We start from the raw sequence: 71006 nt of genomic DNA on the forward strand, positions 1-71006 counted from the left end.
CCTCAGAAATTCTGATTTAGTCTTTTCATTTTCCAGATGAAACACTAAGGCCCATAACCGAGAAACTGTCTGTTCAGGTGGTGTCCCTGAAGCCACAACCCAGGTATTTTGACTCCAGTGTTTCCCTTGGTTAATCCAAACTTGACTCAATAGTGATATATTTTCTTTTATGGACACTTTTAATAAAAAGATTTTATTTTATTTATATGAGAGCGAGCGAGCACGAGCATGGGGGAGAGGCACTTTTTAATAATATTCCCAAATGATTTCTGTGGTTTTCAACCCAAACCGGTTTTTGTCCATTTATTTAAAATGCATTCCTATGGAGCACACTCCATACCCCGACCAAGCCACCAAAGGGAGCAAAACTCTTCTCGCCTTCTCAGGTAGATGACATTACCGCCCTCCCCACTGCCCTCTGACATCACTGCTCACTCCATAGCTAAAGCTTTGGTCAAGGCACAGTTCAGTGCTTCATTTCACTATCTGTCTCCCCAGACCTACTTTTATTTCTTTTTGCTCCTGGTACATGTCACTATTTCCTTTCGATTTACTCCCTTCTGCACAGAGATCTTACCTTTTCCATTTGTTTACCATTTTAGCCCTCACAAAGTCCCACAGTTTCATAGATTATCTTTCCCCTCCTCATCTGTTCCACGTCTCCCAGTTCTCACAGTCTGTTTCCCTTCTTGCAACGTGCTCTCCAAGGCAGTGCTCTGGCCCCTGACACACCTCAGGCCTCCTACACAAGGGTGGGTTCCTGTTCAGCTCTTGGTGTGAGCAAGTAGCTCTGCCGGGACTTTCCTGAGAAGCAGTGACCGTGCTAAGTCCTCTGGCACCTTCGTGGGCTCCTGTCCCCTAAAACTTTTGTGGATTAGCCTAGGCTTCCATGGGGAAAACCACATTTACAAATGCTAATGGGAATACCTGCCCTAGCCCTTGGGTCACAGCCAGGAGCATGCCGCTCCTCTGGAAATTATCCACTCAATGGTTTCTCTGGTTCACTAGCTCAGTGTGATCAGAACAAGGTCAGGCCATTAAGGGCACCTCCAGGTACAAGCACTGGGAATGAAGAAGAGGTTGAGGAAGCCGCCCTGCTGCCCACAGGAGGGAGAGGAGGTGAGTGCTCGGCAGGGAGCAGACTGGGGAGGATCTGGGACAGGGTGTGTGTTCAAGGCCAAGTTCCCTCTTTCTCAAGCAGAAGGTCCCATCCATCCACTGAGCAAGCATTTCCTTCTCACATTTCCCTCTCTTTCCTTGGGCCCATGTACACCTCCCAGAAGTGCCTAGGACCACTCATCTCAGAACTCAGGAGGGGACCTTGGGATGTCGCCTACCCCAGTTCTGTGATTTCACAGTTGAGGGATGGAGGTGACATTACTTGTAAGTCCGAAGCAGAGCCGGACCGAGAACCTACCATCCAAAATCTGAATGTTCTGCTTATTTCCTGCATAATATTCTTGAGACACATGAAGCTATTTTGTGGAAAAGTCTAGGCTGCATGAAGTGAATTTGCACGATGGCTATGAGCATAGGTTTGACTCAAACTTGAGTTCAATTCTTACTTGGCCACTATGTGGCCCTGTTGCCTCATCTCTAGAACCGAGTCATCATTAGAACCTACTTCTAAGGGTTGTCTTAAGGATGAAATGCAAGGATCATGAACAGAATGTAGCATAATGCTTTGCTTGTGGTGAGGGATTAATGTCTGTTACTTGTCACTGGGCCCATCGGGCGCTCCTTTTCAGATGTACAGCTCTGTTGCAGAAGACCACAAGCCACCTATCTACAGGTATAAGATAATACAGTTCACTTAAACTGACCTAAAGTAAAATATTGGGAGCTTGAAAGGCCACCTGCCTGGATTCTCACATGAAGCAGGACATTAGCAAAGTGGAGTGTACTCAGAGGTGGGCAGTGATTCCCCTCTCTGGGGAGTGAGGTTCAGAGGCTCTTCAGAGCAGAGAAAGGAAGGCTCAGGAGAGCCTACTATGCATCTGCAGACAGGTGACACGTTAGCACGGGGAGGAGAGATGAGTTCCAGGTCTGTAGCTTTGTGAAAAGTGTTTCTTATTCCTATTGAAGCTAAAGTTGTTCTCTGTCTAGTTCATACTGAAGAGTTCAATGCTGAGGAGACAAAGAGTTAACAGACCCAGTCTCGAATTTTTAAGACCTCGTGGTCTCTTAGGTATCATATGGATCAACAAGTGATAGGACATCCAGCTGATTCCTGATCAAGGAGATGGTTCTATTTCTCTAGTGAGAAGGGGATGGGGGGCTTGTTTAGTGAGACCCGTCTGCTCAGAGTGGCGCTGGTAAGCTCAGATCTCTGTAGGCCAGAGAGTGGGCTGAGAACACAGCAGCCAGTATTTTGTTTTCTCTTTAGAGAAGAGAACAAAAGTGCTGAACTGGGACCATCTGCTCTGTGGCCTGCCCTTCTGGAAGGAACCCTACCAGGGAAGCAGACTCAGGGGACTTTACTACCCCAATGTTCAGGGAGAATTTTATGAGATTCCCATGATCTCTCTCATTCTCTCTCTCTCAGTCTCACCTTCTCTCTTCCTGTCCTCCTCCCTCCCTTCATTTCTACTTTCTTCCTTAAAAACATCAATCACCCTTCCTTTTGACAATTTTTCTCCCTTTCCCTAATCCTCCAGAGATTTCTCTCAGAGCTTATAAACAGTAGTAGCCCAAATTCCTAGACCCAAAGTAGACTTTCTCTAACTCTCATTTGTCAAATGGGAATCTTGACATAAACTAAATCATGTCAACTCTGGGTCCTGAGAGAGTGGTGGCCTGAGTCCAGGGGTCACAGAAGCATTGAATGATAGTGTTGTTATTAAAAACCTTTCAATCCCTTCACTGGTTTCTGATCCCAAGGGACATCTGGGCTGAACCACAGCCTGTGCTTAATGCATGAGTTGAAATTCATAATCAAGCCCTGGAAGAAAAATCAAAGGCTTTCATGGAAGAAATCACATGTAACAACAACAACAAAAAAAAACTACTGAAGCGTCTATTTTTAAAAAACTTTTCTTTAAGCCCTATTTTTGAAAAATCTTGTTTGGTTTTGGGGATTAAGGACGTTGATCTTTGACACAGGAAGGGAGGAATAAAAGAATAAGAAAGAGGAAAATGGGAGGAAATAAGGCAAAATTCGCTTTGTGGTGACTGGGAAGGAGTCTGGGAGAATGAGGGGCATCTCCTGCAGGCGTGGCCGTGACATCATCTTGACCATAGTTCCTCTCTCTCTGGTAAGCAAGCAGGTTGGGTGAAGGGATCTCTGAAGCCTCCAGTGATTACAAGTCTTTGCAATTCAATGAGAGGAGAAAATAGCAAGTCTATACCTTAAAATCAGGGAAGTTAAATCATAATTAGTGAAGGTTTATAATTTTATGCTTGAAAAACCATTGAGAAGTCACACACACAAGACGACAATAAAAGTCCTACCAGTGGGACAAGTGACAAAATCATTGTATATCATCAATTGCATTTTCTGTGCAGACAGTAGCCAATTCTAAAATACTAAGTGAGAAGAATGTGACTCAAATACAAAGAGAAACCGTAAAATATCTAGAAATGAAGTCACAAGAAGTGTTCCGGATCTAGATGAAGAAATGTATTGAAGGACACAAAAAGGGTATGTCCAAAATCGCAAAAATGTGGAAGCTGAAACTTTGTTCTTGGAAAGACTCAATCAACCACAGTCAGTTTTTTTTTTTTTTTAATAAAACCTGTCATTTCAGTGCAGTATCAGTTAACAAAGCAATAACTTGTTTTTAACTTGATTAAGGAGTTAACTTATTTTGTAAGATTGAATCACTGAGAGTGCCTGTGAATTCTGACAAAGACTATAAGGTAGGCTTGACTTCTTTCTTTAGTGTCACATTAAAAAATATATATTAGGAAGATTATACAGTTGGTCCTTGACCCCACACAGCTGAAAATCAACCTATAACTTTCTTTCCTTTTCTTTTCTTTAAAATTTTTATTTAAATTCTTGTTGGGAGCAGCCCTGGTGGCTCAGTGGTTCAGCGCCGCCTTTAGCCCAGGGCATGATCCTGGAGACCTGGGATCGAGTCCCCACATCAGGCTCCCTGCAGGGAGCCTGCTTCTCCCTCTGCCTGGGTCTCTGCCTCTCTCTGTGTGTCGCTCATGAATAAATAAATAAAATCTTAAAAAAAATAAATTCCAGTTGGTTAACATACAGTGTTAAATTGGTTTCAGCTGTACAATGTAGTGATTCAACACTTTCATACAACACCCAGAGAACATCAGGACAGCTGCACACCTTCATCATCATCACCTGTTTCCCCTACCCCCACCTCCCCACTGGGAACCATCAATTTGTTCTTTAGAGTTAAGAGTCTATTTCTTGGCTTGTCTCACTCTTTTTTTCCCTTAGCTCATTTATTTTGTTTCTTAAATTCCACATATGAATGAAATCATTTGATATTTCTCTCTCTGACTTATTTTGCTTAGCATAATACCCTCGAGTTCCATCCACATCATTGCAAGTGGCAAGATTTCATTTTTTTTATGTCCAAGTAATATTCCATGATGATGAATGCCAGTTAACATCATGCAGCATGGCACAGGAAGAGACACACAGAAAAATGGACAAGAACAGAATCCACCCCATGACCTGAGCCTTTTTGGGCATTTGACATCTGACAAAGTTAGGATTTAAGTGCTGTGGCTCATTTGCAAAAATGCCCTGTCTGTTCTCTCCAGGGTGTCCTGTGGTACTGTCACATCCGGGCAGTCTTGGTCATTGTCCATCCCTTCCCATCATGTGTGGTTTTGTTTCTCTTCTCTGCAAGACTCAGTGTTTTATGAGAACAGAGACATGAACTCAGACATGTGCGTTTCCTGAGATAGCACATGATTTGAGAGTGGAGGCATTTCTGTGGGCTTGGGAAATTCATATTTCCTAGCAAAGCATGAACCAGTCTTCCTATCACTGCTAGGGACCCACATCTGTCAGAGCTTTTCAGAACAGCTTCTATCTCTGCATCTAATAATTGAAGATGAAACTGGAAATACAGACATAATTTAGGTAAACACACAGATAAAACAAATATCTTTAAGAAAAACTAAACGTGAGCAAAGAAAAAAGCCATCAATTCTGGCTACTAGATGAGTGGGTGCAAAACAAAAGGAAACCAGAAATAGTTTTTGCAAGACATGTGATAAAGGATTAATGACCTTATATAAGCATAGAGTTCTCAGAAATCAGTAAGAACACAGGAGTAGGAAAATGAGGAAACAAGTGAACTGTGTGAACAGGTAACAAGACATAAAAATAACCAGTGAATGTTGGTGAAAATGCTCAACCTCAGAAATGATGTTAAAGAGATATATTGAAGCAAACAGGAAATATTATTATTCACTAATGTAATTTGCAAAGATTGGAACAATCAATAATAATCAGTATTGATAAAAATATTAACAGTCAAAGAAAGGTATTTTTATACACAGTAAGTGGGTAAGTAGTACAACAGTTTCTCAAGTGGGCAGGTGGGCAATACCCATAATATTGGGGAGGTTGATATTTCATGTCTAGAGATTTTTACAAAAGTTAAGAGTCCTATGAATTTCTAAAGATATATGTATAGTCATACAAATATGTGAAGTAAATGTATTTGCATAGACATTAAATAATGTCCCAGATAATATTCAAGTGAGGGAAAAAACTGCAATGGATCTGGTTGTGAAGTATGATTCTATGTTTTAAAGTTAAAGATTAATATTTACATGATTTAATTCACAAGGGAGAAGAACAGAAGCACTCTGAATTGTAAACAGTGGTTATAATGGAAAGGTAGGGTTATGTGTTTTGTTTTTTTCACCTTCCAGTTCTTACATTTCTCTATTAATTGGCAGTTTTCCAGTGTGTAAGTATTATTTTTTATAATCAGAAAAGTAATTGGTTGAAGTGAAAGTAAAAGATAAAATTCAAATCTTAGGAATATTTTTTTCGGGCATATTTTTTTCCCCAAATTTTTAACCAATATTCACTATCCCTTCCTTCAACATGGATTCTCTAGGAAGGTTAGAGCCAAGCCACCACCATTCCGGAGCTTCTGTAAGAAGCCCTGCACCATCCCGTCAGCTTGCCTCAAACTCTTTTCTAATGAACATCCTTCCCTGTAAGGAACTCTCTTGACTCTCCTGTTGCAACAGCTTGACTGTCCGTCCTCCTACTCACCCTCAGGGACTGCATCTTTGGCTTTGCCAGGACAGATGCCAGCCTCGCTCAGTGTGGTCAGATAGCAGTGCCTCTAAAAATGGAACTACTCTACCATCTGATAATTACACATTTTGGCATTTACCCCAAAATGCAAAACACTAATTCAAAGGGATACATGCACCCCTATGTTCATAGCGGCATTATTTACAAAAGCCAAGATACGGGAAGAGCCCAAGTGCCCACTGAGTGGATTTTAAAGAAAATATGGGGTATATATTTTAGGGTATACCATATATATTATATACACATACATATGCTATAATAATATCTATAATGGAATATTACTTAGCCATAAAGAGGATGAAATCTTGCCATTTGCAATGACATGGATGGAGCTAGAGATTATCGTGCTCAGTGAAATAAGTCAGAGGAAGAGAAACATCATATGATCTCAGTCATATGTGCAATTTAAGAAACAAGGCAGATGAGCAAAGGAAAACAAAGAGAGAGGCAAACCAAGAAACGGACTCTTACCTCTAGAGAACCAACTGAGGGTGGCCAGGTGGGAGGACGGTGGAGCGGCGGGGGAAACGGGGTGGCGGTGAAGGCTGCACCTGTCCTGATGCCACCGGGTGTTGTGTGGAAGTGTTGAATCTGCACCGTCCACTACCATCACGTGTATGTTAACGATACTGGAATCACAACTAAAACAAACCACGGCTTTAGTAGAATAGGTATGGTTTCTTCTTTAAACGTTTGATAGAGTTCCCCAGGGAAACCATCTAGTCCTGGACTTTTGTGTCTTGGGAGGTTTTTGATGACTGCTTCCATTTCCTCCCTGGTTATTGGCCTATGAAGCTGTGGTCTCTGTATACACTGGAATATTCCTCAGCCATTAGAAACGACAAATACCCACCATTTGCTTCAACGTGGATGGACCTGGAGGGTATTATGCTGAGAGAAATAAGTCAATCGGGGAAGGACAAACATTATATGTTTCATTCACTTGAGGAATATAAAAATAGTGAAAGGGAATAAAGGGGAAAGGAGAAAAAATGAGTGGGAAATATCAGAAAGGGAGACAGAACATGAAAGACTCTGAACTCTGGGAAACAAACTAGGGGTGGTGGAAAGGGAGGTGGATGGGGGATTTGGGGTGACTGGGTGACGGGCACTGAGGGGGGCACTTGATGGGATGAGCACTGGGTGTTATTCTGTATGTTGGCAAGTTGAACACCAATAAAAAATAAATTTATAAAAAATAAATAAAACAAACCACAGCGGTGCGTCCACCCTCAGGCCGAGAGGAAAGGTGACGAGCAGCCGGGCCCGCGGAGCAGAAGGGCCGGGAAGCTGCGGCTGCACCTGCCGCGGAGGAGCCGGGCTCGGGGAGGGGCGCTCGTTCCCACGCGGGTCCCTGGGCCGCCCGGACCTCCTCTGGCCCGGAGCCTTGGGCGTCTGACTGTCCTGCTTCTCGCCATCAGCCCCAGGAAGCCCGGCTCTGTCACAATGAGACTCCTCCATGTGGTCCTCACGGCCGCCTTCCTCCTCTCCCAGGTACTGCCCGGTAAATACCAGCCCCCCCAACCCGCCTGTTCGTGTTACTTTGCTCCCTGCTTCCCCCGAGGCCGCCACAGTCCAAGGGTAGAGGTGGGGGCTGCTCAAGGGCATCTCTAACCCGCCCCCCAAATAACTTCCCGATGAGTCTAGAAATTCCTGGAAGGGGGTGTAAAGCATCCTGCTGAAGGCTTGCTGGGCTGTCTTGCGCTCCCTCCCCTTCCCTGGGGAGGAATGAACTGGGTGATCGGGAACAATCCGTTGAATCACCTGCTGGAGGCAAAGATCCTTTACCCTGGCCCTGCCTGGGGACTGCTTGCTGTCTGTGTGGCGGTGGTGACCTGGCATCTCGCCGGGCAAAGCTTCCTGCAGACTCGGGGTGTCGGGGCGCCGCAGGTGGGGGGCCAGCGAGGAGCAGCAGGTGGCCCAGGTTACCCTCCGTGGACTCCCAGAGGTTCCCGCTGCAGGAAGGACTGTGTGTCCCCGCCAGTGCTGTCTTGGGGCAGAGTGACAGGGGCGGCGGTGGGGTGTCGGCCTGGGACGGAGGGGGCTTCCCTCCGGGCGGTCTCCCCAGGGGCCCTCTCCGGCCTTCATGCAAGCCCCCGTTCATTTTCCAGACAGCACCAGGGCCTTCAATTTTGAAAGGCCCTGCTACCTGCGGGGCGGAAACTGCCTGAAGCGAGGGACGCCAAACTGTGAGCCCTTCCGAGGCCCCTGCCGAGCCTTCACCGTCTGCTGCAAAGCGAAGGGGAGCGGCAGGAAGAGGAGCAGCCAAGGAACCCTGGCTCCCCGAGCCAAAGCGCGGCTCCCCTTGTCCAAGTAGCTGCAAACAACGTGCAAGTCTAATTAATCAGTTATTTTGTCCTTAGGATTGATTGGAGGCACAGTTGTGTACTGTGTGTGTGTGTGTGTGGTGGGGGGTAGTCAGTGAGAGGGAGAAGATGTAAGAATAAAATCTCTGTTATGCTTTAAATTTTGCAAATCCTTTCATTCGCACAATGTGTAATCCTTAGAGGGTTTTGGTTTGTCAACCCCACTTGGTGGATGTAGAAACCAGACTTAGTTAAATAACAAGATGACACCATCGGTAAAAGGAGAGTAATGAACACTTCTGTTTTGGCTGGTGTATAGTACTCTACCCAAATGCAAGGGAAGTTATGGTTTTCCTTAACAATTGCAGGGACTCTGGGTAGGAAAGGGTCCCCTAGAGTAGGGCGAGGCGATGTGAGGACAGGACTGGGTCCCGGGACTGGCTGGTGCAGCAGGGCAAGTGCCCAGTGGGAAGGAAGGCGCTAAGGAGGGAGCCCAGGGCTAGGGGTGTGGTGCTGGCCCCGCAGGTGTACAGAGAGACCACCCAGAGGGGAAGCCCCACCTCAGGGCAAGCCTGGGAGACGTGTGATTATTTTGTCTTTCTTGATCATTTTTCTTGTTCGGGGCACAGTATCTGCTGTAGTGTCCTGAGTAAGGCACCTCTCCACTCCGAATGTCACTGTCCCACCTCTGCAGAGGGAGCAAACCCAGGGATGACTGTGGCTTTCTATGATCTACAAAGCCAACTTGGAAGCAGTGGGGAGAGGAGGCAGGAGGTAGGGCCAGGTGTCCCGGGAAGCTGGAGGACACAGAGAAAAGATAAGTTTTACTAACACCCTTCCAAAACCTAAACGGTCACAGGAAAAAGAAAGGAGCGTGAAAGGAATTGTGACAAGCAACAAAGAGAACCCTCTCTACCACCAAGGCCCCATCAACGAACAACTAAAGAACATCCAGTGCAAGTTTGTACAGGAGCAGTGGATTATTAGCAGCTGTAAATCAGCGTATATAAGATACCCCGATCCAGATGCAAATGTTAGTTTCCTTGGTGTTCTTCATCGGCCCGGGCCTCCCATACAGTCTGCCCACAGGGGTTACAGGACTGGAGCATTCCTGGTGTCTGTAACGTGAGGCCACAGTGTGCCCTGTCGGAATGATTTCTCCATCCAGTCACAGAATGATCCACGACCACCAGGGGAATTTAGGATCCGATGGGTTATTTATTTTATTTATTTTATTTTATTTTATTTTATTTTATTTTATTTTATTTTATTTTATATTCTATTTTATTTCATGTTAAGATTTTATTTATTTATTTGAAAGAGAGAGAGAGTGAGCATGAGCAGTGAGGAGAAGGAGAAGCGGTCTCTCCACTGAGCCCCAATGGGGGACTCGATCCCAAGACCCTGGGATCATGACCTGGGCCGAAGGTAGATGCTTAATGGATGGAGCCACCCAGGCGCCTCCCCATGAGTCATTTTAAAATTACTCATTTTCTTGTTTATATTTCTTCAACCTAAAGTAAAAACATCCTTCACTTTCTCATATATCTGCCACCATGCACAGACTCATTGACATCTCTGTCTTATAAACTCTCTAGAAAACCCCAGGCACAGCCCTAGGCCTCTACTCCCTGCTCCTCCTTCCCTTTTGCTTTTGAGTCAAGCACTGTCTTGGCGATAGCAGAATGAGCACGGAGCATCAGAGGGCAGAGGAGGGATAGGAGCTCTCGTGGGAAATCTGGAACTCTGTCACAGGGAAGGAAGAGAAGAGGCAAAGAAGAAGAACCAAATATAAATTTTGTTTGTACATGTTGGATCTCTGACGATCCTTTTCTCAGCAAAACAGTCGAAAGACATTATGGTTCAGATCGGGCTGCCCATTCTGCTGAACTGTGCAGAGGAAATGCAGTGATTACATCAACTTTCATTAATTTATTTTTCTTAACTCGTATTCATTGAGCAGTAAGCAAAACAAAACAAAACAAAACAAAAAATCCCTACCTTCGTGGTGTTTATATTCTAATAGAGGAGATAAACAATAGACACACAAACATTTAATATTTTAAATATTTAGAAGTGCAAAATGTGAAAAAATCAGGGAAAAGAGATAGGAAGTCCTGGGTGTGTGGGCAGGTGTGCAGGGTCGGCCTCACAGGGGAGCGTGTGGCTGATGAAATCCCTTTGCTCCATCTAACTCCATCTGGTATGGGTTTTAGTTAGTTATCCCGAATCTGAGGCTGCGCTCACTCTGGGGCAATCCCTAGGAATTGTTAGGTCTCTTAAAATAAAGAGGCACATTCTGGAATATGTTGACTCAAAATGCTGTCCAGCATGCCCATGCATGTTGTCTTTTTGCTGTGTCCTCGCGTGATGGTAGGGACAAGGAGCTCTCTGGGGTCTCATCCATAGGGACCTAATCATCTGCCACAGGCCACCCAAATACCATCACACTGGGGGATTAGGCATTAAAGTATGAATTTTAGGAGGACACATTCAGATAACTCTAAAAACCTTGACATGTTTCATCCTTCTGACATTTTAGGAATTTTGGTAATAAATATTAAGTCTTGATTTTTTTTCAGTTATATAAGTAATGCATTCTTGTTCTCTACAAAACACTCAAAAATCAAAATTCTGTAGAAAAAAGTTATAACCTATTTTCATGCCTCTACTTAGATTATCAAATAGTTTTTCTCTAGATGAATATTCAGTCAACTCTACATGCTTTTTCAGAGAAATAGTCCACGGCCTTCCCTCCCAACTCACATAAAGTCACCTTTATCATAAACTGTCAGTGTGTGCATGGTCTGTTTGTGGCTTCTCTGTCCTGGTGTTTTTTCCTTTTTGGAGCCTCTGTCGCATATTTCAAGCCTCACTGTCATTTTAAACAATAATAAGTGGTAGTGGAAGTCACCATTGTTACTCTTTATAAAAATATTCCTTCTTCTTACACATTTTCCCTATAGAGTGGATGTTTACGTTGCCTGGGTTAATGTCATAAAAACCTTTATTTTTAAGCCCTAATTTCTAAATGATCACTAGTCTATGGAAAGTTACTATTTGCCAGTTTATTATTCTTTTAAAATGTATACTTTTTACTGGATCCTAAGAGCCAATCCTTATGTAAAGAGATTAGTGGAATACCTTGCAGTAAGAAAGCACTCAGAATCCGGAACCACACTTCTGACTCTGACTTCACCACATACAAATATTATCACTGTAATAAGTATCTCCAGTCTTATTTTCCTCATGTGTACATTTAGGGATCATATTAGTACCTGCATAACGTAGGGCTACTTCTCCCCTGGCCACAGGGGAAGGTGGTAATAACCCCCTTCGGTATGTCTTCCTCATTGGTTCTAACTACTTATACAAATGTAAGGTAAGTTACTGTAAGGTAAGGTAAGGTAAGGTAAATTAATGTAAGATAAATCATATCTAGGGAGAAGAGGCAAAGGTATGAAAATTCTTGAGTCAACAACTCCCAAGGACACTTGTTGTAGACAAGGGTTCATCCAGAGTCTGGGGAGATCATTGTTTTTGGAGGAACCCAAGATTTTCTCGGTGAGGAATAACTGAAATCTCATCCCCAGCTCCGTGACACTGAGTCAGGGTCAGCTAGCCACACCCCAGTTATAGAGAAGAGAGGCAGCAGGTTAAATAAAACATAAGGGGTAGATTGCCTTAAATCACCCTGCCTCAAGACAAAGGCCTAATTTGGGAAGAGAACTTGTCACTCTTCAGGCTTCGGTTAGGGAGGAAAGCCCCTCTGCTTTCACCTACACTGGAAATTATGTTTGCTTTGCAGGACAAGAGCCAAGAACACGAGGTTTTCTGTCATGAGACATTACCATGGCCAGAATCAGCAGGGTCATCGCTGGAACAGGAGAATTTCCCTGAGCAGAGTGGGCAGGACCAGTCCTTATTAAGACCACGTGGCATGGCCGAGCACAGCGTAGATTTCAGATCGAGAGACCAGAAGGACCACCTCTTCAGGGGGAGTAGGGCCTTGGGAGGTGAGTCATAAGAGGTAGGTGACGGTTTTCATTCTACCAAGCACTAGAGAGATGACTGGAAAAATATGAGGTCCTCTTATGACTGTGTCTCTACTCGGAGTTGCAGTACAGACTCTCCGAGTTCCCTGAGAATAACTGGGAAAAAAAGTTATGCAAACCGTCCCAGGTTTTTCAGAGTAAATGCTGCATGAATCCCATGTTTATTTGACGGCCATTACCGTCCTTCCTTGGGCCTTAATTCATTAGGTGCTAACAAAAGAAATTCCTCCAGCTCTGAACCAAACGTTGCTAATCGCCGTCCTTGTTTATTTTACGTGCATTCATTGTCCACTATGTATTTCTGTTGGTTCTGTGATTACAATGGACATTCTCTTCTGTATTTAGTCAGCCCGATCAGACTTATAAAAGAGGAGGCTTTAAATGACTTTTTATTCAACCCCGTTACTCTGTCATTTGTCTTCTCTTTTCAAGGAACTTCAAAGAGGTCTCCACGGACTCGGCACCATGAAACTATTCTCCCTTCTCATTTTCGTTGTCCTCTTCATCTCTCAAGTCATGCCAGGTAAACCCTCTTTGGCATCTGCTTAAGCTGTGACCTGCTTTCTTGTCCAATCTGATGACATTTCTACAAATATGCTCTCCTTTCTTGAAGCTTCTACCTGCTGAGCTGTGTTTGAACTAAAGTCCTCCATCCTCATTCTCCAGATACTGTGTTTAGTGACTGGCTGTAAGAGCAGGAAAAGAGAGATCTTAAAGGTTTTCTAGAAGGAGGCAATTCATGTATTTAAAACCATGGTATTTTGGAAGAAACCTGAAGGTGTGTGCTCTTCCAAGCAAGAATAAAGGGAGTGGCAAGAAAAAAGGGAGAGAGGTAGAGAGGGCCTCACTTCCTGCCTGGTGTTCATTCCTGACATCCCAGAAGTACTGAATATCACAGAACAGCTCAGGGGCTTTATAGGGTATTATAACTCCTTGGATTTGGGGGGAGAAAATTGGCTTGAATGGTGAGCATCATGAAGGTCTGATGGGTCACTGAGAGTTTGAACGTTACTTCTTCCAGAAAACCAGCCATTCTCTTTTGTTGTCATATTGTGCTTTGTGTTCACCCACCTGAATCTTCCACCTCTACTTTTCTCCTCCTCTATATTCTATCTTTATATAAATGAATTCACCCAAATAGTCCATTCCTGTGTCTCATGGTTGGGGCTCCTATGCCTTCTAGAAGAGCACCACTTCGCAGAACTGACAGATGATGAGCCAAGGGGACAGGAGCTGGGTAGGGCAGGGTGCCCTAAGACACTGTCTTCCTTCCTGCTTTGTGTCAACAAGTCTGTTCACTGTGGACCCACTGAACATGATGATTGGTTTTGTTGCATCACTCAGAATAATGACCCAACCTCAGCTTCCTCATTGAACTGGTTTTTAATCCAAGAGCAGAGGAGAAGAGAGTATATTGGGCTATGAGAGAATGTATTTGGGGAAGAATAAGGAGAGGATTACAGGACTGCTCTTAGTGTAACTCTTGGTGACAGAGCTAGGGCAAAGAGATACTAGTGTTCTTAAGGATGGGTGGCCCTGATGCCCAAGCTGCTATGGTCATAGATGAAGACAAGATGGGCAGGGGGCCTTACATGATAGCTTTGACAATGTGGTGTGAAGATAGGGTGCAAAAGCCCATGATAAGCAGGTTTATGAAAGCTCTCTAGTAAATGCGCAGCTCTAACTATTTGCCCCAGTAGAAGGGGGGCAGGTTAAAGACAACGTAAACAGAGCAGAGACCCAAGAATGAAGTGAAGGAAGGGAGTAAACCTGCCTTCGACCCTTGAGTTCTTCCACAAAGGATATGCATGGCCCTATGGCTAGTCTGAGGCTCCACGTCTACAGCCTGGGTCCAAAGTTGGTGAATTAGCTAATAACCCATGGTGGGCAAACTGGACAATTGGCAGCACCAAGGCCCTTCTTTCTTGGGGCTGAGTGTAGGTTTTCTCTCTCCCACCTTCTAAGAGGCAGGAAAGGAAGACTTCTTCAGGACTAGTTTGAGACACATAGGATTTTTTTTCCCCTTCTGGAAACCTCTCTTACCTCAACCAGTGCCTGTGGGTCTTTTCCTTCAGAGACTTGGATTTTAGATCTTTAATCTTATTTTTAAGACATATCTGATAAACCCTAAAGACAGGGATTCTTTTTTTTTTTTTAATTTTTATTTATTTATGATAGTCACACACAGAGAGAGAAAGAGAGGCAGAGACACAGGCAGAGGGAGAAGCAGGCTCCATGCACCGGGAGCCCGACGTGGGATTCAATCCCGGGTCTCCAGGATCGCGCCCTGGGCCAAAGGCAGGCGCTAAACCGCTGCGCCACCCAGGGATCCCAAGACAGGGATTCTAAGCCTCAGAATTATGGGTAAACTTCAGAGAGCTGGTGACATCCCTTAAATACTTTGAGGCACATTGTGTGAGTATACTTTTATATTTGACCAAATATGCATACAGATCTTTCTTCCTCAGATGAAGGGCTGTATTATCATCTTCTCAGTGGAATCCTATCCCAGGAAGATAAAAACCAAAGTCTTTTGAAGGACATTGACAATCCCATAATCAATCACTAGGGGCACACTTGCCACTCTTTGGTATGTCAACCCAAGAGGAATATTTGAGGACTTTGATTTCAGCCTCCAAATAACATCATAAATTTCTGTTCTTAACAAGCTCTCAAAGAGGCATTGTCCTCCTGTTTAACAAGCAAGCAGGAGTGACAAGGCAGGGAGGAGGAGGTGCAGGTGACAGTGTAGGTTCTTGAGCAATAAAGTCTCGGGGTTTCTGCTTAGACTGAATTATTTCTCCCCTGTATGGGGGGCTTGAGACTTTCTTCACAAAATAAATAGTTTTTGCTCTTTCTACAGGTTATAGGCACGGTGAAGTGTATCATTTTTGTGACTCACAAACAAGCGTATGCCTGAGAAGGAAAAAAAATTGTATGACTCGCATGCCAGGGATGTGCCCTGGAAGAAGCTTCTGTTGCGTAAGAATGAAATGAATGGAAGAATTCATGTTTAATGAATCTACCCTGAATTAAGTAAACTGAAAAAGTCATGCTTACTGTAGCTACCCTGAATTAAACTGGAAGGCTGAGGCCTCGTGATATCATTTTCTTCATTCAGTGATTCATTAATCTTGTTAGTACTTCTTAACCACCTACTCTGTGCTAGGAACTGTACTGGTGTATGGGGGGCTGGAGTATGGATTCAAGGTGTTTTCTGCTAAGAAAACTCACAGACGTGGAAATCATATCCAAGTTGGGTGGTTCAAAGATGTCTTCCCAGTGAATGCCATATATGAGCTGAGTCTTAAAAAAATGGGTAAGAATTAGCAAGAGGAAGTTGAAGAAGTGATGTGTTCCAATGTGAAGAGAGCGAGGTCATTATAGCACACACATGCCTGGCCTCACATTAGGGGGTAGCTTGAGAACCAGAATGTGATGAAATGAAACTAGAGAATATATGGCCCATAGATGGAGGACTTCAGATTCCATCTACCAGAAGAAATTTTACTTTATCTTTGAAGCTTTATGGAAACAACAAAAAAATTTAAATGGAAGTGGGGAAGAGAGATTGACTTGTACCAATATGGCCCCATGGCTGTTTAAGGTTTGAGTTGTAATTCAACAGTTCATTTTTTGGATGAAATTGTTTCAGGTTGGCCCATTGGGAGCTCTTTCAGGTCTCTCTTGGGTCCTCTCAACATGCCCCATTTTCTGAGCACTTTGTTTTCTTCTGGCCTCACCTTGCATTTTCTCAGTCCCAGTCCTGGAGCCAGTTAGCTCCTCAAAGATCCTTGGTTCCATCTACAGAGAACGGTATTTAGAAACAGAAATCTGAGGAGTGCCTGGCTGGCTTAGTTGATACAGCATGAAACCCTAGATCTCAGGGTTGTGAGTTAATGCCCCATCCTGAGTATAGAACCTACCTTAAAAAAAGACGTAAAAAAAAAAAAAAAATGAAACAGAGATCTGAGTACTCGATATGCTCATTGATGCTGACATGTGCCTGATCCTTGTTTCTCTCTCTTGTTTATACACACACTTGAATATATCTGTATTTTAAAAACCCATGGTCTTCTTCAGTGTCTCCAGCATCAATCCAGCACCATGATGGTCCTTCTCACCTCCCTCATTCCTTATTTATAACCTTTTTTCCTCCATCAGTGACAAAACTGGCTCTTATTTACAGTGCATTTTCTCCTTTGTTCAACTCTGATATATACAAGTAGTTTTAGAATTGCTAATCCAAACCCTTGAAAAATAAATCAAACAACCAACTCCACTTTTCATGTAAGGTCTTTTCATCTTTAGTCTCGGATTATCAGATCAAAACAGTTTCTCAAAATCAGTTAGGTTAGTTCTTTCTTCTCCACTGCCTTTCGTGTGGTCATGATTAATGTATAATACCATTAGATCCAATTGTTGTAGTCTGCATTTCGTTTTTCTGCCCACGTCGAGCTGATTATTTTTAAAAATGTATATATATACTAAAAATCAAACTTCATGGTGTAGCATCATTTGAAGGGATTTGCAAATGCAGAGTGTCCCCTACCATACATCTATACATGATAGTCCTATCACCTACATTCCCCTTGTTTTATTCCTTATTGTCAGTCTCCGATGATCCCTTCCCTTGGCCACCACTGACCTGGCTTCCAACCCTATGGTTTTGCTTTTCACGAGTGCTATATAGATGAAATCAAATAATCTGTAGTCTTTATAGCTGGCTTCTTGAACTCAGCAGAAGGCCTTTGAAATCAGGATCCCTGGGTGGTGCAGCGGTTTGGCGCCTGCCTTTGGCCCAGGGCGCGATCCTGGAGACCCAGGATCGAATCCCACATCAGGCTCCCGGTGCATGGAGCCTGCTTCTCCCTCTGCCTATGTCTCTGCCTCTCTCTCTCTCTCTGTGACTATCATAAAATAAATAAAAAAAAAAAGAAGGCCTTTGAAATCCATTCACGTTACTGGAATCAATCATTTGTTCCTTTTTATTGTGGCATGGCACTGCATTATGTGATGTGCCACAGTTAATTCACTAGTTAAAGGACATCTGTATTGTTAACTATTTTTAGCAAACATAAGCTGCTAACATTTGGATACATGTTTTTTTTTTTAAGATTTTTTATTTATTTATTTTTTTTTTTTTTTTAAGATTTTTTATTTATTTATTCAGAGAGAGAGAGAGAGAGAGGCAGAGAGAGAAGCAGGCTCCATGCAGGGAGCCTGACGTGGGACTCGATCCCGGGTCTCCAGGATCACACCCCAGGCTGCAGGCGGCGCTAAACCGCTGCGCCACAGGGGCTGCCCTGGATACAGGTTTTTTAATGGGAATGTAAGTTTCCATTTCCCCTGGGTAAACACCCAGGAGTGGGATTGATGAGTGATATGACAAGCATACATCCAACTTCATAAGAAAGCACCAAATGAGCTTCCAAACTAGCCTTACAACTTTGCATCCCCAGCAGCAGTGTCCAAGAGTTTCATTTGTTATCAAAAGAAAGTCATTAAGAAAAGAAAAATTGTACTCTATTTCAAAATTAAAGAGTTTCTGCTAAAGATGGCATTTCCCCCTTCTAATCAGCTTCTAATCAGGCTTCTGCTACACAATCCAAATCCTATCTGTGTGGAAAATCATTCTGTGTGTTCTAAGAAAGTGAATCTAAAGGAATCCGCTATTTGGAAAGGCATCTTTGGAGAGAGAAAACTAACACTACCTGCTAAATCTTGGTTGCCTATGAAACAGTGGGTTGGTTTCTAGAATCTCTGAGTTCTGATTCTATGGCTGGATGCCTGGGTACCAACTTCGAGCTTTCTGCACCCTTAGGCCCTTCTGATCCATTTATTTCCCTTGTTCTTCAATAACCAACTGGGAGCCATTGCTTGATACGCAACAGTCATTAAGGGGTATGAAAATGAGAACAAAATCTCAGTGGATTTTCCCACATATTGTCAATACACACACATATGCATGAACACGCATGTGCGCACACACACAACTCAAGCTCTTATCCTCAATCAATTGATTGATAGGTATATATGAACAGATTACAAGGGGCTTGGAGAACCATTTGAATTCTGTAACTACAGAAGATGGAAGCTGAGACATAGAAAAGGAGAGGCCTTGTCCAAAGTCAATCAGGTAATTAGTGGTGGGGACTGAGCTTATAACTTCAATCCCACACTGCCCCTGCCCTCCATTAGTTCCATGACCTGCCACCTAACCATGCCCTCAGAAAAACCTGATGCAGGACCCACGTGAGTGGCAATGTTTTATTCAGCAGAAGTCAGCAGTGGAGAGTCTGGACCCTGCTCTGAAGATTCACTGGAGGCTAAAGCTAAACTCGGCAACAGTGCTTATTCCGACTTTTGCATTCTGCAGGCAGGATGGAGCATCCATGGGTCTTTTGGTGCTTACAGACACCACCCATTCTCTCACATTCAAGAGATTTCCGCCTTTTTTCACGCCCTGAAAAGGAAGGAGAGGTGAAAACAAAAAACAAAAAACAATAAAGCATGTTTAACCAAAGCTACCAGAATTGATCTTGTACAGCAAGGATCTGCAACCTGCAGTCCACAGGGACAAAACCAACCCTCTACCCATTTTGGTGTGACTTGTCAGCTTAGAATCACTTTTTATTTTTTAATTGTAAAAAAAAACTTCAGAAGAATAAAAATATTTGATGATATATGAAAATTATATGAAATTTAAATTCAAATGCCCATAAATAGTTTCATAGACATTCATTCACAACTTGTTCATTTACATATTGTCTATGGTTGCTTCTCATGGCAAAGATAAGTTGTCATGACAGACCTCATGGCCCAGAAAGCTTAAAATATTACCTGGTCATTTACCAAAAAAGTTTATTGACCTCTGCACCATAGTGTCTTTCTTTTTCAGATGAAGGAACTTTAGATGAGAGAAAGCAAGTGACTTGGTTATGCTACATGGTTAGGGACACAGTCCACATGTTCTTCATAAAAGCTTCCCAATCGCCTTCTCTTTTTCAAAAAAGCAAAATCTTACAAGTGTGTAGCACAAGTTAGACAATAAGCATTAGACAATAAGTGGGCATTCTCACTCCTGAATACTGTCCCTCCCATCTCTCATGCTATGAGAGAGTCGTTGAATACATCGGGACATTTTAAATGCCACCACCATGGCATGTAGCTAGCACTGGTCTTCTTGGCTTCTGTGAGCTAAGCTGGAAAGAACATGGTACAGGATCAAGTTGGTTGACTATAGCAATTCAGGAAAAAACTTGAGAGTAGCGACAGCCTGAATGATGCCAAAGATTAAGAGAGCAAGAAAGACAATGATGATCAGCCACAAGGAAACTATGAATAAGTCAGAGGCTATGGCTTCTAAAAGCACTATGTTGTGATGGAAAGCACACTTGGCCAGGAATTAGGACACCTGGCTTCTGGTTCCTGTTCCACCAGGACCAGAGTTTTTCTCTGAGAGTCACAGATTCTCCTAATATTTCATAAGAAGGCAAGGTAAAATTAATTATATATATGTAATTACAAGTTATATATGTAATACATATGCTTATAAATAAGAATGTATATATGTGAATGTGTTGTGTTCATGTATATTTATGATTGATATCATTTATAAAAATATGAATATATATCCACCTATATTCATATCTATATCTCTCTATTTATCTATATCCAACTGCCTATGTCCATTAGGCTGTTCACCAAATAGGTCTGGCTCTTTAGGTTCTTCTCACAAAGTAGGATTTATCTTTTGTATGATTGGGTGGGGCCATAAGACTTGCTCAGTTAATAAATTTTAATCAGAAGTAATGTGTCCTTTCAGGGCTAGAGCCTTTCACTGACAATGTTGGGTTCCTCAGAGCTCTTTTCTTTGACATGGCAACCAGCAATATCCAGGGTGGTGGCTGTTCCATCAGCTAGGTCTGAGCAGCTGCAGTAAACAGACCCATGATGGGTTTGTATCATTTGAGCAACAATTAAATCATGACTCTCTGAAGATGCCAAGATTCAGACCACAGCATAACCTGGCGCATGCTGAAGTATGCATAGGGTTGCCAGGTAAAATGTAGGATTTCCAGCTGAATGTGAATTTCGGATAAATAACATACTCTTTTAGTATGTATAAGTATATTCCAAATATTGCATGGGATGTACTCATCCTAAAAAGGTATTTAATGTTTACATATAATCCAATAAGTAAATTTATTTTATGAGATTATTGAATATTTAGTGAAAACATCATCTGAGACTAAACCCACTTAAGCTTGAGTCAAATGCTCCTACATAGAACCTGAAAAGACTTTGAACGAGTTACTTCATTTTTTAGTCTCATTTACAAGACAGAGAACACTTACCCATAGTGTTATGAGGTACCTGGGGGACACTACATTAAAAATTTTTATTGTGATGTTTGGTAAAGAGGGAGCGGTCAATATTATATTTTGTTATTGTTAGTGTTGTTGTTACTTCATATGGAAATAATTTGTAAGCTGTAGAGATCCTGTAAGTGTTATCTACCACCGTTATGACTTATGGGTTTACTACCAACTAATTAAGAGCAATCTTGGGAAAATCTTTTAATTTTTCTTAAGCTACCCTTCTCCTTATTTGTAAAATGGAATGTGTAGTACATGCTATGCTTCTTTCAACTTTGTCACTCAGTTTTTGTACTCTGGTACCTCACTGGATCATGTGTCAACGTGGCCCTATTCCTCTCCATGACCATCAGTCATATCATCTGACCAGTAGGAGCTGCAGCTTACCTGATGTCATCTGGACAAGACACACAAGGAGGAGAAACAGGAGGAACAGTAGCCTCATAATGGGAAATTAATTCTTGGGATTATAGGAAGAACTCCCAAAGTCTGATGGTGGCTCTTTCCTCAGGGCGCATCAATGGGGGCAGGGGACCTAGAGAAAGAGTGAAAAACTCGGTTAGAGAAGAAAAGCATTCCTAGTCCAGATGTGTCATTAGGGCCTGGGTATTACTGGAGACTGTTACAACTATGGACACATGATTACAGATCCAGCTTTCCTCCTGTCACAAAGGAAGAGCTTTACAGTAAGTCAGCACTTTCTAGTTGATTTTCACTTCTGCTTATGACTCTGAGGCTTTTTATTTTTGAGAAAAAAAATCACTAAAATATGGAATTATTTTAGCAAATCACCTATCTATCCATTCACTTTTACTGCACGTCTCTACACCTGACAGCTTCCCCTTTAGAAATACAAAAAATGTTCCCTTTTTAGGAGTTAAAAAAGAAGGAACTATCTAAATGGGAATGAGCTTCTCTGCTTTTTTTTTTTTTTAACTCCTAATAATTTGGTTTTTTTTCTGCTACCCATTTAAAAGACAGAGTTGATCCGTTCTAGACAAGCTTTTGCAACACCAAACTTTGCATAGATCAAACCCGGTGAGACTTTAAGGGCCAAAGTATTGCTTAATACGAGATTTCCTCACACATCCTTGTGGGAAGGGAATTAAGTAGTAGTGAAACATAACAAGGTAGAACACTGAAATTCCTCTCCATCTCTTCCCTCTCTCCTTCGTATTGTTTATATGTCTCTCTTTTTCACCATACTATGAATTTCTAAAGCAACAAGTCCTGCTTTGTTACCTCAATTTCTCAGCACCTTGATCAGTGCCCTGGCACTGATGAATATGTGCTTGTATGGAAGAACGAATATGTGGGTGTATGAATAACAGGATGGGGAGAGGAAATAAATGAGGGATGGAGGAAGGAGGGAGGGAGCGGTGGATGAGAAGGGGACACAGGGAACCAGACTTCTCTGTTTATCTAACACAGGTCACTAATGCTGAGGAGTCAAAAGAGCAGACCTCAAAGATATCATCCAGACTCTGAAGTAAGCAGGGATCTTTGGGGGAATAGAAACAAAAAGAATTTCGCTTAATATTTAAAGAACTTTGGGGTCAGCAGATGTTGTCGGTATACGTCTTTGCTCTGCCACTTATTAGCTGAGCGATCTTGAAATAACCTTTTCAAGTCCCAGTTTCTCCTTCTGTACACTTGATGATGGATAGAGTATCATCCTCCTAGCCCTGTCTCAGAAAAAGGATCTTAGAGGAAGCCAGTGGTAGACCAATATCTTTCTATGCTGAGAGTCATGCTTTAAGTAGGATCACTGCCAGGGGTTTCAACCTACATTGTGAGGCGGGTTTTTTAGGGTTCCAGAAATCACACAAGATGTTGGTTTCTTCCATCAACATCTGGGATGTCTCAGAAAAACACTGCCTTTTAAAAACTTGAATTTGGCTAATTGTACTTTTGTTGAGCCCATGGATCTCAAAGCTTGTAGTGAAACTTTGGCCACTATTGGCATGGAAGAAAGACAATATATTTTTTTTAAGTTACCAATACTTATTTATTTATTTTTACATATTTTTTTAATTGGAGTTCAATTTGCCAACATAAAGCGTAACACCCAGTGCTCATCCCATCAAGTGCCCCCCTCAGTGCCCATCACCCAGTCACCCCCACCCCCCGCCCACTTCCCTTTCCATCACCCCTTGTTCATTTCCCAGAGTTAGGAGTCTCTCATGTTCTGTCTCCAAGAAAGACAATCTTAAAAAAGAACCTGGAATTGCAGGTTCATACACACAATTCTCCCTCGGATTTCATTTATGAAACACAACTATTGCTTATTAAGTTTGCATAATTTAATAAAATAATATTAAGCTACTTTTGACCTTCACTCTAGTAGAAGAGAATGGGACAAATTTTTCTGGAATACCTATTATGTGCTAGGAATCTTAGAAATGATATCTGAGTTCATACAACTGTCATGTGAGATACTTTCTTAAAGCAAACAGAACAAATGCAGGTTGTATGGTTATAATAAAGTCTGGATATGAACCCTTTGAGTTTATTTTACAATCTTTTCTGCTAAAGTAAGCATGATGGCATTTGCCAGATGAAGGAATGTAGCCATAGCGAGATAAACTAGTGGGGTGTGTGTAAGTGTCTGTGTGTCTGTGTGTGTGTGAAAGAAAGAGGAAGGAAGGGAGAAGGAGAGGGGGAAGGGGAAGGACATGGGTAGAGGGAGGGCAGAAGCATGAGTGAAGAGTCCTGATTAAAGGTTTTCTAAATTAGCCTCCCTCTATCAATAAGGAAAATGTGACACAGATCAGGCTGGTGCCCCCTGAGCATGTTGACCAAATAATTCATCATCCAAACTGGGACACTTTTTAGAATGCAAGGAACTTATTACTAAAGTATGCTGGAACAACAGGCATAAACTGGGACTGTCTCAGGTGATTTGGGATATTGTTACTCTCTAAGAAATCACCTGTGTTAATAAGCACACATTTCTTTGCTAGAAGTCCTCGAAGCTGATGGTCCTCCGTACAACGCCCTCATATCCCTGTTCTGGAATGACCAAGAGCATACCACCTGGCCACAAGGGGCTTCTAGGTCATGGTAACTGTTCATGGCCTTGGCTTATCTGTGCTACTCATCTTTTGCTCATTTCCTCTCTCAGGTCAAAGGCTATGGGCTGATGAACCTTGGAAGAGATAGCACTCCCTCCACACATTTGGAAGTAACGACATCAACTTAATTACTATGCTCTTCTGATTTATACTAAGGTGAAACACATTTTCACTTCTAATCATGTAGCATTCACAATCCTAAGCTAACAGAGATAGCATTACCACAGCCAATTATTAATCTGGGAGGAGACCTGAGAGGGCTCTCTTGCTTCCCATTCTTCGTGGTACAAATTGATCCACCACCTCTAGCTTTCATCACACTAAGATCGGTCAAATTATTTTTGGAGAAAGGTCGGGATATCAATGAATGACTTATTTAATATTTTGGCCCAGGCATAACCTGATGGCCAGCTGAGGACCCATTAACTAGCCTTATCCTATAGTATCTCTGCCAAGCACGCCCCTTGACTCCCATCCCCATCCACTGTGTGCCACCAAAGTAGCCTTCCCTGCCCCACCTCTCTTCCATCTGAAAGAACTCAATCTGTTTCTGACATTTTGTGTTTGTGCAGAAACAACTTAGTGATAAAATGGTTCTGCTTTCGAATTCCGTGATCTGCATTTGAACCTTTCACTAAGTAGATATCTATTTCAGTTTAGTGATATTGACCTAAAAATAGAATGTTTGCAGTAATCTGTTTAAACAAGTCACACTTAATTCTGTGCATTCACTGTGAGCGTTTTACTTCCTTGACTCCAGGAACATCACTTTTCTAATAGTACTAATAATAGCAATAATAATAATAGAAAAGAATGTATAGACAGAAACCTTTTGCCCTGCCTCCTATACTTGTATACTGAAAGCAATCCTTTTTTGTAGATTCCCCGGATATCATGCATATATTCCCACCCCTTCTTCAACCACTGATGGCTCTCTCCTGGGAAACTTACTTTGCGGTTGATTCCTCCTCTGTTCACAGGCTGTCTGCTGCCTGTCATTCCAGCATCTGGGAGTGGCTGCCCATTGCCATATAATTAGGGGTCAGATCAACAATGGGCAGAGGGAGGTCACACAGGATGCATTGTGATCCTTTACTGACAGGAGTCACTTTGGTGAGAGGAGGGGGATGAGACAGATCTGAGTGGTATCAAACCCCCAGAGGAAGAGGAGAAGTGGGGACTGTGTAGACACTCCTTCCAAAGAGTTTTGCTGAGAAAGTAAGCAAAGACAAAAAGCAATAACTGGTCAATGACATAGTGTCAAAGAAAATGTCTGTGTTTGTTTTTAGTTTTTATAGATTCAGTAGAGGGGGCAGCAGGGAGAGTATTGTTCATGAGTAAGCAAGAGAAAGGACAAGAGGGACCCAAGTGGAAAGGTTGGTCTTAGACCAGAGCACAAGCCCATTAATTCATAATCCACATAGAAAAGCTATCCTCTTCTTGCTACTGAAATCAGAAAGGTATTCCTCCCACCTGAGAGTCATAATAAGACTTGTAGGAATGTTATGGCAGTAAAACATTAATATATTTATAGGGTAAAACTTAAAAGTTTAGAAAAAAACTAAAAATCAAAATCCCAGTAGAGAAGATGATAGAATTTCAATAAACTGTAAAACCAAATCACATTTAAAATCAGATGAAGTCTAATCAATAATAAAACAGGCTAGAAATAAAGAATAAAGAGACATGAGTCATCTGAGGTATTATATCAACATGACAAATCAGACCAAGGAGATGAAAAGGATGAACAAGCTTGTGGCTGTTAATTAATGAACAGGAATTCGGAGCCAGGAGCAAAAATGAAAAATTTAAACTTGAAGAAGATTAAGGATTTTGGAAGCCAAGGAAAATATTGACGGTCAGGAGAGATCTAGAAAAGATGAAAGTTTCCAGTTAATAACCTGAGCTAAGGAAAGCTGCTGAAGAGTTTTAAGAAGATTAATGTTTGAAAGTATGATCTGTAAGATCCCTCCCAAGTTATTGCAAAGTAAGAGATTGATAAAGCTTAATGCGGCCCTTCAGACGAAGAGGCCCTGGGTGACAGGAGTATGATTCTGAGGGTGTGATTTCACTCCTTTTCATATGTGTTCTGAGGGGCACATGACACAGGGATGCGCAGAGGGAGTGGATGTTGGCAGAGGCACCACGGGCTTTTGCGTGAATAAACATAAAAAATGTGTATGATCCTCTCCACAATGGTGGCACTCTGCCTTTATTTTGTCTGTGGCTCATTAAACAAATCCAGGTTTTGGTGCTATACCCTGGATATATATCAAAACATATAATTTTTAAGTAGTAAAGTAAAACTTCATAGTTTAAGGCCTAAATATCTTAACAAAACCAACGACAAAAACCAAAACAGAATAGTGATTCAGCACCGAGAATCCAAACCATTTATTCAAGGAAGCTTCTCTCCAACTGGGGAGAAAGTAAGATGATAATTTATAAGTGCCGAGTAAGCATAAGCATTGAAGGTAACAATGCAGGTCTTTCTCCAAAGCGACACTGAATTTCCGTTTTCATTACATTATGTAACTCTGCCTCAGTGTTTCACTGGGAGAGAATCGCAATGGGACCAATGGGACCAGAGCTGCCCCATAGGACTTTGTGTTGATAGGAATATTTTCCATCTGTGAGGCCCAACATGGCAGCACTGGCCACAGGGGGTTATTGAGCACTTGACTGGGTCTGACTGAGGATCTGAATTTTAAATTCTATTAACTTTGAATTAACTAAAATTTATATTCAAGTAGCTGCCTGCAGCTAGCGTCTACTGTAGCAGACAATGCGGGCTTAGATGCAAAGCGATATAGTGCGACCTCAAGATTAGACCTCTCCTGGCCCACAGCCTTCTCTTCTCATTCTTGTTGCCTATTGGAGTGCCTGACCCAATGCTGCCTCTTCGTATTTGTGAAGGAATGAGTTTATGATGGCTATCTTCTATTTGTGTTTATTAACACTGTCGGGTTCTAGTTCGTTCCCTGTAGTTCGTGAATTCCTCCCTTTGCTTGGGAGGTGATAATCTAGAATATCACAGCTGGAAGATACACTAAAGGGCTTCCAGTTCAGGAAAGTCAAACAGCTTGGTCATTTGGCCATAACGACTGAATCTTTCAGGAGTGCTGTGTTGAGAAAGACTCTGAGGCCATTTCAGCAAGAACTAGAAGAATGCCACCATCAATGGGTTACATGGTTGGGAGGTGGATGTGAAGAGGGGAAGGAGAGGTGCCCCTGTTATGTATTGCTGCAAAACAAATCAGTCCCAAACCTAGTTCTTTTTTGTTACTTTATTATTACCACTCATGGGGATTCTAAAGATAAATTAGGATGAGCTGGATGTCTGGGGCTAAGAGATGCTCATGGGTCAGCAGTGAGATGGGGCTGGAAGCATTTGGAGGCTCACACACATGCCTGGCACATGGGCTGGAAGGTTCCTTGCAGGGGCTGGAACAGCTGGAGCTGGTGGGGCATCTGTGTCTCCATGTAGTCTCTCAGGCCACAGTTTCAGAGCCACCAGCCTTCTCACACAGGGCCTCCAGGCTCCTACGGTGTGTGTCCTCAGAAAGAAAAGCCCAAGTGTGGCTTTGTGACCTCAGCAGCCCCTTAGCATCACTTTGGCCACTCTCTTAGTTGATGAGATCACAAAGCCTTGCTGGGGTTCCAGGGGAGGGGACATGGACTGCACCTCTTGGTGGAAGACCCACTTGGTTCTGGAAGAGTGTGTTTGGAAAATACAATCTGCTCCATGCAGAAGCAGAGCAGAGGCACATGTGCCAGATAATGACTTATTTTTTAAAAAATATTTTTATTTTATTCATATGAGATAGTACAAATGAGTAAAAGCATGAGCAGGGGAGAGGAGGAAAAAGAGAGGGAGAAGCAGAGTCCCTGATGAGCCGGGATCCCAAAGTGGGGCTTGATCCCAGGATCATAACCTGAGCTGTAGGCAGACGCTTAACTAACTGAGCCACCCAGATACCCCAATGACTCATTTTTCAAAATGAAACCCAAAGGGGTTAACTGTCTTTCCCAAATCATTTAAGACCAGCCCCGCTGCCCTGGCAAGAACCTGGAGTTGGGTTTGACCTCCTGGAATAAAGATGACAGGGCCACTCGAGAACCCACCCTGCCTGGCTGCTAGAACAAGGGCAGCTCTACCCCTCCCTGCTGCCTCCTGGGGCTGTGGGCTGTGGCCTCTGTCGGGAACAGTACAGAGAGCGCCCCTTCTTCCTTCTGCTCTACAGATGTGAGATAGGCAATGCCTAAGTCCTCCTCCCCCATTCGCCCCAGTGAGGATTTTCTTCCTTCAGGACCAGTTCTTTAAGAAGGAGCTGAGCATGGAACACCCAGGTGGCTCAGTGGTTGAGCATCTGCCTTTGGCTCATGGCATGATCCCAGGGTCCTGGGGTCTAGTCCCACATCGGGCTCCCTGCAGGGAACTTGCTTCTCCCTCTGCCTGTGTCTCTGCCTCTCTCTGGGTGTCTCTCATGAATAAATAAAATCTTTAAAAAAAAAAAAAAAGCAGAAGGAGCCGAGCAGATTCAATAAGAAAGAATTGGCTGCAGTCTTTAAAATTAATATCTTTTATCTTTTGTCTCTATACTTGCAACAACACTATAGGCTATATATAGTTTTATCCATTTAAAAGATGAGGTGAGGGAGCTTTAAAGATTCTAAGTAACTCAATTCATTGTTTACTCCTTTATCTGACCAGAGTCATCATTGTGATGATAATGATGGTAATACAATAGCTACAATTCATTGATCCCTTTCTCAGTGCCCACAACTGTGCTGTAGCTCTTCCCAAATCATATCCCAACAAATCCATATAACTGGCACGAAACCAAGTCCGCCAACCTCCTGGGATCAACCTTTCGTTTATATCAGAATCATATACCTGAAGTTCCCTCCTCCAACATGCAGGTAGGTAAAATCCCTTTTTAAGATTTCTTAGGATTTCCAAGTGTGCTTGTGCTCATCTGGCATCAAACCCCAGCTGCCAACATCTCCCGCTGACGTAGGAAAGACATTAGGATTGGAAGCTGACGGCCAAGAAAGAATTCCTGTGAAATCTTTGGTGCAAAAGGGTTGTTTTATTAAAGCACGGAGACAGGACCCATGGGCAGGAAGAGCTGCCCTGTGGTCATGAGAAGTGGCCCATTGTATACTTTCAAGTTGGGAGGGGGGCAGGGAGAGCATAGGTCTCTAAGAAATTTTGGAAGCAAGGTTTCCCGGACCTTTAGGGATCTAGCTCTTAATGGGGAAGGTCATTTGTTACAGTCTATTAAACCCTGAGTCATGAGACCCTTCAGATGTGTATCGGTGGGCCATGTGCTTGGGGGATGATCACCAACACATATCTTGGGGGTTTAGAGATAACGGAAATTTCTAAAGGAATTTTTATATGTTAATGGAGACTCACAGGATCCTGGGGTTGGGGCTAAGATTGCCCCTTGCCCTCAGCAAAGTATTAGCATGGAGGTGATTGTGTCCCTAGAGGAATATCCCTCTGCCTGTTTCAATGACTTGACAATGGGCTGTAGGTAGTAAGGATATTTAATAAGTTTTCTTCTGCCTTTGTTCCCACATCACCACCGCCTTTGGATCCCAGGTATGGATCCTGCAGCTACTTCTGTCTCTTGCTTCTCAGACTCAGTGTGATATGGTCCCTTGTTCCTTGGCTGAGATCCCACACCCCAAAGGCCAATTGTATGTGACAAGGTTTTATGAATGTTGGAAACAGTGGATGGGGCAGGGGTGTGAGTCACTGCAGAAAACAGAAAACAAATTACCAGTAGACATGACAGCCTTTTGCTGCCACCTCCTCCTCCAGACTCTCCCTCTGGTGTCCCTCCTCCTGCTGTCCCCCTGGGCATCAGCATATGCCGCCCCAAACATGCCACTTAGACATACAGATTATTTTGAGCTGAAGGCAATTGAGAAATAACAGATGCCAAAAAAAGCTCTCTGCTCTCCCCTAGCATTTGCCCAAAAGCAAGCCTAGACCTAGACTCACCAGCCCAGAGATGGTAGGAGAGGAATCCACAGAACAAACTTGCTAACATAACTCTTGTCTTCCGTTAGTCTCCCCATCTGGTTACTTTCCCACCTTTTGCTGCCCTGAAAGCCTCAACTCCTTTTCCTTCCTCTTGTGACTTCTCTGCATTTATTGCTCTTTGTTACGATGTTCTAAAAGTCCCAGATTCTAACCTCCCTCCAAGTTACTCACCCCTGGGTTTCTCCCACACATATACACACTGTACATGTTAATAAATTATATTTTTCTCATTTTTATGAGATAGAGAGTCAATCTCTCTATTAGCAGTTTAATTTCTAGGATCTCAGCTAAGAACCTAGGAAGGTAGGGAAAGGGTCTTTCTTCCTCTAAACCCCGTGGGTCTGAGACCCTGGTGGTGTCTAAACAGCGTCCTAATGAACAACTAAACTTTTATTTTCAATACATAGATCCATTTAGCACTTATTTTTCTTTATCTCCATATTATGTATATTTCCAAAAGCTTTGCTTTCAAAACTAAAATGTCTATTGTGTTTGCTTAAACCATAGAGCAATTTTCTCTTTAAAAGTCAATCATGGGGATCCCTGGGTGGCGCAGCGGTTTGGCACCTGCCTTTGGTCCAGGGCGCGATCCTGAAGACCCGGGATCGAATCCCACATCGGGCTCCCGGTGCATGGAGCCTGCTTCTCCCTCTGCCCGTGTCTCTGCCTCTCTCTCTCTCTCTGTGACTATCATAAATAAATAAAAATTTATAAAAATAAATAAATAAATAAATAAATAAATAAATAAATAAATAAATGTCAATCATGGGGATCTCTGGGCGGCTCAGTGGTTTGACGCCTGCCTTCGGACCAGGACACAATCCTGGAGTCCTGGGATCGAGTCCCAGTCGGGCTCCCTCCATGGAGCCTGCTTCTCCCTCTGCCTGTGTCTCTGCCTCTCTCTCTCTCCGTGTCTCTCATGAATAAGTAAATATTTAAAATAAATAAATAAATAAAAGTCAATCATTCACCTGTTACCCAGGAATGAGTGAAATTACTAAAAATCTGCATTTTTCCCCTTTTGACCCATTATAGAGTAATTATTTTTCCATAATAGAAGTGAGAGAATAACTATTAGAGTCTAATCTTAATCTGCGTTCATAAAACTCCGGAACACCACACAACCAGAATTACAGGAAATTGGTTCCCTGATTCTGAACAGTGATTTAACTAGTTTTACATTTTACAAACATATCTTAGGGGAGCGGCTTCCCGCTCCACCATGGTCTTGGCAGTTGGCTTTCCTTATTTCTACTTCTGTCTTCTGCAGCATTTTTGTATGGGGAAGAAACATCTGCCAATCTCTTCCCAGTTATGAGGGCATCTGAATGGAAAACAGAAGCCACTGCTCCCAATACAAGATAAAGGAAACAGAACCCTTCCAGAGAGACCTGAAAAGAAAAAGGAGGTTAAAAATTTGTTCACACACCATTTCAGGAAGACTCCAAGCACGAGTCATCATCCCTATATAAATCCTTGAAGGGGCACCTGGGTGGCTCATTGGGTTAAACATCTGACTGTTGGTTTCAGCTCAGATCATAATCTCAAAAAAAAAAAAAAAGATCATAATCTCAGGGTCCTGAGATCAAGCCCTCCCTTGGGCTCCCTGCTCAGCAGGGAGTCTGCTTCCCCTCTACTTCTCCCTCTGCTCCTCCCCTAGCTAGTGCTCCCTCTTTCTCTCTGAAATCAATCAATCAATCAATCAATCAATCAATCAGTCCTTGAGGCAAAATCTTCTTTCCCAAGAACAGGGCTCTATGACCATGATAATTTTGACATGGGTGTGACTTCTCATAGATAATTTTCTGACGAAGGTACTGGCTCTGCTGTGTCTCTGTGGATACTTGTTCTTGAAGAATCAGATGGCTGGACACTCTAATTTGTGGCAGAGTGACTTGGGCCACTGGATGTGTTCAAGGGGAAGAATGTTGAGGGTTTTGTGCAAATGTGTCTCTACCCCAAGAAAATAAACTAGAGACCACTAAAGGTCAGTAGTTACCAAACAGAAAAAGCAACCCGGAGGCCGTTTGTTTGCTTTTCATTCTCCCAAATTATCTGGTTCATTGAGCATTTGGGCTTAGGTGAGAAGCGAAGACGCAATGAAAGGGTAATTATTGCTTTATAAACATTTAGTCATCTGAGTGCTATCATATGAACATAGCAAAGTTATACAAACGAGATTTACAGTGTTATTTCATATTTTTGCTGTTTTCTCAAAACCTTCTCTCTCTTCTTCCCTCCCTCCCTTCCGTCCTTTTCTTTGTCTTTTTCTTTATCTTTTTTTTTTATCTTTTTCATTTCTTTCTTTTTTTTAAAATTTTATTATAATGACTGTAAGTGTCAAGACAAATTAAAGGAAGGAGTAGTAACCAAGTGAATGATGCTAAAGCTCGCCCACACTCAAAAAGATGTGACAGTGAACAATATACTCCTGATGATTTCCCTTGTGGAGAGACTACACAGGGACACACACTGGCAAAAGCTTCCAAAATGTATAATGGGAGCCCTAGTCCTATTATGAGTTTCTCCAGGTGACTGAAAACCCCACTGATTCTAAAAGGATAAAAAAGACAGCCAGGATTTCTATCCTTGGAGTAAAATGAACCCTATTTCTACTTAGGAAGGCACGGTACTTAGGCTTTAAGCATAGACCCTTTGATCTTGCCATGAAATAGCAGTGGAGCGTTACCCACTGATTTAGTCCGTTAGGCTGAGTTGAGAAAAAAATGAAACTGAGAACTCCCTTAAGATCTTCTGCACCTTTCATGGTAAAGGGAGAGTATTTAGTTGGAATGAATGATTCAGATAATCTATTTAGTCTGGAAAAAATTAGTGAGAAATTTCAGTCTATCTGCAAATTATTTCAAGCTTCTTAATTCTCAGGTCCATCTTACCTGGAGCAGGTGACGAGAATAAAACTGGTAATATGAAGAAGAGACAATGGATCTTCATGGTTGACAAACTCAGGGACTAGCTAAGGATGGAGAGCAAGGTGATTTTCTTTCATTTTTCGTAAAGATTAAGGGAACTTGGTTACTTGCAGAAGCAATGTTTGCAATTCTAGTAAAATTACACTACAGTGAAAAGGTTGCATCTTTCCTTCTGTCTCTTGTGTCTTGCCAAGACACATAACATGTCTCCTGAACCACAGGATACTATGCCTCAGAAATTGCTATCATGCTTCCATTTGGGATGCAGAAAGCATATGCACAATTGGATTCTTTCTGGCAGTGGATCCAGGTGGTGTGGAGCTAGGCCTGGTCTGTGTCCATTTGGTAGCCATCCTAGGATGCGGAGCCTGGGTTTAATCTGTTCCCATTGTGGTTCTTCTAAGCTCCCAATTTCCTGTGCTCCCTGCAAGGGACAGGAGGCAGAATGAGGCCAAAATGGTTTTCAATTCAGTATGCCTAGGGGATAGTCAAGCCTGGCTGTGAATCAGGACTTGGTCAGACCGAGAATCTCTATGGATACTCTGGGAGTTTGGGCAGGACAGAATAGGTTAACTATTGGACCTGAGAGAAGACAGGAAAAGTAGGTTACCTTCAGCAGGCAAAGGACCCCATGACACCTGAATTTTCATATACGATTGAATTTATGTGAAGAGCCTCTAAAATTCACCACCAATTACGATACAGACTATGAATTAGGGTGATATCTTGTTTCTCCTCTTCAAAGAAATACTGACGGGCCAAAGTAACTGGATTGTCACTTCTTGATGTCACTTCTTGATGACACTTTCTATGCAAATGAGGATTCTAGGAACCTGCCTTTGTGACTTCAGGTTATTCGTAGAGTATGATCATTCTTGTTCAGATCCCAAGTGGCATTTGAAGATGTTGAAGGTAACATGGTGTTTTGTGTGGCAACAGTTTGTTTTTCTTAGAGTAGCCTTCTGGGGGTATGTGATGAATTAATAACTAAACCTCCAATCATAGGAACAAGGCTTCAGTGGTGTAGACCTACCGAGGAAATGCTTTTGGGGGGAGAGATCTTCTTGGAGATGTAAAATCGCAGGACAGAGCATGCGCTCCACCTCCACCAGGGTGCACCTTTTCCAAATAAATACAAACTACATATCTGAAATAAACAGGTCTTTTTTGTAATGGTGAGCGCAGGGCCCTTACTCAGGGAAAGAAATCGGACACATGAACCATGGGCATTTCTATGAAAAAAGATACATAAATAAAATGTTGACAATTTTTGCAATTTTTTTCTCCACTATACAGCGTAGCTTTGGATCTTTTGTGTGGCTGATGAAAGGAGGATGGGACTATGGCTAGATGGACCTCCTCAGAGCCTGAGGATCACACAGAAGTGAGTGGCCATGGACACGCTTGTAAGCCCCACTTTACTCGATTATTCAGGCAACCTTAGCCATTCAGGGTCTTTTGTGGTTCTATACACATTTTATGATAGTTTTTGTCTCTGTGAAAAAATGCCATTGGAACTTTTCTAAAGATGATCATTTTAAGTTTAATTCACGTTTTTCATAGGAAAAGGAATAACATCTTTGTTGGAGTTAACCAAATTCATCATTAATACTCACCTGATAAGGTAGAAATAAGACTGAACATTAATTTGATCATAAAGACATCCCTGAGTGCTGCAGACCATCTTTTTCAGTAAGTTGGGAAATCTGTATTTCTAACACAATTTTATAGCCCTCAATCTATTCTATTTTGTTTTTTAAAGAAAAAATGGTATATATTTAAGGCATACAAAATGATTCGATATGTATCCATAGTGACATGGTTACTACAGCCAAACTAATTAACGAATCTCCTCACATAGTTACTGTCTCTTGGTTGTATGGCAAGAGCACCTGAAATCTATATTCTTAGCAAATTTCTGGGGTTCAACACTGTATTACTAACCCCGGTCATATGCTGTACACAGGATCACTAGACTTTCTCATCTTACATAACTACCACTCTGTAGCCTTTGGCCAATATCTCCGTTTCTCTCAGGACCCCACCCCTAGTAACCACCATCTGACTCTGCTTCTAGTATCCAGCTCTTAGATTCCACGTGTCCGTAACAACAGGCAATAATATTTCCTTTCTGTGTCTGTCTTATTCCACGTAGCATAATGCCCTCAATGCTGTCCACATGGTTGCAAATGACAGGATTTCCTTCCTTCTGAGTGGCTGAATAATATTCCATTGAATGTATAGCACACTTCTTCACCCATCCATCCGCTGATGGATGCGTAGGCTGTTCTCATATCTTAGCTATTGTAAATACCGCTGCAATGAGCATGGGAGCACAGATAGCTCTTCAAGATTCTGGTTTTGTTCCTTTGAGTCTATACTCAGAAGTGGGATTGCTAAATCCCCCGGTATATCTTTTTCTTGAGGAATCTGCTTACTGTTTTCCACTATGGCCATATCATTGTGGTCGTACTAATTGACATTCCTATTAATAGTGTACCACAGAGGCCCATGGTGGCTCGGTTGGTTGGGCATCTGCCTTCAGCTTGGGGTCATCATCCTGGGGTCCTAGGATCGAGCCTTGCATTGGCTCCCAGGGAGCCTGCTTCTCCCTCTGCCCCTCTCCTTCTTGTGCCCTCTCAAATAAATAAATAAATAAATAAATAAATAAATAAATAAATATCTTTAAAAAAAATAGCATACCAAAGTTCCTTTATTTTCTACACCCTTACCAACATCTGTTTTATTTTTATTTTATTTTTTATGCTGGCCGTCCCAGCAGGTGTGAGGTGATAGGTGGTTTTGATTTGCATTTCCCTGATGATTAGTGATGTTGAGCATCTTTTCATGTGTCTGCTGACCACTCAGAGCAAAGGAAACAACAAAATGAAAAGACGACATACAGATTGGGAGAAAATGTTTGCAAACCATATATCTGATAAGGGCTTAATATCCAAAATATGTAAGGAAAACATACAACTCATTAGTAAAACAACATACAAGCTGATTTTAAAATGGACTGAGGACCTGAATAGACATTTTCCAAAGAAGAAGTACAAAGGGCCATTGGAGTTTTGATATTGATTCCATTGAATGTGTAGTTGCTTTGGAAGCACGTCTTAAACGTAAGAGAAAAAAGGGGGACGTGACATGCCCTTGCAGGAGGTAATGGTGAGGGTGTGAATTACCATCACCTGGTGGCAACTCTTTGTCTAACTCACCCCAAGATGCATACATGTTTTCATTTTCCTGCCTGCTTAAAGGGAGTGTGTATATCCAAGGCATCTTATGAGTTCCCCCCTTTTTTTCTTTTTCCCTCTTAATGAACTAACAATGTCATGGTCCTCTCAAAGATTACCAGGTGTCCATTTTCTTTTTATTCACTTTTATCCTCTTTACTTCGGGTTACTTCCCTTTATTCTAGCTCTTTAGGGTAGACATTTATGTGGTTGATTTGTGAGATTTACTCCCGTTTACCTTAAAAGCATTTGGTATTATAAATTTCTCTCTAAGCACCGCTTAAGCTGCATTCCCACAAATTTCGGCATACTGTTTTCATTTTTAATGAGTTTAAAATATTTTCTGACTTCCTATGTGATTTCTTCCTGTACCCATTAGAAGTATGTTGATTAATTTCCACATATTTGGGGATTTTTCAAGATATCTTTGTAAATTCCACTGTGGACACACACAGTGTATATCTGTGTAACACTGAATAAATTGTTTTCATTTTTGAGACTTGTTTTACAGCCCAGTATGAGCTGTATTGCATAACATTTTAATGGATTCTGTGATTATTGAGTAGAGTGTCCTATAAATTTCAATTAGGTCACACTGAATGGTAACGTTGTTCATGTCTTCTGTATTATTGCTTATGTTTTGTCTGCTTTTTCTTTTCATTACAAGTGAAATAGTGACAATATCTAATTGTATTTATGTATTGGCTTTTCCTCTCATTTCTATCAATTTTCCCTTAAGACTTTTGGGACCTTGTTATTCAGAGCATGCTAATTTAGCATTAATATATGTTCTTGGGGAATTAACCACCTTATCACTGGGGAAAGTATCTCTTTTTATCTCTGGTAACGCTCCTTCTAAAATGAACTCTGATTTATAGGCAATTCGCCAACATGGCCAATTCCATTTTCTTTAGATAAATAGTTTCCTTAGCATACTTGCTTCCTGTCTTTTATTTTTAATCTATCTTTGTCTTTCCATTTGATATCTCAAGTGGATTTCTTATAGACAGTACGTATCTTTTTTTTAAGGTTTTATTTATTGATTTGAGAAAGGGAGAACGAGTGGTGGGAAGGGGCAGAGGGAGAGAGAGAAGCCGACTCCCCACTGATCGGGGCACCCCAACGCGGAGCTCAATCCCAGGACCCTGAGATCACAACCTGAGCTGAAGGAAGACATGTAACCAATTGAGCCACCCCGGCACCTGTGTATCTTATTTTTTAAGAAGTTGGCAATTGGAGGAAATTGAAGCAGTCATCAAAAACCTCCCAAGACACAAGAGTCCAGGGCCAGATGGCTTCCCAGGGGAATTTTATCAAACGTTTAAAGAAGAAACCATACCTATTCTCCTAAAGCTGTTTGGAAAGATAGAAAGAGATGGAGTACTTCCAAATTCGTTCTATGAAGCCAGCATCACCTTAATTCCAAAGCCAGACAAAGACCCCGCCAAAAAGGAGAATTACAGACCAATATCCCTGATGAACATGGATGCAAAAATTCTCAACAAGATACTGGCCAATAGGATCCAAGAGTACATTAAGAAAATTATTCACCATGACCAAGTAGGATTTATCCCTGGGACACAAGGCTGGTTCAACACCCGTAAAACAATCAATGTGATTCATCATATCAGCAAGAGAAAAACCAAGAACCATATGATCCTCTCATTGGATGCAGAGAAAGCATTTGACAAAATACAGCATCCATTCCTGATCAAAACTCTTCAGAGTGTAGGGATAGAGGGAACATTCCTCGACATCTTAAAAGCCATCTATGAAAAGCCCACAGCAAATATCATTCTCAATGGGGAAGCACTAGGAGCCTTTCCCCTAAGATCAGGAACAAGACAGGGATGTCCACTCTCACCACTGCTGTTCAACATAGTACTGGAAGTCCTAGCCTCAGCAATCAGACAACAAAAAGACATTAAAGGCATTCAAATTGGCAAAGAAGAAGTCAAACTCTCCCTCTTCGCCGATGACATGATACTCTACATAGAAAACCCAAAAGTCTCCACCCCAAGATTGCTAGAACTCATACAGCAATTCGGTAGCGTGGCAGGATACAAAATCAATGCCCAGAAGTCAGTGGCATTTCTATACACTAACAATGAGACTGAAGAAAGAGAAATTAAGGAGTCAATCCCATTTACAATTGCACCCAAAAGCATAAGATACCTAGGAATAAACCTCACCAAAGATGTAAAGGATCTATACCCTCAAAACTATAGAACACTTCTGAAAGAAATTGAGGAAGACACAAAGAGATGGAAAAATATTCCATGCTCATGGATTGGCAGAATTAATATTGTGAAAATGTCAATGTTACCCAGGGCAATATACACGTTTAATGCGATCCCTATCAAAATACCATGGACTTTCTTCAGAGAGTTAGAACAAATTATTTTAAGATTTGTGTGGAATCAGAAAAGACCCCGAATAGCCAGGGGAATTTTAAAAAAGAAAACCATATCTGGGGGCATCACAATGCCAGATTTCAGGTTGTACTACAAAGCTGTGGTCATCAAGACAGTGTGGTACTGGCACAAAAACAGACACATAGATCAGTGGAACAGAATAGAGAATCCAGAAGTGGACCCTGAACTTTATGGGCAACTAATATTCGATAAAGGAGGAAAGACTATCCATTGGAAGAAAGACAGTCTCTTCAATAAAAGGTGCTGGGAAAATTGGACATCCACATGCAGAAGAATGAAACTAGACCACTCTCTTTCACCATACACAAAGATAAACTCAAAATGGATGAAAGATCTAAATGTGAGACAAGATTCCATCAAAATCCTAGAGAAGAACACAGGCAACACCCTTTTTGAACTCGGCCATAGTAACTTCTTGCAAGATACATCCACGAAGGCAAAAGAAACAAAAGCAAAAATGAACTATTGGGACTTCATCAAGATAAGAAGCTTCTGCACAGCAAAGGATACAGTCAACAAAACTCAAAGACAACCTACAGAATGGGAGAAGATATTTGCAAATGACATATCAGATAAAGGGCTAGTTTCCAAGATCTATAAAGAACTTATTAAACTCAACACCAAAGAAACAAACAATCCAATCATGAAATGGGCAAAAGACATGAAGAGAAATCTCACAGAGGAAGACATAGACATGGCCAACATGCATATGAGAAAATGCTCTGCATCACTTGCCATCAGGGAAATACAAATCAAAACTACAATGAGATACCACCTCACACCAGTGAGAATGGGGAAAATTAACAAGGCAGGAAACAACAAATGTTGGAGGGGATGCGGAGAAAGGGGAACCCTCTTACACTGTTGGTGAGACTGTGAACTGGTGCAGCCACTCTGGAAAACTGTGTGGAGGTTCCTCAAAGAGTTAAAAATAGACCTGCCCTACGACCCAGCAATTGCACTGTTGGGGATTTACCCCAAGATACAAATGCAATGAAACGCCGGGACACCTGCACCCCGATGTTTCTAGCAGCAATGGCCACGATAGCCAAACTGTGGAAGGAGCCTTGGTGTCCAACGAAAGATGAATGGATAAAGAAGATGTGGTTTATGTATACAATGGAATATTACTCAGCCATTAGAAATGACAAATACCCACCATTTGCTTCAACGTGGATGGAACTGGAGGGTATTATGCTGAGTGAAGTAAGTCAGTCGGAGAAGGACAAACATTATATGTTCTCATTCATTTGGGGAATATAAATAATAGTGAAAGGGAAAATAAGGGAAGGGAGAAGAAATGTGTGGGAAATATCAGAAAGGGAGACAGAACGTAAAGACTGCTAACTCTGGGAAACGAACTAGGGGTGGTAGAAGGGGAGGAGGGCGGGGGGTGGGGGTGAGTGGGTGACGGGCACTGGGGGTTATTCTGTATGTTAGTAAATTGAACACCAATAAAAAAAATAAAATAAAAAAAAATAAATAAAATTAAGAGTTTTAAGCTTCAAAAAAAAAAAAAAAAGAAGTTGGCAATCTCTTCCTTTGAGATAGAATCTTAGCCACACTCTCTTGTGCAACCTATAGAGCCAAGTTTCCAACTGTCATTATTTTTCTTCTGCCTGAAGAATTATTATTATTATTTTTGATAGTTGATGTTGTCTGGTGAGGAATTTTCTTAGCTTTTTGTTATTGTTTAAAAAGTTTTACCTTGGGCAGCCCGGGTGGCTCAGCAATTTAGCACCACCTTCAGCCCAGGGCGTAATCCTGGAGACCCAGAATTGAGTCCCATGTCGGGGCTCCTTGCATGAAGTCTGCTTCTCGCTCTGCCTGTGTCTTTGCCTCTTTCTCTCTCTCTCTCTCTCTCTCTCTCTGTGTGTGTGTCTCTCGTGAATAAATAAATAAAATCTCAAAAAAAAAAAAAGTTTTACCTTTGGGCACCTGAGTGGCTCAGTCAGTTAAGCCATTGCCTTCAGCTCAACTCTTGATCCTGGGGTCCCTATATCGAGCCCCACATCAGGCTCCCTGCTCAGCAGAGAGTTGGCTTCTCCCTCATTTGCAACTCATACTCCCTCTCTTGCTCACTGCCTTTCTCAAAAAGATAAATAAAATCTTAAAAAAAATAAAAGTTTTACCTTATTTTTTTTAACAGATTTTATTTTTCAGGGCAGCCCGGATGGCTCAGCAGTTTAGCGCCGCCTTCAGCCCAGGGCATGATCCTGGAGACCCGGGATCGAGTCTCACATCAGGTTCCCTGCATGGGGCCCGCTTCTCCCTCTGCCTGTGTCTCTGCTTCTCTCTCTCTCTCTCTGTCTCTCTGTCTCTCATGAATAAATAAATAAAATCTTTTAAAAAAATAACTCTCAGATTTTATTTTTCAGAGCAGTTTTAGGTGCACCACAAAACTGAGCAGAAAGTACAGCTATTTCCCGTCTACCTCCTGTCTGGACACATGCACCACCTCCCTCAAGATCCATATCCTCCCAGAGGATCTGTTACTTACAACTGATAAACCTATATTGCCACATCATTATTCCTGGGAGTAGTTCCAGACTGGTTCCCTTTAGAGCTCAACAGCGCTACTACAAAGGCAAGCCCTTTCTGAGGACTCTCATCATGTTGCTGTGGGAACGCACAAGTTCCAGCCTGGTACGTGTTCCTTGAACTGTCCATCCAATCCCTCAGGTGTTTTTGTTTCCCTGTGGATTTGCCAAGTTTTACCCCAGACGTGCTCAGACCAGCACTCAGGGCAAGATTCAAAGGAGCCCTGTGCTGCACTTGGGAGCTCCACCCCCATCTAGATGCCCCCTTCTGCTTTTCCGCCCGGGGAATGGGGGTGTTATGCTGCCTGAACTTTGATTCCATCTCTCGGACTCAGAAGGATTGCTGGTCTGCTTGGGTTTTCCTTCCCTGTGCTTTGGCCTGGAGTCTGCTTCCTGCAGGAGACTGGAGACAATGGATCTCACTCATGTGGCCCCCGTTCCGGCAGCCACAGTCCCATGCTGCTGGCCAGCCGGTGCCTAGAAGGCTTGTCTCACATCTCTACTTCCCTAGTTGCATCATGTTGGAGGGCAGTTTCCACAGAAGTGCATGCTTTTTTGATAAAAAGTGGGATCTAAGTTCTTCTTTTTGGGAATCTGCTCACTCCCCTCTTCCTGAGAGCCTGGTTCTCTTGTCTTTCCATAGGGCTGATGTGGGGCAAGTTGGGCCTCCCATGGCATCTCCTGGAGTCCTTCAGTATCCACATAGAGAGGACACTGAAGAGTTAAACTGCAGAGCCTCAAACCGCTGGAATGTACTTCGGTAAACACTTTCTGCGCAGCTTTTATGCTCAAGACACTTTCCTAGGCAGTCCAGCAATGATTAAGACAAGGTCCTTGCCCTTAAAAAATGATGCAATCGAATAAAGAGATTGGAAATATGCAAATATATACACCGCAGAGGTCAAACAGATTCACAGAAGGAACACTCAGTCAGAACCCTGCAGTGAATCAGGGGAAAGCTCCTATTCTTTTGGGAAAGCGGCTCTCTTTGTAAGGAGGAGGTAGGATTGTGATGGTCCCCGGGGGATGGGTGAGAGTTGGAAGGGCTACTATATGCCAGGTATGAGGTCAGCAGGAGCAGGGGCGTGGGTGGTAGGAAAGCAAGGGGAATATTTTGGGAGGAATAGGGAGTCCAACCTCACCTGGGCACATAATTTGCAAAAGAGGAGTCAAATCTGATAACGCTTGTAAAATGAGTTTAGGCCCCTTTGGAGATTCCTCCAGAGATTATCCTGTGTTTGAATTAAAGATGAGTCAGTGAACACTTTCTAAATTATCACGTGGTAACAACTGCCACAATAACCAGACTTTAAAAAGAACGATCAAGCTTCTAATTCTTTTGAAAAAAAAAATATTTAATTCGGTTTTTCTTCTATAAACTTCCAGGAGGCATTTTCACACTTTACAACGCTCCCATCCCATTTCTGGATTTTTTTATTTCTTTCTTCGGCAGCATTTTCGGCCAGTGGAAGAACAGCGGCCTATCTGCTCCTCCTTTGGCAGGCAGCTCAGCAAGGCGCACCGACCGCTCCTTATTCTGCAATAATACCTCTGCAGGGTATTTATAATTCCCCCATTTCCTGCAAAGAAAAAAACAGAACGTGCCGGAAAGCTTTAGGAAGGCTTTGCTCCGAGTACAAGGCTTTTGGAATTCCCCAGATATCTGATGTCTTCCCTTTCTCTTACTCTTCCCCTGAGCCCCAGTACACACTTCTCCTTAGGGTCAGGTAGGGAGTTCAGTTATAATCCTCATTGTACACCTCACAGGGATGAAGACATACATCCATTTCTTTAAATTAAGAAATGAGGAAACACATGGTATAAAGATACTGGTTAGAATTTGGTAGATAGGGATCCCTGGGTGGCGCAGCGGTTTGGCGCCTGCCTTTGGCCCAGGGCACGATCCTGGAGACCCAGGATCGAATCCCACGTCGGGCTCCCGGTGCATGGAGCCTGCTTCTCCCTTTGCCTATGTCTCTGCCTCTCTCTCTCTCTCTGTGTGACTCTCATAAATAAATAAAAATTTAAAAAAATTTTTTAAAAAAAGGATTTGGTAGATACCAGTTTGTAATTTCCTTTACACATAAAATATTATTCTGATCACTATTAATCCTTCAAGGGAATTGTTTGTTTTTCTTTTATTTTAGGGTGTTTTCTTTCTTTTTTTAAAAAATTACTTTTTCTTTTTTCTGTAAAATGAGAAAGTAGAGAAAGGACTATGCAACCAACTGTGCTTCTATAGGCTTTTATAGGCCACAGCTCAGCCCCACAGGGGCGGTGGGGGAGGGGCATGGCCACCCTGGGGCCCAAGCCTTGGAGCCTACAGGTGCAGGGGCTGGTCACAGTGGTCCCTTGGGGGCTTGCCAAAGACTCTACTTGCAGTCACTAAGCTAGTAAGTGGAAGTCTGTGCTTCTGATCTCAGATTAAATCCATCTCTCCTGTTGGTGTTAAAGTTTTTGTATCACTTTCTTTATGTCTCACGAGTAGGTAAAATGGTCTTTCCATAAAGGGGTGGTCTTTGTGAGCTATTTAGTCTCTGGGAAGATTGGAAAAACAGCTTCAAGATCCCTGATGAGTCTCACCAGAAAAAAAGAAGATGGTGACATCTGTTCCCATACAACAAATATACCTGGTCTACAGTTCCCTGAAGAATGGAGAAAGGCAGACTCTGAATGACATATTTGCGATTCCTTCACCCCTCTGGCCTCCCCACCCCATCTTACCTGGAACAGGCATCAAGAACAGCAAGGGCAACAGGAGGAGAAGGTAATAGATCCTCATGACCAACAGGCTTCGCGACAGGCTGAGACTGGATGGCAAGGTGCGTGCACTCGTCCACTTTATAAGGTTGCAGGACACACAGCCATAGGTACAAGTAAGCAGCGGCTGCAATTCCTGTAATAGTACAATGATGACAATATGACTTGTTTCCTGATGCTTCATGCCAGTGTCTCTTACCCCACAGACCACACCCACTCACCCCAAGTTAATTGCAAACCAAAAGGGTGAAGCAAACCTGATGTGAGCACACAGCTATCCTGATGCCCTCTAGGCTCCAGGAGTGCATCCAGGTCTGGCTCAGAGCTCGCTATAGGTGTAGGTGGGAAAACCCCCTTCCTCTTGGGAGCAATCCTAGGGCATGTAGTTGAGAGCTCCTTGCCCCCATTGTGGTACTTCTAAGCTATCTTCTGAAAGTCCTGGGACCATAGCAGTCCAGCTTTGGACATATTCAGAATCCAGGTGTAAACTCAGGCTGGGTCACACCTCAGGTGTGCCTGAAATGGAAATTAGATGGGATCAGCTTCTAGGTAGTAGGAAAGGGAGGAAAAATGGGCTACTTTCCAGAGTCCTTGACCCTATGCTCCTTGGCGTGTGATGTGGGCTATAACATGGGTGAAACATGGCTTACATTTCATCATTATCTGAAAACTGTCAGATTCATGAGTCAAGGTGTCTCATTTTCCTTCATCAGAGGAGGAGAATGCTAGGATGATGTATCTGGTGGACTGGTACCTCCTCCTTGTTGATGACACTCCTTATACAAATAAGGGGCTTAGGAAGGTACGTTCAAGACTTCTGGCTACTTACTCATGGCTTGGGAGCATTCAAGGAAGTCCAGAGATCAGGTAATTTCCACTGGACATAGATTCAGTGTTTAAAGTTTCAATGTTGAAAAAAAAATATTGGATTTAAATGTTAAGGAATCCATTAGTGGTTTGTATTTGTTGAAAGACAATTTAATTGGGAGCTGAAGTCACCATGACGTTGCCTGGCTGTGAATGCAGTTATAGCGGATCCACCGAGGTTCCAGGTATATTAGTTCTAGGAGTGTGCATCCAGGACTACGGTACCCATGGAGTTCTGTAAGCAATCTGAGCACACCTCCTACAGATAGACAAGTGCCGTGTGCTTGGGGTCAGTGGGATGCAAGAGGGTGAGATGCAAAGAGGGACCAGATTGGGTTCTTTCTCTCAGAAAGCACCTGTGATATGCATGCAATAAAATAAGCTATAGAAGGGGCATTTTGACAAGTGTCATAGTAAGGGTTCTAGCACAGGGCTATGGAAACATAGAAGAAAGGTAATTCACAGTGAACGGCAGGTTTAGATGATTTAAGAAAAGGCTGGAGTTGTAGACACTTCATCTTTTCAAAAGCAAAATTTCCTCAGAAGTTCAGAATTTAAGACAAAGCAGATATTTTTAATCATTATTAGAGAGAGGAGGGAGGAAGGGCAGAGGGAGAGAAAGAATCTTAAGCCCACGCGGGGCTCCATCTAATGACCCAGAGATCATGACCTGAGCCGAAATCAAGAGTTGAATGCTTAACTAATGAGCCGCCCAGGTGCCCCCAAAGAAGGTATTTTTAAATGAGGGAGGAAGCGAGTGTGGGGCGGGATGGGTGTTGGCTGTGCAGACAGCCTTGCTCAGTCTTACTTCCATAGGACAAAAGAGAGGGCGGGGTGGGTGTTGTAGAGAAAGACAACCTGCTCTCAGCCCGGGCGCTCGGAGTCATCTGAGCATCAGGTCACTGGAGATGATTTACTTTTCCACATGGAAAACAGATCTCCACGGTGAACTCTTGGTCTAACTGGTTCTTTCAAAGACTGGAAGGCATTTTAAAGGCAATGCCACTATTTTATGAAGTTCTTTAGAAGCCCTTTACCTCATCAGCTAATTTGGAAGCTGGGGCTTGGGGATGGGGCTCTGGCAGTGGCTCCCCACACCTCCCCAGCTACACAATGAAAAATTCATTGAGGAGCATTTTGAGAATGTTTACAAAAGTCATGAATGTTTGTGGTAAAAATTCAAATAGAAGAGTTAGACAATGTTCTTCACTTTTCCTCTACTGGGGGAGCCACTGGTAACTATGGTGTGCCTTCTTTTTGGCTTATCATACCTTTTTTTTTTTTTTAATGTCAAACATACTTCTAGCTTCTCCAGTCCTGGCAGTTACAGATCTCCCAGCTGATAATGAATTCGGGCCTGTGGTGTCTGACACATGAGAGAGAGTTGGTGCCACTGCCTGGCCCTGGAACCTCGAGTCATGGAGCTTAAAACTGCAGGCCGCACACACTGAGGTGCCGGGCGTGCTCGATTTTTTCTCAGCTCTGACAGCAGTTTCCCGATGTTGATAAGGTTGACGAGGGGAGATGTCAGTTATTTAACATTTTTTGTGTTAGACTTTGTGCTAGCCTTTTTTTTTTTTTTTTTTTAATTCTGTTTTGAAAATATGAAGCAGAGATTTGGTTGATGCAAGTCTGGGGTCCAGGAGCAGCACGAGGTGGAGGGCAGAGTGCTGGACCAGGGTTTGGAGAGAGGAGTTAGCAATTGAACTGTCAGCCCTGTACACTGCTTATTTGGGTTTCCCCGAGTAAGTGCCTTAGTCCTCTGAGCATCTGCACCTCAGCAGTAAGCCCGGAGAGGAGCGGTGGCCCTGGCCGACGGTGGAAGCCCTGGGAGTGAAGGCTGTGGAATTGACTGGAAACTGCAAATTACCAGGTGACCCAAGGATCACCCTGTGGCCCTCAGGAAGTGTAACCAATGAGGGGATGGTGAGTGATGTTCGGGCAGCTTAAAGATGATGGCCTGGGCTCCCAGCAGGGGAATCCAGATATCCACTCCTTTCTTTATCTTATCATAGTCGAAGGGTGGCCTAGCCACTCTCCTTTATGGCCATTTTAGTCTTGTCATGACCACTGCTGGGGGAGTCACCCAGGCAAAGAGACACATTATCCCAGTCTTACAGTTGAGGAACCTGAGGCATTGGTTGAGTGACTTGCCCTAGGCCACCCAGCTAGTCAAGGCCATGCTGTGAACTGCAGGGAACTGTATACATTTTCCAGTAACCCCTGCTCTCAAGGTACCATATACATTGCCAAAGAGATGCCTCGGCATAATAAGGGAAGGCAGGAGGTGGTGAGAAGCCAGGATATTCCTCTACCTCTATGTTAGGAGGCATCTCCTCTGTGCCTCCAAATCCTACCAGAAAGCTGCTTCATCCATGGTCCTAACTTCCACCAAACAGGTCTGCCATGACCTGTTGGGTGCTCCATATCCTAAGGTTTGGAGACATTATCTCCATCCTCCTTCAGCCCCTCTGGTCCTAGGGAAGAGTAAGGAGCAGGTGGGGCTAGTTAGGGAGAGATAAGTAGGTGGCTATGGGATCAGGCTTACAAAAGTCCCAAAAATATGGAGGTGAAAGTAAACCAGAGATAAATAAACCAGATCATCTTGTCCCAGGTGTCAGAGGTGGGGTCTTGTTAGAACAGCTACTTGTGACCCACAGAAAATCACCAGACCCTAAAAGGGAAACGGGCCATTAAAGATGTTATCACCAGTCCTTACTCAGTGGTGATAGCAATAGAGACATTAAAAGGATTTAGGTTCCCTGGTTGGCTTTCAATAAAAGACCAGCCCTACAAGCCCCCATTGGCAACCCTGTTGGGACCCCTCTCACTCCTGAGAGCTCTCTCTGTACCCTTGGTTACTAAATTTCTATCACTTCACCCACTCTCCTTTGTCCAGGAGATTCGTTCTTCGACTCAGTGAGACGAGAACCTTGCTCATCCTGCTTCAGGGACAGTAGTGCCTTTCTGCTATTGCAAATTCTGAGGTGACTCACCATACATTTGGCTTCTTAGCTCTCGTAAATAACTGTCTATATTGAGTTCTCCCCATTTGAGGCTCTTAAATTTATTACAGTTTCTCTGGTTGGCCCTTGATTATACTCAAAGTCCATGCTCTACATTCACAATATTCAAGTCCTGTTAATTCTTCTGCTTATGATATTACGGTATTGTCACCAGCTAGAACAATGCTTTGCTCTGCAGTGTCCTCCTGTATACCTCATCAACATCCCAAAATGTAGCATAAAGTAGGATCCTTGAGACAGTGGTGGGGGGTTGCACGTCGATGCCAGCTTGTCATGGCCTCTCGTTGACCTGTTCTCATACCCCTGTATGTTTCCACTGTAGGTGTATGTGAGGTGGTTTCTAGCACTCCGATTTATCACCGCTATTTTAGATTAATTTTTCTACAAAATAATGTAAGCAAGGAAACAGGAAAAAGAAAACCTGTCTCCAGCTATGTAACCATAGATTATCTTTACTTCCAGAAAGGCAGCAAACTGGAGGCCTCTAGTTGGGGACCATCCATGGGGGTACTTTGTTTTGCAGGTGAATTAGGCCTCCAGGGAGGTATTAAAGCACAGCTGGGCACGTAGTCCCACCTGCCCTGCTTTGTGCCTTGGTAACGTTTGCAGAGTTCCTGTGGGCATCTGAGCTATGCCTTCCTGCTTTAGGAGATACTGTCTTCCCTCCAAACCCAAATCAGAGAGCTACTTCTCTCTGGGCTAGGAGAAGCAGAGGCTTGATTTCACACAGGCTAACTGGGTTGTCTGTTTTCACCAAATCATCCAGTGTGGACAAATACTTTGTATCATCTTTGCTAGCCAACTCTTGTCCCTTCTTTGCAGCTTCCCCTTGCCTTTCTGTTGATATTTTCCCCCTCTTTTTTTAGTACACCGGATAGAGCACAACAGAATATAAAGTGCTCACAATACAGTGAGAGGGGTCCCAATAGGGTTGCCAATGGGGACTTGTAGGGCTGGTCTTTTATTGATACAGTAATACCATAAGCAGAAGAATGAACAGGACTTACATATTGTGAGTGTAGAGCATGGCTTTGCTAGCCAAAGATGACACAAAGTATTTGTCCTTCTTGGCATTTTTATATCTAGCAGACATGAACAAAGTTCGTCCTTCCTTCAGCTTCTGGTAAATGCCCCTGTATTGTGAACACTTTATTTTCTGTTGTGCTCTATCCACTGTACAAAAAAAAGGGGGGGGGGATATCAACAGAAAGGCAAGGGGAGGTGTGCAAAGAAGGGACAGGAGTTGGGCCTGAGTGTCTCACCAGGAGTCACAGGATGTGGTTGGGTTGATGGGGTGGGACAGAGTCAGAGCCACCACCTAGATGGTGAAGCATAGAGCCAGTTAGGGAGCAGTGAATAGTCTAGTTTGGCCAAAGTCAAGCAGACGAGCCTGTGGACAGGTTTGCATTTGATTGGAGAGATATGCCATGGATTTATGAGAAACTAGATCTAGGATTTAATTTCTCAAGCATGCTGACCACCCACTGACAGCTCCTTCAAGAAAGGCTGAGGGCAAGGGTTGAGAACGCTGTGCACATACAATCCGGCCAATGAGCCTGGTGGGAACTCTTTCCCAAATTCTTGAGTCATAAAGGGATTTACATCATCTTTCTGCAAACGGTGTCAATAATGGCTCTGGGAGCTCGGCCACTGTGAGGTGGATACTGATGCCCAGGCACCTTCACTGGGTCCCCTGCTCCTCCACACCACAGCAGGAGTGTGGTTCTCTAGCAGCGAGACACAGTCTGGAGGAAGAAGGTCTCGAAGAGGCGCTGCCAATTTTCTCTGCCCAGAGGCTGTGATGTGGGGAACAAAGGCAGGAGGGAATGTGGTAAAATTAACTTTCCTGACAACCTGCAGCCCATCGACAACTCCTTGAGACAGGCAAAGTGTGACATTCCTCCAGGAACGCCAACTGTCTTCAAATGAATGCCTTAGCTTGAGGATAGCCAGACCTCCAGGATCCTGTGAGTCTTCTTTAACAGATGCAAGTCCTTTTGGAAACTTCCCGTTGTCTTTACCTTCCCTGATTCCAAAGAGCCACTGCTCACAACTCCAGGGCAGCTCTTTCTGCCCAGGGGTCCTGTTCTTTTTTACACTAAAGACTGTCTCAGGAATTCTTTCTTGGCTGAGTCTCCGAACCCCAACATTTCCACATCAGCTGTGCCAAAATTCTGACTCAGAGCCTGTTGGGGAAGCCAACTGAGCATACCACCTCTGCCGTGGTCTCACACTGAGACTCACTGAGGCTCTGGATATCATCCACAAATTAAAATTGAGGCAGGAGAGTGGGGTTCTTGTCTTATGGAGTCAAAGAATGAATCTCACAGACAAAGGAGAGCGAGTAAAATGATAGAAGCTCAGTAAGCAAGGATCCAAAGAGACCTCTCAGGAGTGAGAGGGGACCCACAGGGCTGCCCACGGGGGCCTCCAAGGACAGTCTTGTATTTAGGACTGACCAGGGAGCTTATGGCCTTATCATTCTTGTGATGTCTTGGTTTGCGTAAGGACTGGTGATAATATGTTTAATGGTTTTCTGCTTTTTAGGGTCTGGTTATTCTTTCTTGGTCATAGGAGATTGTCATAATAGAAGACTCCCCCCCCCCCCCCCGTTTAAAAAAGAAAGACCTCCCCTCAACCCCCTTCCCCACCTAGGGCAGGGTGGCCTGGAGTGTTCCCTTATCTCTGGTTTCCTTACACTCTGCATTTCAGAGATTTCTGTGAGCCTGATCCCGCAGCCCCCACCTCTCTCTCCCTCCCTAGCCCTGCCTGTCCCTTACTCAAAATCGTCCTACACTGCCATTTCTTTAGATGCAGAATAAATTGCTTTGAAGAGACGGTGCTGCTTTTCTACTTTCCCCACACTCAAGGTTTTACCTTCACACAGCCATGGCCATATCCCTATTCTTCCCAAACTGGACCACTCTAGTCCAGCCAGGATCCCGGGCTCGCCATCATTGCCCATGCTGAGGGACCATCCCTCAGGATATTACTCATGGATCTAGCAGACCCAGGGAGATGCTTAGCTCTGGGGAAGGGAGAATAAAATAAAGTGAGTCCATATCCACATTCTGCACCAACTCTCCTCAGAGAGACCCTGTCATTGCTTCCTTGGGTCGTAAGTCCAAATCCCCCCAAATTACCCTCCTTGACAGTCCTTTGAGGGGGTGCCAGGTTCACCTGATGCCATCTGAGACTGTTATGAGAACAAGAAGAAATGAGAGACCTTGTGTGGTAAAATGGAACCTCTCGGGAGACTAGAGTTAGAAGATTATGTTGTGTCCAAAGGGAAGCCCTTAACCAGAGCCTGCTGTGTGCTGTGCTGGAAGCGCCTTGTGGCCAAGTTCCTGGGCCCACCGCCTTCACGTCATATTCAGGGAGGGACTTGAAGGGTGGGCTCTTCCACTTGAGCACACACCCAGGTCAACTCCTGCAGGAAAGAGAAGAAAATGTCTTCTGAATGAATACAGCTTTTTTTTGGGGGGGTGGGGGGGTGGGGGGTTGGGATGGCTCTTCCTAGCTTACATAACTTGATGATACCCTTTCAGAGAAAGAAAATGCCCAGATGGTCCAGAGGGCACAATTTTAGTCAAAGATGTAAAAGACCTATACAGGGCTCTAAAAATTAGTTCTTCCCAGCTAATGGGGATAGAAGGAAAGAGGAACAAATCCTTTCCCTAGTGGGTCACCATGTTCCAGACTCTCCCTTGAATTTTTCTTTTTTTCACTTATTCTTATTTCTCCCTCTTGGTTAAGAGGAAGTTTTTCTCCTTCCTTGGCTCTTCTCTCCATGCTCTTTGAACCCACTGCTTTTAACCACACACCATTACGTAAACCCTTCTTTCGCCACTCTCTTACTCTTGGCTCCTTCACTGTAGTCCACACTCACACTCAATTCTCTATTTAAAAATAACCTGTAATTGACCCTTCTTCTCTCCTTAAACCATTATGTCACCCTCTTCTTTCATTCGTTACCAAATTTCTCAAGAGTGGTCTGTGCTCATGTGGCCTCCTGTGCCCTCCACCCATTGCTCTCCAGTTGATTGCTTCCTGGTATCTGTCTCAAGAAATTCATTCCAAATAGAATGAAATGGGATTGGTACTAGCATTTACCCAAATAATGAGTGGAAAGAATTAAGGTGGTGATACCCCCAGGCACTGAAGGGAGGCATGTTCTGGAGAGAGAGCCAAGCTGAAGAGAGGACACCTTTTAGCAGGCTCAAACTAGTTCAGGAATTTGAAGCCTTAGCAGTGATGTGGTGCTGTGTGCCTTTCCCAGAGCCTAAAATCACACCTAACAAGGTAGGGGATGAATCTCCTGACTCCTGAGGGCAAAATCAAGAAGGGATTAAGTACATAAAGATTCATATGAAAGGCTACCCAACCATCCTCCTACCTATCTGTCAGCAATTTTTTATTTCCAAATGGAATGATGTGTGTATGATGCATTACTTTCTGTTTATATTTTTTACACTCTAATCAGATTCTTTGACTGCATTTCATGCTCAGCCCCAGTGAAAACCCATCACATAGCAACTCTTGCAACAAGCCTACACGGTCTGCTGGCTGCTTCTTTGGGAAGGACTTTTAGGGTACAGGTGGCTCTTACAACTCATCAGTGGGCTGGGGGCTGGGATGGAGGAAGAGATGTACCCAAAGGCAAGAGGTGGTACCGCAGGGGAAAAAAAAATTAAAAACCTAGGACTCCTGCCACTATTAGGTAATCAGAACCAATGTTTTGAAATAAATCTATCAGCCACAGTTGCCATAGGCAATGGGAAACTGTCAGATGTTTCATAAATAACGAGTGGCATCTACGGAACTGTCATTATGTCCCTAGTGGATGTACATGTTTGTAATTGGCACCTTAGTGCATTTTTGTGACAAAAAGGTGTGTGGTCATTATTGTAATCTATATTTTTATATTATAATCTATAAACCTATTTTTATATAATCTACATTATAATCTATAAGGAAATTGAGGCTAAGAGGAATGAAGTAACTTAGTACAGTACTTGGAGCCTTGATCCGTCAGGTTCACAGATTATGTTGAATTACGGTCATGCTACTCTACCACTTGAGGTCATTATAACTATGGGTTTTTGGTTTGTTTGTTTGTTTTTTAGTTTTTATTTAAGTTCCAGTTAGTTAACATACGGTGTAATACTAGTTTGAGGAGTACAATTTAGTGAACCAACACTTACATATAACTCTCCGTTTTTTTTTTGTTTTTGTTTTTGTTTTTCCCAAAGGTTTCATGAGTGGGGTTTCCAGTAGAAAAGTGTATGATGCTATGAGGTAGAAAAGAATGCAACAGGACTGAGGGAAGTGAAGCCATGCCTCACCCACTTGACCCAGACTACAGAGCTGCTTCTGCTTTGATAATTCCCAGATAAGTGTCTATGGAAGTGTTCATCATGGCATTTATGATGCCAGAGCATCGAGTGAAATGCAAGCAAATGATGAATTTAGCATCTCTATTTCAAGTTCCTCTTCCATATTAAAAAAAAGGGGGGGTTGGTTGCATAGATAAGGAAACAACAAAGTTTTTTCTGTAAAGGGCTATGCAGTAGAAAAATATGAGGTTTTGCTGATCATAGTTTCTGTTGTAACTACTCAGGTCTGCAGGTGTGGTGCAAAAGCAGTCACAAGCAATATGCAAACAGATGGGGGCATGGCTTTGTTTTAATAAAACTTTATTTCTAAGAACAGGTAGTAGCTGGCTTCAGCCAGTGCACCATGGCTGGTGGACCCCTGGCTTGCATTTGTGAGACCATGAGAGCTGAGATGGCCTCCGGTGATTCCTAGCTTCTAGTATTCACGTTCTTGTGTCATCCCCTCTTTTTCCTTGTGGACTAGCCTTATTGACTCATTTCTAACACATGGAGTAAGGCAGTAGTGATGGATGCCACTTCTGGGCTTAGGTTATAAAGAGACAATAGATTCAATTTTGGGTGCCCTCTTCTCTCTGACTTGCTGACTTTGAGGGAAGCTAGATGCCATATTTACGGCTGTCCTATGGAGAGGCCCATCTGGCAAGGAACAAAAGGAAACTTTTGGCCAACCCAGCAAGGAACTTAAGAGACCCTTAATCTTTTTTTTTTTTTTTTATTGAGCAAATATCAATTTTATTTATTTATTATTTATTTATTTATTTATTTTAAATTTTTTTAAATAAAATAATTTTTTATTGGTGTTCAATTTACCAACATACAGAATAACACCCAGTGCTCATCCCATCAAGTGCCCCCCTCAGTGCCCGTCACCCACTTACCCCCACCCCCCGCCCTCCTCCCCTTCCACCACCCCTAGTTCGTTTCCCAGAGTTAGGAGTAAGAGACCCTTAATCTAACAGCTTTCAAGGAATCTACTTCTGCCAACGACTGCTTGAGCGAGCGTCACAAAACGGATCCTTCTCTGCTGAGCTTTCAGATGAACTACAGCCGTGGCTAACAGCTTGACCAGAACTTCGTGAGTCCCTGGATCCAGAAACGCCAGGCCAAGCTGTGCACAGTTCCCACGACCCACAGAAACCCAGATACTCAACATTTGCTGTTGTGCAATGGGTAACTACTACAGTGAGCTCGAGGAGAAACATTACAAGACATTCAGAGGCCTGTGTTCTGGGGCCAGGGTTTGTGTGAATCGAATTTAGGTACTTACCCATCTGGGCAACATTTAAAGGAGTAAAGATGGGGCACCTGGGTGGCTCAGTCGGTGAAGCATCTGCCTTTAGCTCAGGTCATGATCCCAGGGTCCTGGGATCCAGCCTCACATCAGGCTCCCTGCTCAGTGGGGAGTCTGCTTCTCCTTCTGCCTCTGCCTGCAGCTCCCCCTCCTTGTCCTCTCTTTTCTGTCAAATACATAAATAAAATCTTTTAAAATACAAAAAGAATAAAGGAGTATTCTATATAAAACTCCATATCTCTGGCTTCGTTAGAAAAGCTTAGTGATTTTCACCACTAGGGCCCACATTCCTACATGGGAACGTCAAGGTGTATCCAAAGATCTCTTGCCCCTTCCCGTAGAACCAAAGCCCCCTAAGTCAGAGCCCCCACTTGTTATCTTTCACTGGTTTGTCTCACTTCTTCAAAATGCCTGGCTCTGATGAGTCTGATCTTGCTTTGAGATCTTTCCTATAATAGAACAAAGGTGTTCTCTTACCTCCCGGTCATGTCTTGAGTCTGGGACATTGGCCCTTTGTGCGATGCTGGCTGTGTCACACTGCCCACGCCCACAAGTTCTGCTGCATGGGCCTCAGGGAAGGCCCAGCTCAGAGCCTGGGCATGAGGTATGAGTGGTTTGCCTCTGCGCCTGTCCTTCGCTCTCCCTTCCCTTCCACATCTGGAAGACCTCTCTCCCTCCCACAGCCTTTAAGGAAAAACACTCTTCAGCGCTCAGGTGTGTGCACACACGCGCCTACACACAATTGTAGAATTCACTGTCACTCAGAAGCTACGTTTCCCTATTTCCCTGTTCTTGACATAGAAGAGTTAGAACAACTTTTCCTTCTTCCACCTCATGCAGAACCTCGCCGCCCCTCTTACCTGATGTCACTTATCTCTGACACAATCTCTGTGAACCCTTGACTCTCTTCCCTTTTCTCCACCCGCCTCCTCCCCTTCACCTTCTTACAATCGCATGGTTTCTATTTTTCTGTGTTGCCTGTGTTTGGATTCTCACTCTTTTGAGTGCCAGGTACTATCAGCTCATTAAAAGCACAGTCTACCTCAGATATGGATATATGTACCTACTGATTTAAACTACCATGACTCAAAATTTATCTTGATTTATCTTGTGTGGAGGACATATTTGTGTTTGTGTTATAAGAATTTCACAAGATGCATGTTTTAGGAAACACTCTGGCCTCGGGCCAAATCTTGGCTTTAGCACGCTACTTAGGTACACATAGCTCAGGACACCTGCTCAGACCTGCCTACCCAGCTACGGAACTTGTCCACCCGACGACAAGGTATCAAAACTGGGGGGTGAGGAGGGGCGGACTAACAAAAATATCTAGCTGTTGTCACACGTAGTACATATTTGAGAAAAATAACTTAGATAATGGATTTTATTTCTCCTGGAGACTGACATTTGGCGACCACCCACCCTTGTGTTCATAGCGCTGTGAACATCATGGGTCGCTGGACAAGGGAGACCGGGTGGCCAGGACGGGGGGTGCAGCTTTCCAAAGGGCTAGCGTTGCTTCCGTCAGTTCCCTGTAGCTTCCCGGGAACTAGATTTTCTTCTAGAAAATTGGTGCCGAGAGTCACAGTTTGCCTTGTTCAGTTCCCTGACATTTTTTTTTCTTTTTTAAGATTTTATTTTATTTGGGAGAGATAGAGAGAGAGCGTGAGAAGTAGAAGGAGCAGAGGGAGAAGGAGAAGCAGGATCTCCCTGAGCAGGGAGCCCAAGGAGAGGCTCCATCCCAGGACCCTGGGATCATGACCTGAGCAGAAGGCAGACGTTTAACCAATGGAGTCACCCAGGTGCCCCCTTTACTGACTTAATATTTGCCTCTTCCTTGGACAGATGTGGAAGCTCCAAGTATGAGCCTGCAGACCCACAACAAAGCCGCACCCACTTTTTCAACAAACAAAAACGATGCATTTCTTCATCCTTTGGAGATAGTTTCTTACAAAGAGGAAAGCCCTTTCCTCTAGTGTGAGAGATCTGTTTCTATTTTTTCTTTCTACCTGTGCAAGTAAACAAGACGGCTATTCATTCTCCTCCCCCCTTATTTTATTTGCTCTTCTTTGAAGTTCCCAATGTTCCCAACGTGCCCCCCTCACCTTCTCCAGGAGGACAGACCCACTGGGTTGGATCCTGATTGGAAGAATCCAGCTTCACTTCCTGGGACAGGAAGGGAGGGGAGGTGCTCTTCCCGGATCCCAGGGAGCGTCGAGGTGGAGCAGGGCAGAAACCAAATGCTGCTTTGTTGAACAATGAGCTCCTGACTCGCCGGAAGTGAGAAACATCTTAGCAATTAAGGAACTGTGTCCTTCCTCCCTCTGAGTTAAGCCTGCGTAGTCCTGAAACGCTGATGTCTGGCCTGGGGAGCCCCGTGTCTCACAGGGTCGGGAGCTGGACACTAGCTGTGTGCCCTTCCCCTGCAGGCACCCACGAGCCAAGAGCCAAGCCTGAGGTGTGCGGCCACCCACACCCTCCTCGGGAAGCCCAGCCCCTCCCAGCTTAACGTTCTCTGGAGCACGAGTGTCCCCAGTCTCCCTGGTTGTCCTGTTGCCGCCCAAGGAGCCCGTCCAGCATGTTCCGGGGAATGGGAAGAGGTGATGGGTGGAAAGAGTGACACCCCTCGCTGTAGGATTGGGGGAGAGCTTGAGGGTGGGCGGGAGGACGACGGGCTGGGTGCAGGAGACTGAGGCTGGAGTGGGAAGAGCACAGTGGAGTAAGACTCCCTTTTTAGTTTATTTTTTTATCATTTTTTAAGATTTTATGTACTTATTCATGAGAGACACAGAGAGAAGGAGAGACACAGGCAGAGGGAGAAGCAGGCCCCAAGCTGGATGTGAGACTCGATCCCGGGACCCCGGGGTCATGACTTGAGCCACCCAGGTGCCCCAAGACCTGCTTTTTAAAGGATCTAAGTGAAGGGACTTTCCTTCTGGAATGTGGGGAAAATATTAATTTGCCAGACTTTAATTTTTTGCCTTTCTCTGGTAAGAATTCTAGAAACATGAGTAAAATATCCTATTGGTACCTGAAAGGTCCATTGCAAGAGCCTAAGGGGGTCAGCAGGAGCGTCGGTGAAGGGGAGGGCCTGGAGGCCCACGACCCCGCCAGCCGTGTGCTTGTGCTCATGTGCATCCCCCGGGGCGTGGAGGGGACAGCAGCAGGGACCACGGCCAAGGGGCGCTGCGCGCCGGAGGGCTCGGCTGTGCCCCTCACGCAGACACCCTGGGTCTCAGCCCTGAATGCACAGCAGCGTCACCCAGGACCTTCACAGAAGCAGCAAAGGACCAGCCAGATGCCTGCGGGTGGTGCCTGGGGCGTGATGAGTAACTCGGAAACGAAACGCGGCCCGCACGGCACCAGGAACCACTGCTCTAGAGGAAGACGGTTCCCAAGGGGAGGCCACTCCCCTGGCTTAGGGACATACCTCACCTGTGGCTGCTCACCACCTGCACGCCTCCACGTCCCTCCCTGTGGCGACACAGGGACAACGATCAAGTGAAATGTGCAGCTTTTCCAGTTCCTTCGGTCATGTTCACCTGTGACGGGCACCGCACCCAGCAGGGAGCATCACCCGACACCCAGCTCTGTGAGTCACTGGGACTCGGCTCCTCCGCGAGGCAGGTGTGAACCAGGGCGCTCCGGGCTGCTGCCCGCATGGCCCGTCTGCTGGGCCTCTGCTCCCTCCCTCCGGGGTGTGAAGCTGCATCCCTGGTGCCTCGGGTGGACGCCCTCCTGCCCTTCCTCCCGGTCATCCTGCCTCTGTAGGCTTTGTGCACATGGAGGGAGTTGTGTAGACAGCCAGCTCCTCCTCCAGAGGCAGAGTCAGTCTGGAAGGCTGGTCTGATCACCCTTCCAGATGCCATCGAGTGGGTTCATCCTTAACTTCCTTCATTTCTTCCTCTACCCTTCCTCCCCCTGCTCCCCAGACACACTCACTCTCTCACTGGTCATTTCCCATCACTGTGTTCCATCTTCTGTGGGATCCAGTTCTGCTGTAGAGGGCCCCATTCCCCCCGGGGACCCAGAGCCGCCTCCCCCAGCTCCACCAACTTCGAGTCTGTCCTCTTCCCCATCTGTGCACCTGCTGTGCAGACCCCACCCCCACCCCCCACACCCCCACCCCGGGCCCTGAGAGCTGCTTCCCTGCCTCGGCTGTCCTGGCAGATGGCTCTGGTGCTTGCACCCACCTGCCTCCTCCCACCCGCTGTCGGAGCTGCAGAAGGAACACCTGCTCCTGAGGACTCCCAGGATAACAGAGGGCCGCACTCAACCCCTGTGGTTGGCTCAAGCCAGAGTGTCTGCATCTCTAGTTCCTTTCAGGTTCCCAAGAAGAGAAATGCAAACAAGATTTGAGTGTGTCCTTGGATGCTCAGGGGGAAGCATGAAGCATGCTCATGCTGAGATGAGACAGGGAGATGGAGATGGTTCAGCGTAAAGCCTATAACTCACTTCCTACCTTGCCCACATTTAGGGATACAGGAGCCTTGGCAGTACCCCAGGCTCCTTTCACATAGTCACCCAATGGGCAGGAGAAGAAACTATGGCCAGCAGCCCCTTCCTGCCCCTTCGTTAGCTCTGTGGTCTGGGAACTGTCTCTTCACTAGGTAAGTTTTAGTTTCTTCCTCTCTAAAATCTGAGTAATGACACACACCTCAGTGCAGATCGAGGGTGTAATATAAAAGGCCATTCGTAACGGGTGGTCTTCTACTATCACTGCTATGACCACACTGATCCTCACATCATTATTTATTAAGTTAGGGAGAACTAGAAGGGATATTGTGGGTGGATACTGCTTCCTCTGTATTTTCTAGGATGAGGGAATGGGGGTGAGGGGAAAGGCCCATCATCAATCTTTCATCAACTCGCTACGTGACCTCAGGCGAGCATTAGAAACCTCAAAATAATATACCGTAGTCTGCTGGCTCCCTGGCAGATCCCAACAGAACTTCCTCCCTTAGAGCTGTGTGGCTCTGGGTAAGCAGCTTCACACCTCTGAGTCTTGGGCATCTCCTCTGTTTTATGAGCACACTCACATCTGCTCCCTAGAGGAACCAAGAGAGGTGCATGTGGAGCCCTTAGCATGGGATTGGCACCAAGGAAGCATTTAGTAAGCACCAAGTAGCTGCTGCGAGGTGGTGCTGTCGAAGCCAGAGAGCAAGGTTCTTGTCTCATGGAGTCAAAGAATGAATCTTGCAGACAAGGAAAGTGAGCAAAATGATAGAAGTTCAGCAAGCAAGGATACAGAGAGAGCTCTCTGGAGTGAGAGGGGTCCCCACAGGGCTGCCACTGGGGGCTTGTAGGGCTGGTCTTTTACTGAAAGCCAAGCAGGGAGCTTAATCCTTTTAACACCTCTATTGATATCACCATTGACGAAGGACTAGTGATGACATCTTCAATGGCTTACTTCATTTCAGGGTCTGGTTATGTTCTGTGGACCACAGAAGACCGTTATAAATAAGACCCCCCCTCTCCACCACCTAGGGCAGGGTGGTCTGGAGTGCTCCCTTATCTCTGGTTCCCTTACACCTTTGCATTTGGGGGATTTCTGTGGGCCTGATCCCATAGCCCTACTTTCTCCCTACCTAGCTTTGTCTGTCCCTTACTCATTCCTCACCCTGGAATAGTAACCCTAACTCCTTTTAGGGAATGGGATGATGACCGCTCTGGCTGTTTCCTGCTGAAATGGGGCTGTGGGCTGTGCAACAGTTAGAATCTATCCAGGGATTAGTCCAGGGCTTGTGGTATGGCTCCAGGGGCTCATGATGGACAGCAAATGGTGCATGCATTAGCACACGCAAAAAGATAAACATATGTAAGTATGAGGCCCAAAATTATGATTACATCCCTTAGATAAGATCCCCAATGACCAATTCTGTCAAATAGATTAGTGGATATCTTGATCTTATTTAATTGGTCATGAATGTCCCCTATTAATTGAGACACATTGTGGGAATTAACTGTAATGTCAAAACAACACATGCGAGGAAACTCTTCACACCCCAAATGTTGTAGCAATAGTAGACAGTCAATAGTGGCGCGGTTCTTGAGAAGTCCTTCTCTGACTTCACTTAATTCTTGGCCGAGTGTATCTAGTACCTGGGAAGTATCATTCAGATTTCTGCTCAGCAAGCATTCTGTTCTGTTTATTTTATGATGCAGTCCTATCATAAGTTCTGGAAGTCCCGTAGCAAGCGTTGAGTCTCTGCTTACCAGGAGGGTTGTTAGATGCTTGGCTAACGCCTTTATAGAGGTAGCTTCTAGAATAAATATGATTAAGGGATAAAGCCATCAAGAAGCCCTCTTTGATATCTAGCCTTAACAATATCTTTTTTTTTTTAAGATTTTATTTATTTATTCATGAGAGACAGAGAAAGAGAGAGAGAGAGAGGTAGAGACATAGGCAGAAGAAAAACCAGGCTCCAAGCAGGGAGCCTGATATGGAACTCGATCCTGGGTCTCCAGGATCACTCTCTGGGCAGAAGACAGGCACTAAAGCACTGAGCCACAAGGCATCCCTAGCCTTAACAATATCTTAATTATGAGGAATCACTGTCAAGTAGAAGAAAACTTGTCTCAAGACATAAGGGCATCCATCCCCAAGTTCATCATCCAATCCAATAATAAAGAAAGCGGGGCCATCCATTATCTGCCTAAGTCCATAGTGAACTCCATGCAGCGGGGTACACTCTGGCTTTAAAGGAATGATTTTGTCATCCCAGCCACACAGAATTGATCAAGGCTAGTTGAGTCATAGAATTATTGAGTAATTAATCCAATTTTCTAGTTGTTTAAATAATCACATGCCCATGGGGTTCTGTTACAATCTCCACAGAATAAGAAGCAAGAAGACTGCCTGTATATGAGCTATTGTGGCAATTTCTCTGCAGTTTACCTCAAGCTGTCTAGCTTAGGCAAACAACAAACATTTGAAGACAGTCAGAACTAGAATTTTACATCTGCCAAGATATTTTATTGAAACATAATTTTTCTCTCTAAAATCCTCTTCATTGGGAGTCCGTGTGGCTCAGCGGTTTAACGCCGTCTTCAGCCCAGGGTGTGATCCTGGAGACCCGAGATCGAGTCTCACATCAGGCTCCCTGCATGGAGCCTGCTTCTCCCTCTGCCTGTCTCTCTCTCTCTCTCTCAGTCTGTGTCTCTCATGAATAAATAAATAAAATCTTTAAAAAAAAGTTTTAAAAACATAAATCATCCTCATTTTTAATCAGAGATAGCCAAATAAAGACTATTTCATTTGCAAAACAAGTCCAATTTTAACAAACTTGGCCTATTTACATAAGCTGAGCAAGAATAATGGTTGACCATATAGATCTTTTAGAATCTGCTTTGCTGGAACTTTTCATAAGGGATCTCTAGGTTGAACTTTCAGTAGTCTCCTTAGGCCAGAAGCCAAGCCAAGTACTTACCGTCAGACATGTCTGCAATACCTATAGATGTGGGCGGATTCCTCTTTTCGAGGTTCCCAATATATCTTGAGGTTCCCACACCTGCCAGGAAGTGACATTCTTTACCCACCTGGTGAGGCTGCTGGGAACTCTATAAGCAAGGTATCAGGCCAGCATTTTCAAGGAGCTTTATGGCTCCATGTTTCATAAGGTCAACCTTAGTTCCTTAAAGCTGTCTGGTCATATCTGAGCCTACACGTGTCTCTCAAATACGACATTGTAGCCAAAGTCTTGGTAAAACAACCAAGGTTTCCAATGGTGTCCTGCTATGAGGACAGATTCTTACTGAACTTAGGCGAATGACTATGCTTGCCATGGAAGAAAGAATACTTACTGAGACCTTCAGAATTTCAGAGGGTTCAGGAAGAGAGAAAAGTTAAATGCTACAATTTGTTCACAAACGAATACTTTATCACATTTCTGTGAGTCATAGATATCTCAAGAGAAAGTTTCCTTAGTCTGGGAGAGCAAACATTAGAGAATTAGCCGTGTTTCAAACAAGAGTCACAATTCAATTAATCCCATGGAACTATTCTTTAATTTGAACGCAACTTTAGTTAATTTTGGACATTCTTACCCATTTCAATTTTGATCTTCATGATCTCAAAAGCCTGTATTTGTCCTAAAGTCCTTTTTATGAACTCCCTTGAAGATGAAACTCATTTGGCAAGACAGTAAGAACAATTATACATGGCAAAGACTCAGAAATGGACATTGTTCATGACTTGATGAGAATTTACAATACAGTTGGCAAATAACCTGATTAGGTTATTTCTGTGACACAGAACACTTCAATGATCAAAATACCAAGTGATGACTTTATATTGAAATATATTAAAACTTTAGGAATTGCATATCCTCTCTAGAGTAGTTGTAGCATTGACCCAAATGTAAGGCTTACTATTTGTTTAATAGTGCTTCCAGAGTAACTTAACACATCAAATAAAAAGGCCTAATGAGCCAAAGAGATTTCATTTACAATTTAAATCTTGGGAAGTTTGTTAAAACCTTAGGTTTAAAGCACATGCCTAAATAAAATTACAAGTCATTTACAAAACAATTTATTTAACCAAGGTGACAGGGAGAGATTCCAAAGGCAATTATGGAGGCTTATAAAGTTGTTAGCAAAACTCATTTGCTTTAACATTGAGAAGTTTTAACTCCGTGACCAAGCAGCAGATAAACCATACAAACTAGTTTTCTGGGCAGATGAGAAAATGTAAACAATTTTCTTATCAAGAGCAGACCAAAAATCCAAAAAGAACTTGTCTTTTGACCAGAGAGAAAAGCATAATTTCAATCTTCCAACGGTGTACTTTTAAAATCCCTTCATTTTAACCTTAGTCTGTCCTGACCACACGTAAAATTCCAAAGATTTCCCTACAACAAACCTTCTACAGTTTTCCTTTACATTAAGATTTTGTCCTAAGCCATTTCTTTCCAAACAATCAGTCTTATTTAGGGTAAAATTACCTTCTTTTACCTTCAACAAAAATGTATTTCCATTCCTTGAATCTTTCTTGCATGTAGCATTGTTTCCCTTATTTCCAGCAGTTTTCATTACATTTAGCAGAATTTTAACTCTTAGAAGCCTTAGTCTCCAGTGAAGACTACGCAGTTGTGAACTGTCACACCAGAGTCCCTTAGATGGCAATTTATGAATCAATTAAGCACAAAACATGTTTACAAACAGATTTAAATATCCTTAGTTTCTCTGAAATAAGAAGTCAAAAGCACAAACCTACATCCAGTAATCAATGCTTTAGCACTTTATCCTATTTGGGAAAGACCTAGATGTCCAATGAATTTAATTCCATTTATCATCCAAGCAAAACTTTTAAAGTTTCAGGTTAGTAAAGATGGTCACGACTTATTTTACCTTGCCTTGAAGAACCTGCCATTTTCAACCCGTGGAAAACACTAGAGGAGTTTTACAAGGGAAGATTACCCCATTTTGCAGTCCCTGATCCAGAGGAATCCCCTCACAGGATGGTCTGTTTCCCATCTCTAGATTCTGGTGGGAGTCTGTTACCCCACACCTGTTACAGAGAGGTGATAGGAAGGCATCCTGCAGCTCAGCTCTCCCCTGTGAACCCAGGCATCCCTGGTTTGCCTATCCAAGGTCAAAGAGTGGTCCGACATCTTGGGTTGGGAGGCGTCAGGCCAATGGGAGTAGCCACTCTTACCCATCCGTCATCTGATCCTCCTGGTCTCCTCTGGATTTTCCAAAAAAAAAAAAAAAAAAGTCTGGCCTAATTATAGGATTTAGCAGAGGTTAACAGTTTAACTTTGATATTCTCTTTAGAAAGCTAAGAATGTGAGCAAAACAGCTAGAGTCCCCCAGTAGGAGGTGTGTGCTGCCTATGGATAAGGCTTCCCCGGGTGTGAACCCCAGGGCCAGCCTCCATCTTCTACGTGTCTCAGAGACCCCCAGGTCACTAATGGTAACCAAAGGGCAGGTTCAGAGCTCTGGATTGTCTGTCCTTCTGTGCACTCCCAGATGAACCTTCAACAAAGCAGGGAACCCTTTCAACGACCTCATTCTTGGGAGCTCCCCTGAAAGAGCTCTCAGTGTTTGGTCATGTAAATTCACTCGCATTCCTGGCCCCAAGGGGCCGGATTAGACAGGCCAATTACAAATCAACTTCAATTGTGCTTCCTTGCCTTCCCCCTGGGCACTTCTTCTGTCCACATACCTGAGGTCCTATTTGCAAGCATGGCTCCTTTGAGGGATGTGGACCCCAAGATTTAGCATCACCATATTTTCATATTTTTGTTGTTGGGACAAGAAAGCCTCAACTACATGACCCATGGAAGTCTTGGCCGCTAATGCAACCAGTCAAAGACTTGGCTGGGGGTTTGTAATTCCCTCCTTGATGCCTGAAGTATTCCAAGGGGGAGAAAATGCCCAGGAAACGTTGGGCTTCCTCCAACGTGTCATTAAAGAGATAGCTTTAATCCTTCTTGCTGATTAATTGGGTTTTAATTCCTGGCTGTAATTAAACCTAAATTATATCTAACAGAAAAAAACGTAAGTCTTAATCGGTTAATACATTAATCTGCAAAATGAAGAGAAGATTTTACTCCTGAACTAAATTCTCAAGAAAAACACTTTTAAGTGAAAAAGCCTTATATCTACATAGGCAACATTCTTCCTGAAATGAATCCCTGATTAAAAAGGCACACGGATCATCCGGGATTGGAAGGTCCCTACTACAGACCAAGTCCCCGAGGTGGGAGAAAGTCGTTCAAGAAAAGCCAGAGGACAGAAAGCAGAACCGGGGAGGGTTAGGCCAACATTCTCTTCTTTTGAGGAAGGAGGACTGACCAAATCTTTCTCGGGAAGCCTGTCACCTGAGACTCAAGACCAGCGACTGCTCTAGTCACCTGTGACTGGCCTCACCCTTCCGGGGGAGTGATCGCGGATTTTGGCACCAAAAAGAAGCTGGAGAGCAAGGTTCTTGTCTCACAGAGTCAAAGAATGAATCTTGCAGGACAAAGGAGAGTGAGCAAAGCCATAGAAGTTCAGTAAGCACAGATACAGAGAGAGCTCTCTGGGGTCCCCACAGGCCTGCCCTTGAGGGCTTGTAGGGCTGGTCTTTTACTGAAAAGCCAACCAGGGAACTTAATCCTTTAACATCTCTATTGATACCACCATTGACAAGGACTAGTGATGACATCTTCAATGGCTTACTTCTTTTCAGGGTCTGGTTATTTTCTGTGGACCACCGGAGACCCTCATCACCTAGGGCAGGGTGGTCTGGAGTGTTGCCTTATCTCTGGTTCCCTTACACCTTTGCATTTGTGGGATTTCTGTGAGCCTGATCCCATAGCCCCCTCTCTATCTCTCCCTCCCTAGCCCCATCTGTCCCTCACTCACAGCCAGGGATACCTTGGGAACAAAGCTGGGTCTCCGAGCATTTAGCACAAGAATTCTTCTGGACCTGGATGCCAAGCAGACCCAGCCTGAGTCGTGCATCCCCCCCGGGGCCCCAAGCTGATGCTGTCTGTACCCTCCCAGGGGCCTCCTTCTGGGTGACCCTGGTGATCACCACCTCACCGACAAGCCCCTCCCCTGCGTGAATTCTCAGACTTAGCCAGGGCAGGCACATGTTTCCCTGCAGATGAGACATGTGACAGTCTCCTGTGGAGTCATCTGGGGAATACCCAGCAGGCAGGTGAGATTCCACCTACCTGGCCTCCAGCAAGGAGGAAGCCTGCAGAACACAGGATCTCCTGGCATCCAGCCACGCTGAGGACACTCAGGAAAGCAGATGCGCCTGCCTTTCAGGGTTTCTGAGTCTGGCTGATGCTTCCTTCTCCCTCGAGTGGGGGGAGGTAGCCCAGGACCATGGGTGGATTTCTGAACCCCCAGCTGCCCCAGGGGTAGGGGTTTAGTTTCCTTGGCTGCTGGAGTTGCTAATTGTGTTGAACTAGATTCTTTCTGAGCTTTATGGAGGAGGATTGCAAAGGCAGTTCCAAAAGAGGAATTTTAATATGTTGAGCGATTGCAACATTATTGTTTAAGTGTATGGCCTGTGGCTTTTCCAAAGGACTCTTTTAAAGGGTGTTCTTGTTTGTTTTGTTAAAAACCCATTCCGTCCCTGGACTGTTTCATTCCTCCACAGAGAGGTGATGTGTAGACAGTAGGCGGTCATATGGGCCTGCTTGTCTCCCTTGCTTAGGGTTGTCATGGCACAGGGTCTGGTGGCAATACCTCACCTTCAGAGGTGGCCATAGGGCAGGCTTCTCACCTTTCTCTGCAGCTTATCTGCACTGTTTGGTAGAGTTCTAGTTTTTTTTTTTTTTTTTTTACTTTTTAAATTTTTTTAAAATGCCAGTTCTTTGAATTGTGGCTTTTCTCCTGTGCCCAAGGCAGAAGGATCTGTTCCGGGTCTCAGCGTTAATTTGGTGTGTGGCATGGAGGAGGTGCATTCAGAGTCTTCCTACATTGCCATCTTGAACTGGAACCCAAACCAAGCGCAGCTGTTTTGGTTCCTCCTCTTAGAGTCTCCCCACAACACCGTGCTGCCTTGCAGAGGACACGGTCTTTATTAGGTGATCACTCAGGTCCCTTTATTGTCTAAGGCTCTCTGGCCAACAGACAGGGGACAGCAGACGAATGCTCCTTGTGGAGACTCCTGAGGCTTCTCCAACCCTTGCTCTTTCCCTCCTGCTGCCCTGAAAAGGAGTGGGCTTGGAGTTCAGTTGGGAGGCAGTGTCACAGAGCAGGGCTAGCAAGGGCTCCGTCCTGCTCCCTGGCTGGCTGTGATGGGAAAGACAGGGCTGCAGGCTTCAGGGGGCATCCGAGTTCCCCGGTGGCCCCATGTTCTGCCCTTGGGCCAGGAAGGATGGTAGCAATGGACTGAGGATGGGTGTTTGACAGTTGTATTAGTTTATTCATTTTCCCCCACCCATTTCACATTGTGCTTGGCTGGTTTAAATAGGAGTAAGGCCCAGACCTGTGTGCAGGATTTCAAAGTCTAGAGGGAGACCCAGACATGTGGCAGATGGGGGCAGAGCCTATAAGAGGAAGGCACCAACGGCCAGAGGGCGCACACAGGGGCAGCCATGGGATGCAGGGCAGGGGCCAGGGAAGCTTCCTTGGGTTGGGGGTGGGGGTGGCATTTGAGCCTATTTGATTGTAGGGAAGGAATGCTTTTGTGATTCCTAGTCATCTCCTAAGTACTGGGCTGAGTCTTGAAGAGCTACCGTGAGGAAGATTATACTTGTCTCAGGAAAGGAGCTATGGGGAGGGTATAAAGAGTTGCCAAAACCCTGGATTCTTGGATCCGGCCTGGCCCCCCCACCTCCCGCTGGCCGCCTGGGGTCCCCAACCATCAGGAAACTCGGTCCCTCCTTGGCTCAGGAAAGGGTTCTTGCTCTGACCACCATTCCACCAAGAGAGGAAGCTTGCACTCTCCTGAGGCTGCTGCACCTCCTCCCCCGGGCCCCTGACTGAGTGAAGCAAGTGTCTCAGAGCAGAATCCCAGGTTGGAACAGATCTGGGGCCCACCGTGCAGGATGCAGTGTCTCCTATAAATCCCTGGGGGAGGCCGTCAAGGAGCACAGCTCGGTGGCAGACTCAGGTTAGGAGCTAGGGACCCTCTTCTGAGCGCCCTGCCTTTCTGCTGCTTCCCCAGAGCAGAGGGTGCTCAGCGCACAGCCACTGTTGGGTCAAGACTCCAGGCGACAAGCGGCAGCAGGAGGCAGGCGGGCTCTGCTTTCATTATTCACAGTTCTTAGGACCACCTGTCCCCTCCCTTAAGGAAGAGCTGCCAGGTGACGCTTGAGTACCTGTCCTGATCCATTCAGCTAATCCCCACCAGCCTGTGGTTGGTACTACAGGGCAGGAGTGAGTGAGGCCCTGTAAGTAATGCCAAGAAATGCAGGCTAGAAGGGTTGGCCCTCAGGCTCCCTTTGTTCTCAGCCCAGATTTGACTCCTACCTGCTGCTTTGTGTAGCCAGGGGAGCAGCTCCACACCTGGTTAGGGAGTCGGCAGGTTTGCACCCACCAAAGGCAGGAGCGCCCCACCTCGTGGTAGGTTCTGGTATCGATGGGCTGCCTGCCCTGCCAAGGTGGCTTCTGGCTTCTGGAAAGGAAATGGCATTTGGGGGAGCTCACATCATCTCAGAACCGTACCACGGCTCTTAGGGACCATGCACAACTGGGTAACTTCAAAAATGACCATGCAGATGAGGTAATTGGCTCAATATTTCGGAGAGGGAGAGCAAGAACCTGAATGCAGGTCCATGGAAACATCCAGGCACCTGTGCAGGCCCGGACTGTTTCCTTCTCAAGGCCTCCCAGAGGCGATCTTCACAGAATAAAGTAAAGTGAAGGGAGGCCACCGAGGACATCCTGGACCCCTCACCCTCTTCCGGGTCCTCCTTACCTTCCCCTCATATGTGCCCCTCTGAGCCTTGGCAAACGCTCAAGGAGTCGGCTCTGTGCCAGGCAATGCTGTAGGTTCCGCTCCCATATCTCATACATCCTCCTTTCACATAAATTTCCCATCCAAGAGAGATAACATTTTCCACGTTGAAACCAGACCAGGCCCAATTTCCCTTTTTAAAATATTTTATTTATTTATTTATTTATTTATTTATTTATTTATTTATTTATTTATTTTAGAGAGAGAGAGAGAGGGTACAGAAGGGGGGGGGGAGAGGGACAAGCAGACTCCCCATTGAGCATGGAACCCCACATGGGGCTCGGTCTCAGGACCCCGAGATCACAACCTGAGCTGAAATCAAGAGTCAGACTGAGCCACCCAGGCACCCCACACCAGGCCCAGTTTCCACTAGAAAATGTTTCCATCAGGAAAATGTGAAGAGCAGAGTTTAGGGCTTTGGGCAAACCCCCTGCTGACCAGTCCTGGGCTCTGCTGCGGGTTCCCAGTGGCTGTCACCCACCAACACCACGGAGGAAGGAGGCAAGGCTGGTTCTCTCTCCTTGCTTCACTTGGAGGAGCAGAACCCCCACCTAGGATCATGGGTGGAGTATCAATTCGACCCCCACAGACTGGTGAGATGTGATGGGGTCTCAGGGGTCCGGAGCAGCTCCCACATTTTATTTTTGAGGAAAATCAGATCAAGAGAAGAGATTGTCTGACTCAGGGCACATGGTCAGTGCAAGAGGTAGCAGCAGGCTCCAGCTCCCCAGCCTTCTGGACACTGGCCCATTCCTTCATATATTTATGGAATATTTTGGTACTGTCTGGTGGACAGATGTTTTGAGCATGGGGTGCTGGTGCTCCTGGCAGAGCGTCTGCTTGTCTGAAGCATGAAGCTTTGTTGTGTTTCACTGAGAAGCTAACTGTGGAGTCCACCTCACTTCCAGACAGGCATTCACACCAGGTCTGGAACAGGACCTCAACCCTCTGATGGGGGGCTCCACAGAGATGCCTGCGGTCAAGAGAGGCTCCAGTCCATGCCACCCACAAGCCTGTCTGGTTATATTTAGAAAATAAAAAAAAACAAGAGTGAGTTAAAAGGAGTGTGAGGAGAGGACCAAGGCAATACTCCAAATGTTAGTTGAAACTTGACCTGGGAATCAAGACAGGAACCCAAGAGTCTATTTTCCAGGTGACCCTTCATGTTCAGCTTATTGAGGAACAGACTGCATTTAGGCAGTGAGCAGGAATACTGAAACGAGGCCACTTCTTAAGCTATTAGTCTAGAAAAACCTTTGTGCAGGGTTTCACACATCCAACAGCACATTTGCTTCTCTTATTTTCTGACATTTCTTTTTTTAAAAAAATATTGGTATCTATTTATTTGAAAGAGAGACAGAGAAAGCACGAACGGGGACGGGGGCAGAAGGAGAAGAAGAAGCAGACTCCCTGCTAAGCAGGGAGATCATGGCCTGAGCTGACAGCAGATGCTTAACTGACTGAGTCACCCAGGCACCCCTATTTTCTGACATTTCTTACCTGTGATTACTGTTCACTGCTCTTCGGGTGCCTGGCTCAAAGATGTGGTGTAGACAGCATGTGTGAGCGGGATCCAGAGAAAAGCAAAGGGCAGTGAGTTGTACGCGCTCAAAAAATCTTCATGAACAGAAGCTCTACCTCGCTGCAGGTGCTTAGAAGTATGTTTAGAAATCACACAGTGCCAGTGCCGTGAGTGCATCGAAATCCCTCAAACGAACTGCTGACCTGGGCAGTCCGCTTAACCTTTTGGTTTTCATTTTCCTTCCATCCCCCAAATGGAGCTGCTTATCCATCCTCCATGAGATTGGGTTGTGTTCATCAGGTGGGATAACCTAAGAGTAAAGGTTGGGTTCGGTTTTTGCAAACTAAACTCCTAAAGACATGTCACCCATCGTGATGATTACCTGAGGAGGCCAGGAGAAGGGGACAAGGCTCGTCAGGGCTGGAGCATCCATAGGTGGAGGCTGGTTTGGGTTTGATGAGAAGGT

The 71006-nt window shown here is 44.3% G+C and overlaps 1 protein-coding gene and 4 long non-coding RNA genes across 18 annotated transcripts in view; 2 read left to right on the top strand and 3 right to left on the bottom strand.

Moving 5' to 3' along the window:
• Nucleotides 1-18873: 18873 nt before the first annotated feature.
• On the bottom strand, nt 18874-25169 carry LOC140604567 (uncharacterized). Its single transcript, XR_012007378.1, has 3 exons — nt 25024-25169; nt 21386-21533; nt 18874-19083 (listed from the first exon to the last, which is right to left on the bottom strand). It is a non-coding gene; the product is annotated as an uncharacterized lncRNA (long non-coding RNA).
• A 23-nt stretch (nt 25170-25192) lies between these two features.
• Nucleotides 25193-43302, top strand: LOC140604569 (uncharacterized). Of its 14 annotated transcripts, none has more exons than XR_012007392.1 (9): nt 25193-25290; nt 28787-28995; nt 31401-31538; nt 33014-33972; nt 34357-34466; nt 34624-34752; nt 41113-41380; nt 41918-42034; nt 42728-43302. It is a non-coding gene; the product is annotated as an uncharacterized lncRNA (long non-coding RNA). The 14 variants fall into 14 exon arrangements; XR_012007380.1 differs by having other exon boundaries at nt 34357-34444; nt 42728-43301; XR_012007391.1 differs by having other exon boundaries at nt 33014-33122; nt 42728-43298.
• LOC140604568 (uncharacterized) lies at nt 29138-33873 on the bottom strand. Its single transcript, XR_012007379.1, has 4 exons — nt 33671-33873; nt 33025-33104; nt 30702-31521; nt 29138-29839 (listed from the first exon to the last, which is right to left on the bottom strand). It is a non-coding gene; the product is annotated as an uncharacterized lncRNA (long non-coding RNA).
• On the bottom strand, nt 41118-44218 carry LOC140604566 (beta-defensin 103A-like). Its single transcript, XM_072775804.1, has 2 exons — nt 43999-44218; nt 41118-42854 (listed from the first exon to the last, which is right to left on the bottom strand). The coding sequence occupies exons 1-2, from the start codon at nt 44216-44218 to the stop codon at nt 42709-42711; spliced, it is 366 nt and encodes a 121-aa protein (XP_072631905.1). The 3' UTR covers nt 41118-42708.
• Nucleotides 44219-70768: 26550 nt separating this feature from the next.
• Nucleotides 70769-71006, top strand: part of LOC140604573 (uncharacterized) — a 3050-nt gene continuing 2812 nt past the window's right edge. Inside the window, exon 1 of the long non-coding RNA XR_012007396.1 lies at nt 70769-71006. This exon is cut by the window's right edge and continues 1804 nt beyond it. This is a non-coding gene — a long non-coding RNA (uncharacterized lncRNA).

Source organism: Canis lupus, chromosome 15, assembly GCF_048164855.1.
Source record: "Canis lupus baileyi chromosome 15, mCanLup2.hap1, whole genome shotgun sequence".
Classification (NCBI taxonomy): Eukaryota; Metazoa; Chordata; class Mammalia; order Carnivora; family Canidae; genus Canis; species Canis lupus.

What these genes read in the sequence shown, in the direction of transcription:
- LOC140604566 (XM_072775804.1), bottom strand. Translation starts at nt 44,218, where the DNA reads ATGAAGCATCAGGAAACAAGTCATATTGTCATCATTGTACTATTACAG. An exon ending in GTTCTTGATGCCTGTTCCAG is followed by an intron (nt 42,855 to 43,998) that starts GTAAGATGGGGT and finishes TTTTCTTTGCAG; the next exon opens with GAAATGGGGGAATTATAAAT.